The sequence below is a fragment of the Serinus canaria genome, chromosome Z, assembly GCF_022539315.1.
Source record: "Serinus canaria isolate serCan28SL12 chromosome Z, serCan2020, whole genome shotgun sequence".
Taxonomy (NCBI): domain Eukaryota; kingdom Metazoa; phylum Chordata; class Aves; order Passeriformes; family Fringillidae; genus Serinus; species Serinus canaria.
Window position 1 is genome coordinate 35090641 of NC_066343.1, and position 62724 is coordinate 35153364.

At 39.2% G+C, this 62724-nt stretch overlaps 2 protein-coding genes across 7 annotated transcripts; both read right to left on the reverse strand.

Annotated features, from left to right (window-relative positions):
* Window positions 1-3062: 3062 nt before the first annotated feature.
* SECISBP2 (SECIS binding protein 2) lies at window positions 3063-30102 on the reverse strand. 6 transcript variants are annotated; one of them, XM_050987318.1, is made up of 18 exons: window positions 29998-30102; window positions 28764-28909; window positions 26709-26901; window positions 24580-24706; window positions 24021-24175; window positions 22830-22917; window positions 19055-19188; window positions 18369-18527; window positions 15582-15683; window positions 14127-14249; window positions 12841-12973; window positions 10172-10341; window positions 9263-9401; window positions 8690-8819; window positions 6792-7012; window positions 5878-6032; window positions 5240-5441; window positions 3063-4469 (listed from the first exon to the last, which is right to left on the reverse strand). In XM_050987318.1, exons 1-18 carry the CDS (start codon window positions 30037-30039, stop codon window positions 4360-4362), a joined length of 2529 nt encoding a protein of 842 aa, XP_050843275.1. In that variant the 5' UTR covers window positions 30040-30102; the 3' UTR covers window positions 3063-4359. The 6 variants fall into 6 exon arrangements, with proteins under 6 accessions (XP_050843275.1, XP_050843274.1, XP_050843276.1 ...); XM_050987317.1 differs by having other exon boundaries at window positions 24580-24709; XM_050987319.1 differs by lacking the exons at window positions 22830-22917; window positions 24021-24175 and having other exon boundaries at window positions 24580-24709.
* Window positions 30103-30870: 768 nt separating this feature from the next.
* CKS2 (CDC28 protein kinase regulatory subunit 2) lies at window positions 30871-33364 on the reverse strand. The gene is made up of 3 exons (XM_050987257.1): window positions 33167-33364; window positions 32231-32358; window positions 30871-31307 (listed from the first exon to the last, which is right to left on the reverse strand). The coding sequence occupies exons 1-3, from the start codon at window positions 33223-33225 to the stop codon at window positions 31255-31257; spliced, it is 240 nt and encodes a 79-aa protein (XP_050843214.1). The 5' UTR covers window positions 33226-33364; the 3' UTR covers window positions 30871-31254.
* Between the last annotated feature and the right edge of the window lie 29360 nt (window positions 33365-62724).

The following is a 62724-nucleotide window of genomic DNA, read 5'->3' on the forward strand; positions in this document are numbered from 1 at the left end:
AGTGCCATCAGCGAACATGACAAGATGATGCAAACCTGGAGGAAAACATGGGTAAGACTTTTTATAGACTGCCTCTTGCACTTCTGCATGTATTTATTTAACAAAATGATCAGTGTTCCTGTACATGTCATAATTCCTGACCCACTCAGCAGTAAAGTCTATGTATGACATTCATTGCAGTTGTGTCAGCTTGTTCCTTTAGTCTACTAACCAAGTGCTCATCAGTCAGTAGTTCTGTTCCTGCCCAAAACAGTAAGTCTGTCTATAGTGAATGGAGTAGATAAATTTCATCACATCTGTACACTAACTGGATTGCAGAGACTACTGGACTTCATAAATGGTATTGTCCATAAAAGCTGACCTTTTTTTTTTTAAAAAAAAAAAAAGAAGTCCATACCCATCTCTTAATATTTTTTTCCAGCAGTTAGAAGATCACTTTTGATAACCTTAGATATTACGTGCTTGCTGCCTGTAGAACAGTTAGTATAGGCAACCTTAAGCCCTATTTTCATTTTTAGAGTGGTATTAACACATCATTCTAAAATTTTTCTTCAGGAGACCTGCAACAAGAGAAACAGCCTCTAATGGACAAAGGAATTAACAGGCTAGAAGGAGAAACGTATGCAAGTCAAGAGTACCTGTTACTCTTATTATTATAGCATTTGGAGATGTCTTTTCAAGTGTTAGTGCTGACATTAAAACAGATATTCAGGAGAATCACCTCAAGCATGAAGTGGAAGGGGATATTCTTACTGCACCAAAGCTAAATTACATGGTACAAGAGAGGTCACCCATCCCAACTCTGGTTTTCTGATGTCAGCTATTTCAGCTTAATAAAGAACAAAAGTAGGCTCAGCAAGATTTGTGCTGTTCAAAGAATGTAATATGATGTTTTCTGTTTTGAGTTCATTAAGGCAGATAATTTTGGGTTTGAGGATCTTGGCATAAGATTTAGAAATTAGGATGTGGATCACATTTATTTAAAGGCATTTCAACTTGTACACTTATTTTTCTTTTACTATGTTTACCCTTATGTTGCCAGTGTTTTGAAGAGCATTCCTTTCTAGTGTCAGCAAGCTCATTTGTTCAAAGATATTTCCTTTGGTAATTGTGCTGGGTTTTAGTTAATTTTCTTTACAGTGGTTGGTGTGAGACTGTTTTGGATTTGTGTTGAGCACAGGGTTGATAATGGAGAGATGTTTTTGTTATTGCTGAGCAGGGCTCAAACAGAGCCAAGGCCTTTTCTGCTTTTGCACTGCCATGCTGGCAAGGACTTTGGGGATGCAAGGGAGGTTGGGAGGAGACACAGCCAGTTCAAGTGATCCAAACTGACCAAGGGGATATTCCAGACCATGTGGCATCATGCTCAGCATACAAAGGCAGGGGAGCATGTATGGAGTGATGTCATTTGTATTCCCAAGTAACCTTTATGTGTGATTAGCCCTGCTCTCCTGGAAATGGATGATCACCTGCCTGCCCATGGGCAGCACTGAATGAATTGTATTGCTTTGCCTGTGTGCATGGTTTTTGCTTTTCCTATTCAACTCTCATCATCTCAACCCATGGTTTTCCGGCTTTTATCCTTCCTATTTTCTCCCACTGTGAGAGGCTGGGTGGTGCTGGCTGGGCTTAAACCATGACAGTAATAAAGTTTCTATACCAAATAAAGGAGTTCTGACTAGTGCTTAAAATACAGATAGATTACAAAGAATGCAAAAAGACTCTTTAGTTTTTGCAAATTATTCTTCTATGAGATAATGTAGCTTAAAAATTCTATGCTGAATGAATTCAAAGACCATTCCTTATGATGATCAAGTGTGATGATCAGACTGAAAATGTGAGGACCTACACTATCCACAGTAAAAATGTTCTACTGCATTACTGCTCAGGGTTTTGTCCTTCTGCATCTAAGAAACAAAGTCTGATGTATAAATTAAATTTTCTCTATTATCTGCTCAATCAACAATCCAGAAGCAAGTAAGATGCTCCCTAATAATCAGTCAGATCAGGCAGAGAGCTTCTTCGAGCAGTATCAGAAAGCTTCATACTCATCCCTAAGTCCTCTCCTAACTGGTAAGATTTAAATTAGAGTGTTTCTCTAATTTAAACTCTTCATGCTAAGACTTGAATGACTCTTTTTTTTTTTCAGTATCAGACCACCTTGTCACATGTGCAGGGTGAAAACTCATTTTTTCCCTACTTTTCTTAACCATTTTCCCTGTTTTTCACATAGGCATTTTATTAATGCTGATGCAGACTTCTAACGCCTCCAGAGTAAATTTTTTTCTCATTTGTTCTTGTAATTTTTGTGCTCTCAGGACAACTATAAACAGACTTGTCTTGAATTGTTTCTCCTCCATTTCAATTGATTTCAAGCACACTTAGTTCTGTGCTCCAAAGTTTAGTTCTGTGGAGCTGAGTGGGAATACAAAGTAAGACAGGGGTCAGGATTATGGATGATGTAGCTAAGCTTTGCTTTGTGTCTTCAGGAAATTACTGCAAGTAGTAAAAAGTTGCCAAATTTTTTGTTTAGTTCAATTTTATGGGGAGGAAAAAAAAGAAAAAAAAAAACAAACCAAAATCTGTGTACCAGCCATAGTAACCATGACTGGGACACTTTACAGTAAATTTTTTTATACTCTCAAAGAGGTAGAACTAAGTCCCTAAGATTGTGAACAACCTGTAATGTTTCTGAAGTTTTATGCTCTTCTGCAGTAAGACAAAATAGGAAACATGGGCAAAACCCAAACTTCTTTACCAACTGATCCTCATTCCATGCAATGACTGGGTTTATCGGTTCCAGAATTTTAGATGTGTATCCAAGTGGCACAGGTACAAATGAATAATTCACAACTTACCTTTGCATCAAGGGTATATGCTGGCCAAAAGCATGTTTTGTCACTGGGACCTTTCAGCCCCAATTTCCATTTAAGATGAGAAGAAACTAATACAAAAAAGATCATCATCATAACTAGTGCATTTCAGCATAAGGCTGGCTCCCTTTGTTCTTTCCCAAAAAGTGACATTTCAAGTATCACTAAATTCCCACAAGACAAGCTTACTTAAGTCACAAGCATTCTTTATAGAATGAATATATTGTAACAGATTTTATACAATTTATGGTCTACAAAACTGTTTACATTTCAAAATTATTTGAAGTTCTTTATATCACTTCTATCATCACAAGGCAGCTACTTTCAAAGTATTGCACTACGAATAATCAGTATGGTGAAGTGCTTGCAGAAACACCTCAGAGATGCTGAGCAGGATATGGCATCTGTATCACCTTTCAGAAAAGCTGACACAAGTTATAGGTGCATCCCCTCTCTTACTTTCCTTAGGCTTGTCCTCAAAAAACAGTGTGCATATAGGCCATTTCCACTAAGGTGCTCCACCACTACTATAAGCACATTTTGTTTTTAAAATTTTATTTCCTCTATGATACAAACTTCATTTCTTATAAGATATAAATTTTTTCTATTTAGATACAAACTGGGATTGCTCAAAAACTCAGAGATGTACATACCAACACAACCCCAAACTGAAGGAATGAGGAGTCTCAGCAAGGAGAAAGTACAGATAAGCAGGCTACCACATTTGCTGTCCTGCAATATCCTTTAACTTCAAAGCAAGATGTATGACAAACTACTCTCAGTAGCAACAGAAACATCAAATTTATAAAAAGTCTAAACAGAGCACATTCACTAAAGGAATTTCAGACCCTTGTAGTCTGTGCTATCTCCTTCACACCTGATGTATGATCCCCAAAGAACAACACAAAAGAGCTAACTAGGAACTCTGTCATCATGGCCTTCCTTAATTAGTTTAAATCAAGCTACCTGCTTCAAATTAATTTGTTGCTGACTAGAATAAAGTGACATTGATAGCAGCCTGCCCTTCTGAGCAGGCTTATTTAGAAGAAAAACTAAGAACAAACCCACAATCAAACAACAGCTGAAGTTTTTATACAGGAGTTAAAAATTAAGGGCAACTCTCCTTCAGTCTCTTCTGGCTCAAGGAATCTCTTCCAGAAGAAAATTATTTTTCTATCAGATTCTTTTGGTATATTCTCCCCCAAGAAATCAATGCTAGTCCATAAAATCATTAAAGTATGCCAAGTCAGTTCAAGTGGTTTGGGGTTATGACAATTTGGTGTTGTCATCTGCTATAATAATCAGAGAAACATAAAAACATTAACCAGTGCCTCACATGCTCCAGTGTATATTTTGCTTAAAGAGATACAGAACAATTTGCTTAGCTAACTTCAGATATTTCTTTAGATTATGTTATTTTTGCTACCTTCTTCCTAGGGATCTAACAGAAAAAGAAAATAAAAGCTCAATAGAGCTGGATCTGGATTTACTGATGGTCTTCCAAATTCAGTATGCCCATGTCAGCAGTTGCACTCTTTTCCAATTCTAGTGCATATGGGTTATATTCTTCTTCAAGCTTTCTCTTCCAGACTTTAACTAGGGAATATTGGGGAAAAAAAAAAACAAAACAAAACAAAGAAAAAACAACAACCAACATGTTACCATATAATACTTGAGAAAAAACTTAAAATGAAAAGTCAACCCAGATTTTTTACTTTCTCTTCACATTAAATGCTGAGATCAACTGACACACACGCCAGGCATGCTGGCGTTTACCTTATGCAACATCAGATGACACACAAAAGAGTAACTTAAGAGTGATGGAGTCCACTGAGCTCCTTGTGTCCAACACTCTACTCAAGAAAGGCTAACCCTGAAGGTGGTTCCAACTTTAAAAAAACAGTAAGTTTTTAAAACTTTCTTCCTGCAATACATTGCATTGTCTGTTGACTTAAGAACAGAGCTGGAGGAAAATGTTTCTACAAACGAGTGCTTGTGGACAGGAAGATGCATTGCAAATAGGCTTCCATACAAAAGTTAGTCTACCATAGTCATAGAGTATGGACATCCACAATTAATCTTAAAAGGGTTTTTTAAACAAATAGAAATATTAATAGGAGCTCTGCTAAGCCTCCTTAAGCAAAGCAATGTGTACTGCTTGCCATTTGTGGATTTCAGGGAGGAATTTTCTTGAATACTTTGTCAGTAAAAACTAACTTCAGATTTATAAAAAACCCTAAGAATTCACCCCCACTTTCTCTCCTTACTAATGACTACAGCAGAAGTAATTTGTTTCAGTAAAAATCACAGAACTGATGAACACTATGAATGAAAATGGAACGAAATGCAAGTCACTAGATACTTACTGTAGTTTGGTACATCCTCATCTGAGTCCTTGGAAGATGTTTTACAAGTTTCTAACAAGCCATTTTTTTCAGATTCAGGAGTTAAGATGCTGGGTTGGGTTTCTCTTAGTCCTGCTTTAGCTTCTTCCTCTAAAGCCGCTATCATATCTTTGTAGGCCTTCCTAGCCTCTGTTGTCAGCTGTACCATTCTATGAAAATGGTCCTATGGCAATATAAAATACAAGAGTTTAAATAATGCAGTAAGTTTTAACATCTTGAAAATCTAATGAGTATTCCTTATTCAGAATGTGTAGGTTCATGCACAAAAGTTGAGCAGCTTAGTATGTATGAAGACATGAAAGACACAGCATTTCTCAGGATTTATAAAAACAGCAGTTCTCTTGAAAAAAATCATTAAGGAAGATAAAGAGGAAGAGGATGTCAGGAAAAGACAGCAAGAGTAATTTTTTTTAACAGTGCTGACTGCTTGTACTTCTAAAATCAGTTTTTCATAGAAGCTATGTATATGACCTGTGATGAAGAGTCTAAGTCTGCAAAAGCAAAACAAACAAAAAACCCCTTAAAAATCACAGTGTATATATTCCAAGAAAAAGTGAAGCTCTTTGAACAAACACATGAAGTGACTTATGTCAGCTTACCTGAGCCCCATCATAACTGAAAATTCCCACCACACTCACAGGCACTGCTTTGTTCACACAGCGGCCCAGGGCCTTGCGATTAAGGGCAAAAACAAACGGGATATTCTGCTCACAGGCACAGTCAATAATGTTGTGTAGGGTCTCGTCCAGCCCACCTGCAGCAGACAACACAATCAGGCTGATTGCAGCTGAAGAACCATACTGTTAACATATGGCAAAAAATATCCCAAGATTATGGGTGCATTCTGAAACTACACCTTATAGGGGAAAAACAGAGATCCCAATAGTAACACTGAATATCCATTTTTAAAGGACAACTTGACATTTTTTTTCTTAATTCTTAGTTAGGATTAATTTTAGACTGCTTCTATTCCATATTTTATATATGGAATCATATATATGCACTATATATGTAGTACAATCTAATCTAGTGTCAAAAAAGACTCAGCTGCTAAGGAATTATTTAAATGACAATAATTACAACAATTACAATAAATTAATGCCAAGAATGACAACTTTTAGGAAACTATCACTAGTGATTTATTGTCAGTCTGTGTTTTAAGAGAGATTGATAGAGTGGGACTCCTTGTGATGGCAGAGCTGGCATCAGCACCCTTTGGATTGTCTCAGCTGTGCAGTGCAATTTTTTGTGCAGCAGCACAGCAAATCAGTAACTAAAGAGACCCTAATCTCAGGTAAATTCTCCTATCCCAGATAGTCCTGACTCAGCTCACAGTTCAGCTGCACAGCAGTAAACAATCTGAGCAAGGAAGGCAACTTCATATGGCTGGCTTTCAGAGGATATTCAAATAAATAAATTCCTCCAATAATAATATTATTGCTGTCAATATACTGAGCCTTCTTTTTCTTTTACTAAACAGATTTTTTTTTTTTTTTTTTTGTTAAGGACTTACCCTTTGACTGAATCTTTTCACAGTTAGGAGAGATGATGACACACTTCAGTTTTTTCAGCTTCAGATGTTTCAGAACTTCTCTAAGACCCATAACAAGCCTGCGTTTTATCTTGGCCTTTACTGGGTCTTTCTGATACAAGCGATCTTGAAAACGAACCAGTTCTTTTAAGAGATCTGTCACACAACTGTCAACTTCTTTACTAAGTACCTGGCTGCAGTAACTAGAAAAAAGGAGCAATCAAATGCTACATTCACTAAAATTACAAATATGTAACATTTAAATATGTAAAACATTAAATATACATTTAAAATTCTATTCTATGTCTTTGTATTTTTTTCTGTTTCTACTCCAAACACACTTGTTATATACACAAAAACAAAAATTTACTTCTTTTTAGTGTCGGGAAACTTGAGAGGAAGAAGTTTTGTTCCTTGTGTTGCCTGACTTCCTAATCAAACCATATTAAAAATACATATATACATGTACAATAAACTTGTCCATCTGTATCTATATATAAATATATATTTTATTCCGAGAAATAGATATGTGCATATATTTTTCTACTGAAGCATTTTTCTGAGGGCATTTATTTTGATATTTATAAATTAAAGTACAGCAACCAAATTACAAAATTCTAACTTATTTCTGTAAGTTCAAGGCTATGTGTACCAAACACAGAAATCTGGATCACATTCCTCCTCCCTACATTCATGTCTGTTATCCTTTTTCATGTATCTGACTATGGCTTTGTGATGTTCATAAGGAAGGATACAAAACAATGTAATTCACTCTCCTAGTACACTCTGGGGAAGATCAAAGTCAAAACTTATTTCACCCCACCCCACTTTTACACAAAGAATGTTCTGGTGAAGAAGGGTATCAAAGAGAAAAACTGAAGATGTATCAACTGCATTGTCAACAGAAAGATTTGCCAGTGGCAAATTCACATATAAAGATAGAGAAGAGATCACAACACCTATCCTGATTCTTAGAGATACAATTATTTCTGAATTTTATTTAGGTTTCAAGAATTTTTACTTACTATTTCCTATTGGTTTCACTAAGTCTTGAAGACAGATCTACTGGAACACTAAAAAACGTGATCTAAAGAAAATAATCTAAGCTTTGCTGAATGCTCTACATCCTGTAAACTGAGTTGTCCTTCACATATTCAACCCAAACTGTGCTCTCAGTAAAACACTGTTACATAGACATAAATTAAGCAATTTTTGTTGCAATTAAAAGTTAAATTAAGAATTAACAGCAGGAACGTCTGTTTCACTATTTACCATTACTATAACATGAACTGCCAAAAAAAAATCAAAAAACTGTTTCAAGCTCTCATGACTGGATCTCTGACCTCTTCACACATAGTAATGACTATTTCTTTTTATAAAGAAATGTGTATACACATCATATTAAACATTTAGCTGAAACTGCACTCAATAACTCATTAATATTACCTTTATTTCTTTGCCCAGCCTCAATATAATATGTCATCTAGATTCTTTACATTTTTGCCAGTTGGTCTGACAGTAGAAAACCAAACTACAACTAAAGATCCTATGTAAGAAATTAAGTAGCACACCTTATTTGAGCTGTTACCCCATTATTTAATATAAAGTACTTCTATTTTAACAGCAGCTTCTTTTCTTTCCTTAGCCTCTAGCGAATTTGGGTTTTTTTCCTTCAAGGAATAAGCATTTTCAAGTCAGAATCACAAAACACACTAAGCTTATAATTTCTTTGTATGGCAGCTTACAGAAACACTGAAAAAAATTTAGAGCCTTTGGTCTAAACTCCAGTTAGTTTTGCAGAGAACGCAACTGGATTACCTTGTTTGAAAAATGGTGGTACTTTGCAAAATGAGCCATCAATAAATACAATCGATACTTACTCTCTAAAATTCCTGCTGTGGATTTTTGGAAGAGTGGCAATTAGCTGCTTTGTAGTCACAGAACCTTCTTTAGATTCCTTGATCCCCGTGTGCTCTGGAAACCCTTCAGCAACTTGAGCTTCCGGAACAGCTATCATGTAAATCAAGATATTTTCATTAAAAAGACAGCCCAAAAAGCCTTGTAAAGAGATTAATCTGTCAAGCATGTATGGAAGAGTCACTACTTTAGTATTATAACAGTCTGTGGTAGTAGGGAAACGGGTGTAACTTTTTTTTTAAATTTCATAGGGCTTTTTTCTCATTTCAAACCTCACCAACTGCCAGAGGTAGGTGGGAACTCTCCTTAAAAGATATCATAAAACCACCAAGCAGAGAAGTGTAGAACAGTAATCAGAATCCCTAATACTGACTTCCAGCTTTAGCCCTCTTTACAGTCAAGATAAGCCTGAGATGATCTCGAAAACTCTGAGGCTGCAACCTTAATTTGGCAGTATTTAGTACTTGTTTCCTCAAGTACTAAATGTGCTAAAATTTCCAGCTACATACTGTATTACAGGTTCCCTCAAAACATACCTGCTTGACTCTCCAGTAGAAGTGCTGCATTTTCAGTAACATTTCCTTCTGTCTGACAAATGTTATCTTCATCTTTCGGTGCTGCTTTCTGTTCTAACAGGTGCTGCTGTTTTCTTTGTTCTCTTTCTTTCAGAATAATCTAAGAATATGTATCAAAACCAAACCAATTTGATGTCATGTAGATAAAAAAGCATTACTCTTACCACATATTTACACAAAAACCATTTTTAAGAGGTTCAGCACTAGCATCTGAAATTTACAACCTTTACTTTCTATTTTCACATAAAAAGAAGGAAAGATAATTCCTGAATTGACATAGGAAAGGACTTTTACTTTGATTACCAGTATATGGGTGGAGAAAATATTTACTAGGGATAAACTACAAGGACAGAACTAAAGTTAAAAAAATCCTCTGTATAGAAGAGCTCACAGGAAGCAAAATGAATGGGCAAAGAAGGAAGATACAACAGACATGACCAGTTGGACCTAACACCTGTTGCTGCAGAATCTGCTGGAGTTCTGGCTAGGAAGAGCACAGAAACATTAAATAGGGCTTCTGTTTGATCCATTTTCCCCAGTTCTGCAAATAAGATCATCTTTACCAAACCAAGTACTGTTTCTTTCCATGTCTCCCTGTACCAATGATGTGTGGACACTTTTGCAGTGGCACTTCATCCTTGATTCAGTGGAGAAAGTGTATTTTTTGGGAATTTTTATAAGCCATTTAGCAAGACTACCCTCTTTGAAACCAAGCAAAGCTTAAACTGAATTCAGACAATTGGACACTGAGATGCAGATCTCCATATGAGCGGGCTTAACAGACTCCCAGAGTAATATACTATCCTATAGTTTACTATTTAAGGTAAAAAAAAAAAAAAAAAAAAAAAAAAAAAAAAAAAAAAAAAAGACCTTTTTAAGAGGTGTTGGTCTCTTTGCTTTAGGTACTTCTCTCTGTTTCCCTTTCTTTACCAAAGGAGCACTGGAATCCAAGGGATTATGAGGCATCTTTCCTTGGTTTAAACGGTGACTTCTTGTGGCGGTAGCAGGGTCTTTAGACAGCATTGGTACAGCACCACCAACTGAGATTTAAGAAGAAATTTGCATCAGACAACTAAAATAAATACCTGAACTAGAATCCACCTTCAAGTTTAAGACTGGTATACAATACACAATATTAAAATTGTGTTGTGTTGCTATTAAGAATATTTACATACATGATTGCAATCATGTATAACTGAACAATGTTATTTTTAAAAGATACTCCTTACAAAAGACTGCTGTGTCCCCTACTTCTATTATACCTCTGGAATCACAACCTCTGGTCAAAAGCAGAATTTGACCAAACTCTGCAGTCCAAGCTACCTTCAACACGACACCATGCTGGCCTGGTAAACCTTCAGGAATTTCTGTGTTTCATGGTGGTGGCACTTCCTCCCCCACAGATTCCATACTGGGTTAAGATAAATACTGAGTAGCAGTATTACAGATTTTAGATTTACTTGCTGTAAATACATGCAAGCATTAACACCTACCTTTTGTTACACCTTAAGGAAGCTAGATGAAAATCACTTGCAAATGGGTCATGAGTAATGCAAAGCTACAGCTAAGTCTCTTTTGCTTAACCTGCAAAGCTCGCTGAAGATGTCCACTTTACTTGCATTTTTTCAGAGGGTTTAGAGCACATAAGCTTTAAATGACTCGACAAATGACTAAACCTGGATCTTCCACACCATGACCTCACACCAAATAAATTACTCTCCTTCCTCATCAGTAGGAACTGTCCTATCCTGTAGAGTACTTGGTCAAACTTCACTTACTTGCAATATAAATCAGTTCACATTAGCAAGTCAATGAAGAGGATGACTAAGTAAGTATCAGTGGAACCAGCTTGACACTTCCCTCTGTGACTCAGGCAACCTCTCTTCTCTAAATACACAAAAATATTCTGGCAGCTTGTCTTAAGCCGTCTTAATTTACTGCTTCCACAGTATTTATATGCAGATCCTCCCACATCCCATGCAGTATTCTTACTGTAAACAGTTTACATCATAAAACTGCTACACTGATGTTTCTTTTTCGGCTCTGTGTACAAAAGGCAAACTGAGAACACTGCCAAGAATGTGCAGCATAGGCGGCTACAAAAATTGAAGCTGGATTTGCAGCAATAAATAAGCATACACCCAGTAGTTACATATTTCCTTAATGTGTACATCACCATTTCAAGTTCACAGTTTTCATGTTCCTAAACTTGATGACTTTACCAGTATTATCTACAATGTGAAGTAGTAACTGGAATAAAAACAACTGTCTGTGGTCATGCTCTTTTCCATTCTTGTTCACTGTCCTGTTCTTGGTAACAGAGGTCAGCATGATGCCACTCTGCAAAGCTGTACTTTGGTACACACCAAATCCATGGTGTGTACCGAATATTAAGACAGTATAAAGCTAAAGTAACATCTGCCTTATGCTTCCAGGATACAAACATAACACACCAACTTCTCTTTGGCAGCAGATTCAGGCACAGGAGACTTAGTATTAGAAAACAGGTATTTTGACCCATACCTTTGTGGCCCACCATCAATCCATGCACTGCATAGCATTATACAAAAAAACCTGGTTATTAGCACCCCTGCAGCATTAAGTCTGACTGACCCAAATGAAAATAAAAGGAGATCAACTGAAAAAAATACTTTAAAAAGCATCTCATAAGTTCCCTCAGCTTAGTGAAGCAAAATCTCATCGATGCTTAGTATCCTGAGCTTCATATTTAAAATCTCAGCTATTACATTAAGTATTGTGAGACAAAATCTCTTGTGATTAGATCTTTTTCTGAAATAATTAATAAAAAAAACTTTGCTGAAATAACAGAAATTTTACTGTCATTGAATGCTACCAAATATCATGGTTCCTTTTGCAAATTATACTACACCAGCATAATTAAGATTAAATTTTGACCTATAATGAGAAAGGCAATGAGCTGCTTTTTTCTGCTTCCTGGTTATACCTTCTAAAGGACTGAAAGATCCTTTCCATTTACAAAAGTATTATTTTGTTAACATCACAATTATTTCACAATTAAGAGGTATTGCAGAACTCATCCTTTGGCTTGGGCTGCCTGACTCTCATATAACCTCTGTGCTTGCAAAGGAACTTTTTCAATCAAGTCTCAGCTCCACGATTTCTAGCATGAGAGGAAATTTAAGAAAGCCTTTGTTACTGTGTAGCCCCTTCTTGCCTGTTCAGATCAGAATAACACACATGCATAAGGGAGAGCAAAAACTTCCACAAACATTGGTATTTCTGTCAAAGCAACATTTCAATCACACCTCTAACTTATACAACGCACTCTTTCACAAATCAGTGTCTTTAAGATATTTCCTTCCGTAAGTCTTCTGTCAAACAATTCAGACTGCTGTTCAAATTTCTTTTTAAAGAACCTTCATTTTCTCTCGTATCTGGTGAACTGTGCTCTTGCTTGCATAGAGATTATCACAGATCAGAAATCAGACTACTTTTAATGTCTGAATACTTAAAAATAGCTTAAGGCAAAATAAAGGAAATTTCATAGTAACCAATACCTGAAAATACCACAGGTTTAGGAGACTGTTTTGACTTCTCTGTTTGCTGCTTCTGCTCCAAGACTGCAAGCATGCCACCCAAATCCAACTGCACTGGAATTTGACTCTTCTTACCACTGCTCCTGGATGCTTCCTGAAAAGGTTCAGCACCAGTTAGTAACTTCAGACTGTAAAGACCCTCATTTTTATGGTATAATACACTCTTTTGCTATCTTTATCCACAATACTCCTGATCTTTAATGTCATTCAATGACCTTCAAATAAACATCAACTTTAACATTGAAATATATTAAAAAATCAGAAACAGTTCAGGTAACTTTTAAAAAGGCTACTGCAACAGAGCATAAAAGTATAAAGTCTTCAGTAAAGGAAGGCCTTTATGTCAGGGTCCCACTTTGGTCAGACTATCATCTATCTTTGAAAGAGATATAAGGCACATCAGAATTTAAAGTTTTCTTATAAGTATTGAAAAACTTCAATACTTATAAGTGGTTCTTCCAGAGTATGTGACTGCAACACACACAAATCATTATCTCCAATATCTCACTAAAAAGAAAGGCCATCATCTTTGCACCAGCTCCTCATAAGCACTCATCTTTCTCTCCACTCTGAAGAGATGCAAAATTCATGATCCATATTTAATACAGCAGAAAATAAAAAGAATAAAAAATGAATAGTGTGGTGAAGACTACGAACAAGCTACCACAGCAAAACATGAAAAGGAAATGACTGCCAGATTTGGAACTTTTAGAAGTCTTACTGGGGGAATCAATTCATTGTAATTTCTGTTATAACAGGGTTACAGAACATGACCTCCTCAGTCTTTAACTGGGATCTCAATCTTGCATCAGAAACTTCTTCCTGACATCACTTGTTTCTGCATATTTCTCCTCCTTGCCCCAAAATAAGGGGATCTCCTTGCCTCCCTGTTCTGTCAGAACCACTTTTAGGAGGTTTTCAGTCCCTTATGACAATCACTTTGGATTGGATTTATGCCATGATCAAGTAAAACAGGTGAAAGAAAAATTCCTGATACCTGAAACCCACAGATAATAATGAAAAGTTTGTATTTTTCCTTAAACACTGTATCAAATCCTGGAGGTTGGCAATTACTACCAGTGATTACTTCTAATTAGAGATTAGAAGAGTGACCATGTCACTTAACTCAAAGTATGAATGCAGAATCCACAGATAAGCATGGGTCATGAGTCATGAGCCTATTTAAATAGGCTCATTTCCTTTGTCTACTTGAGTTATGAACTTCTCTTCAACATGAATTCACTTACCTGAGTTTTCTTTCTTTCTACTAATACAGAAGATGAAGCTTGTTTCCCTGACAGTCCATCTACCTTGGGAGTTTCATCCAGAGAGGGAGACTGAATATCACAAGGCTCTTCAGAGAGATGGATCTTAGAATTTAAAGACAAAAGGTGACAGGGAAGAAGAAAAGATATATAAAAACAAGACGCATGGAAAAGGGTGAAGATGATATTAAATTCAAAACAAGTGCACCTTCAGCATGTCTGTGAATGACACCAAGATGAGTAGACTTTAGGGAATTCCTTCAAGGAAGGGATGCCATCCAGAATGATGGATGGCATTCTTGACAGGCTTGAGGGTGTGCCTTTGTGAAACTCATAGAGTTCAGCAAGGCCAAGTGCTGTACCTGTGTCGAGGTGACCCCCACTACCAGCACAGCTGGGGATGAACAGATGGAGAGCAGCCCTGCCCACTTGGGGGGTGTGGGTGGGTGAGAGGCTGTACATGACCCAGCCATGGGCACTCCCAGCCCAGAAAGCCAAGCATGTCCTGGGCTGTGTATAAAGAAGTGTGGCACATGAATTGAGAGGAGTAATTCTCTCCCTCTACTCTGCTCTTGTGTGCCCCTACGTGGAGTACTGTGTCCAGCTTTGGGATCCCCAGCACAAGAAAGACATGGACATGTTACATCAGGGCCAGAGGAGGGCCCCAGAAATGATCAGAGGGCTGGAACACCTCTCTAACGATAAAAGGTGTAGAGAGTTGAGGCCGTTCAGCCGGGGAAAGAGAAGGCTCTGGGAAGACCATATGTGGCCTTCTAGAAGGGTGACTATTTATTGGCTGCCATACCACTCAATCCCACTTGTGGGCCTTCTCTCTTCAGATTTGGAAGAAAAAACTAGCAAGGCAGCTTCATGTTCAAATATCTGTTACAGGCATATGAAAAGCCTAATGACCACGTCTCTAAAGTTTATGTAAGCTTTGAGGAGTTATATCCCACTTATGCCCACAAAGACAAGGAGTTGCTTTCATCTGAGCTGCATGTGCGTACAGCACCTTTTTGTGTAATAAATCTTTTTTAAGCAACTGTTGTGCCTTTTGCTACTCATTCCTCCTTGTCAAAGCTATTTACTGCCTCAATAAAGCAAACAACGGTTTTGTTTTCTTGTGTTTTGCAATTTTTCTAAGCCAGAAAAATTCACAGGGAAATAAAGTCAAGGACCAAAATTTTTAGTAGCAAAACTCATTTCAAAGCAACTGAAACCTGGAATTTTACCATTATTATTTATGCTACTTACTTTCACAGAACAACCACATTTTCAATCCTTGTCATTTATGCTTAGGATTCACCCACATACTGAATGTGGTTCCAAATAAATTCTTAAAATTTATTTCACTCATGTAAAAAAAAACTCAAAAAACCCAAACAACTTGGATTCATAATTGACATTTGATTCACATAATGTTCCAAGATTACTTACTTCAGACTGCTTTCTGACTGCAGATGTAAAGGATGATTTCTGAGGTCCTACCCTGTTTCTCCTGTCAGAAGCAGCTGCCAGATGAGGAAACTCTTCAACATCCTAAACAAATAAATAAGATTATGATTTCATAAGAACAATCAAGTCTGTATTTTCAAAACTTTTTCCTTCACTCCAACAATTTTCTCCCTGCTTATCAAACATTTATCATAATTTGTTTCACTGTACAAAAATTCAGAAGGGTAGTGCCACCAACTATGACAAGTACAACAATGGTTAAATCTTCTATGCAGCAGCTAATTCAGGGCTGAAACAGCTTGTAACAGAAACACTTCCAAAAGCAGCTTGTTATGGTTGTCAGTTGATAGGAATCATTAGAGGTAAACAGCTTCTAAAGGAGTGTTTTTCAACTCATTTAAAAGCCTTGCAAACAACTTCCCTCTTCTTCCAGTACAGTCTCCAGCTGTGCAATTCTGTCTTAAACATGCGAGTGGTGAAGAACAGAACAGGCAGTATGTACTACAGTACAGAAATAAACACAGAAATTACTCAAATGATTATGGCTTACACGCAAGAGCAAGTTTTATTAACAGAGGATCCATTCTGCAGAATCTGGGTTATCAAGTGCAGACAGGCTGAGGTTTGGCCTATACTCATCACCCTATACCCATTGCCTCCGTCACAATGATCCCAATCCATCAGCTAGGTTTCTGCTTCTCCTCCCACTTTCTGAGAGGCCTTTTTAGCTGTGATACAGTACCACCGAACACACCAAGACTTCTTCCAGCCTGAAAGGCTTTATTTAAACACCCCAAGCTAGGAAGTTTTAGCACAAGGACTGACACATTTCAATGAAATAATTTTAAAGAAGCCTGCATGTAAACCAAAAAGCAACTGCAAGGAAGTGAAAAAATATTTCACAAATACACTCTTTTCAGCTTAGAAGATTTAAATATGTCTGTCCAATTACTTCTGAAATGCAAACACATTTCTGACATTTCCAACATCCTGTAGCAAACTGAATAATTAAAATGTAGCATTCAGTGAGAGGTTACACCTCCCGCTATTTGTTCTTACCATCTGTAAGAACATCAAACACTAGGAGAAATTTCAAGTAACTTCCTTTTTATTTTCTTGCCACTGCTATATTGACATTTAGCCATCTCTTGTGCATTCTGAGAAGTCCTAATTTTGTTCAGTCTTGCCCCCCACAGAAATTGCTTCATACCTTTGATTATTTTTGGGGCTTTTTGTCTTTCTTTTTTAGTTGAAATACGTGTACTTTTTAAGGAGTGGGGGAACATCAGAAAACAAAATCCGCACTATATTTAGATCAGATGTGTTCTGAAATTCTGTATTGTCATAATCCATTTTCCTTTTTACTCTCCTAGTAATTCCCAGCACCATTTACATGTCTGACTAGTACTACTAGCACTGACCTGATTATCAATAGCAGCTCCAATATTAACTCAAGAAAGATATCGAAGTCAGGACCTACCAATGTGTATGAAATTACAGGATTGGTTTTCTCCAGATGTATCCAGTTACGCTTATTAGCAGTGTCTATAAATGACTGACCCATATAAAACTAGAGAGCAATTCAATATATGGCTGTGTTGAGCTCCTGCACATAAAAAGAACCTTCTTAAACCTCCTGGGTGCCCAGAAGCTCCATGTCTGTCATCTCCTTGTGGTTTATTTCAGGAGCATCATACAAGCATCTCACCCATTTCTCAAACTGAGGAGGACTCAAGCATTCCCAGCAAACCAGGAAGGTCAGAAAGCTTTCCCTCACTGCCACAACAGATGCTGCATCCACATCACAGATTTCAGTACAGCGTGTATGTCCTGTTCCATAATTCTATGCAATTTTTTTCAAATTTTGACTTCAACAGTCCCAGTTCCATTCTGCTATTTTCCATGACTTCTGCCATTCTCTTTCAGTTTAGAATGCCCATTCATAGCATATAGTGTTTATGGGAGCACATAGCAAAAATGGGGATATTCTCCTGAAGAACTAACAGATCTTTGGTTTTACCATAATCCTCTGACAAAGATGTCTGCTAATACTCATTTTTTGTGTCATTCCTGGACAAGGAACCACATAATGAAACCACATAGACACAGCTCTGCTTCATGTTCCACACTGAAATGTACAGAACAGGAGCCAGCCAGGAAGGCTTCTTTATGCTGTCATTTCAGAGACTGAGTATTATGCACACCAGATCAAACATGTAAATCAACACATGCACATGCTGTACAATATTAGCCCTACAATGAAGCACTGTTCAATCACGTACCAGCAACACTCTTCTAATGTGGGAGAGGCTCATGCCTTTGCAATACTGATACACAAAAGTATCAAAATACCAACATGCCTATTACAGTTACATAAATTCGGAAGGAAACTGAAATTAAAATCAGAAATGTAAACATTGTCAACTGTGTTACACAGAAATTGCTTCCAACTGTGAGACAACTAAACTAATATGTACCATAATTAACTCTGGCACACTGTAGCACCCAATATTCTATGTTCCTCAAATAACAGTTGCTACAGAATATTCCTAATTTAGGAAACTCTGCTCACCAAACACGTGGTAATTTAAAAACTGCAACAGTTTCCTACCAGTAACCTCAGACAAACAACTCAATTGAAAAAAACTGTATTAACATCCTCTACAAATAGGATTTGAACTTAAAATTGTACAAATCCGTGTTAACACTTTATCTTCTATTACACTCATAACACTTAAAAGAACAGCAGCAGAAACTTATTCAGTTTACCTCAATCTTCGGTGGTTCCTGTACTGTGTTAGATTCACTTTGAGGTCTTTCTACATCAGGGGGTGACTTTAGTTTTTTCTTCTTTTTCTTCTTTTTTTTCTTCTTTTCTGACCCTTCTTCAGGCTCAGTTTCACTTGCAATATTTTTTGTTTCTGACTGCTGCAAAAGACCACAAGGCATGACCTTTAAAACCTTTTTCAGGATCACCTACTAAAATATATGCAACGACTACCCTTACACTACTAAAGGATATCTTAATCAATTCAGGGTGGGACATTAAGTGGACAAGGAAAATTCAGTATCTCTTAGAAATTCACAGCTACAGCAAAATTCTTCAGGTGCAGCATACTGCATTGTTATCAGAATGTATTAGGACTACTGAGATTTAATTAGGAAATATTAAGCCAAATAAAGCAAGAGTTCTATGTTTCATGTCTTATTCTGAGGGTCAGGAATTTGAAAAAAAAATCCAGCCTCAAAGTTGAAAATTCTTATTCCTAGGCTAGCACAGTCTTTTTGATATCCTGTGATATCTTTTCCATGACCAGAAAAATTCTAGTAAGAACAAGCTGACTTCATATCTTCTTTTGAAAGTGGATACTGCAAAAACCCCAGGGAAAAAATGGCAATACAGAGACACAAACACATTGACAAGCATTAGTTGAAAGCAAAGAATTCTCAAGTACCTTTGGTTCACTCTCTTGCTTCCCTTTGCCTCTGGAAAGATCTTCAGATGCTGGTGATGAAACAATTTTCTTTGGGGGCTGCAAAAGTACCGAGGCCCAAGACACATGTGGCTGAGCAGAGCCATCTGCAGGTGCTTCAGGAAATTACATTGGGAAAAAGTAAAAACAAACATGTCTCAAAAATAGTCCTGAAATACTCAAAAGGATTTGTAATTAATTAGTCAAGGCCTAGGAAATAAAGCAGAGACATATTCTTTCTGAGGAAGGACTTGAATAAAACACACGTTTTATTTCTCCAGCAAACTTTCCTGTATTTTATCTACTCGATATATTGCCCAACACTATATACATAAACCAAATTAACTGGTATTTGTAAATCTGTACTGTATCTTACTAACTCCACACTCCCATGCTCATCTGCAAAATACTGAAAATTCTGCTATGGTTATATACAAAACTCCTTTAATATTCCTCCTAGCCATCATGTAGCTTTCATGCACAAGGCCACATTGGTACTTTTCACTTTCTGAAAACTTCAGTGTTACAGGCATACGAAGCAGCTGAAATACTTCCCAGTGTCCCTCAGTGTACAAGAATGTCACTCCCTACCACTAAGATGTATCAGTGTTTTGAAAGACATTTTGAAAAACATAATTAATTTTGTAAATATTCCTAACATGAAGCAAAGATAGAACACAATCTAGATTTTTCTTAAGAATGAGAAAAACTACCCTTGAACAATAAAATAGCATAATGGGTTTAGATGGCTAAATTTTGGTAGCAGGGCGAGTTTGCAGTAGCTGCTGTGAAGAGATGGACACGGCCAGCCCCAGACAGATCCAACACAGACCCATGGCCAGCCTCAGCTGGGCCTATCAGCCATGCTAATGGTGCTATGTTTAGAAAGAGTGAAAAACATGTGCAGGAGTTAGAAGGTGGAATGGTAAGAAAAAACGTGAATGCAGCAGCCCAGTGAACAGCAAGGTCAGTGCAGAAAGAGGGGCAGGAGGTGCTCAGGCACTGGAACAGAGATTCCCCTACAGCCCCTGGTGCAGACCATGGTGAGGCAGCTGTGTCCCTGCAAACCTGCAGAGAAAGCAGCGGCTGAGTGGCCTCTGTTTCTCTGTGTCACTCAGAACACAGGGAAGATACTAGGAAGAAGACAGGGTTGGAGGAAAGTGGCTTTAGTTTTGTTTTTGCTTCTCACCATCTGACCCTATTTTAATTGTCAATAAATTGTCAGTCTTTATCAAGTTGAGTCTGTTTTGTGTGGCAAGCAAGCAATCTCCCTGTCCTTATTTTGGTTCACTGTTGTATTGTGTTTTTATTTTGAAGGTTATTGTTAGATTTGTCCTTTTGGGCTTTTTCTCCCCCTGATTTTAGAGGGACATAGATCTGCCTTTGTTATTCAGTTGAGCCAGGTGTTGGTTTATCTTTTTGCTACTTAGCTACATTTCTGCCAAGTTTCAAACCCCTTACTCCCACATCCAGTTGTTAACCCCTCCTGTCCCAAGCAGTTTTCCTCCTTTGTATTCCCTGCCTTGTGTTCCACACACAGTTCTTACATTGTATCCTCCCTTGAGACTTCCCCCCTTTATAAGCTGCTGTTTGCTCCCAGTTCCTTGCCTGGGACCCCGAGAAACTCGGGGAGTGTAACACCAAATAAAGTGACCCAGTGCCACCCCAGGCCGGGATGCTGCTGTGGTCCTTTTGTTCCATGCTGTGCCTCCCCCGGTAGCTGGAATTCTGCGGAGCCCCGAAACAGGGGGACTGTCACCCCTCCCCGCTACTGTCACCATCTAGCAGGGCCTGCAAAGTTCACAAATGTTTTTATCTTATTTTCTTCTCCTGTGCTGCTGAGGAGGGAGAGCCAGAGAACAACTGTGTGGCAGTCTGACTGCCTGCCATGGTCAATCCACCCACTGCTATTTTTTTCTCAGGGATAGGAATTGACTATAGTATTTAACAAAAAACTCCCATTATCAGATGACTTTAGAAGTTCCGGAATAACTTTATCTTTAGAAGGCTCTTCAAGGCATTACAGCAGATTAATCTGTCCTCTCTGAATCATTACTGAAGTTACTGGGACGATAAGGACCAAACTGTTCAGACTGGTGCACGTCTGTGTGTGCAGAGATACAGTGAGAGGCACTCAGACAATTCAATCCTAATCTATGTGATGCCTCCAAGACAGTCCTGATGAACAGAACTCTTTTCACATGAAACTAGCCATGTGATAGCATGTAGCAATTTGAAAAAGCTTTTCATCCCCACAGCCAGACAACAGGTAAACAACAACAACAAAAAAAAGCCCAAAGCCCCTCCTCCCCTCACAAACTCCCAAACAAAAGAACAAAGATAAAAACAGGGAGGTGTTTTGGCGTAATGGTTCTCTTAATAGAAATAACACTGGACATAGAGAAATTTTACATACATACTAAACTCTGAAGTGTCAGCTATTTAAAACAAATCTGCATACAAAGCCTCATCAAATATGTCTCTCATTTATTCTTGGAAAAAATCTGCATATGACTAAACAGACTTCCAATAACCAAAACCTGGTATTTTTCTCACCCGAAACAACATGAGAGGCAACTACAGAAATATGTTCTCTTGAGCATCAATGACACAACAAAATGGGACTCAGTATTGGAGCCAGTGATCTTCACTTTCCCCTGTGCTCAGTATTGGGGTCAGTCCTGTGTAATGTATCAATGACCAGGATCAAGTCAACAAGTTCACAGATGACATCAAACTAGGCAGGAGTCTTATCCGTTAGGAAGGTAGGAAGGTTCTGCAGAGGGATCTGGACAGGCTGGATTGATGGGCAGAGGCCAACTGCATGAGGTTCAGCAAGCTGAAATGATAGGCCCTGTCCTTCAGATTGTCACAACAATCTCTGGTGCTACAGGCTTAGGGAAGAGCAGCAGGAAAGCTGCCCAGAAGAAAAGAACATGGGGATGCTAATGAACAGCAGCTGAACATGAGCCAGAGTGCACCCAGGAGCCAAGAAGGCCAATGGCATCCTGGCCTGTATCAGCAGGAGCAGGCCATTGGTACTTGGCACTGGTGAGGCCACACCTCGAAGGTGTCCAGTTCTGGGGCCCGGACATGGAGGTGCTGGAGCAAGTCCAGAGAACGGCAACAGAGCTGGGGAAGGGTCTGGAGCACAAGTCCTGTGAGGAGCAGCTGAGGGAGCTGGGGGTGTTTAGCCTGGAGAAAAAGCTCAGAGGAGACCTCCACAACCACCTGAAAGGAGCGTTCAGCCAGGTGGGGGTTGGCCTCTTCTCCCAGGTAACAAGAGACAGGACAAGGGGAAATGGCCTGATGTTGTACCAAAGTTATTTCAGATTGGACATTTGGAAAAATTTCTTTACCAAAAGTATTATCAAGCACTGGATGTACAGCCCAGTGTAGTAGTTGATTTACTATTCCTGGAGATACTTAAAACTGCGGAGACCTGGCACCTAAGGACACGGTTTAGTGGTGGACTTGGCAGCGTTGGTTATGATCTCTTCCAAACGAAATCATTCTTCAGTTCTAAAATATCAGCTGATGAAATATGAGCAAAAATGAGTGATAAGTGGTCATCTCATTTGAAAGAATGTGATAGAGTGTTATTTCTGGGTTTTCGTCTTTTGTAATGAACTTGCTTCTAAAGTTTTTTTTTTTTACTTTACACATCAACAGCTCCTTAGCACACTTTAGTTTTCCAAACTGCTGAGATACAAGCAGTCAAAAATAAAGGCAAATAATTTTTGTTTGAAGAACTTACCCCTCCCATCAAGTGCGGAGGGAATTAAATTGGCTCCGGTTTCACCTGAAGCTTTTGGTGAAGCTTTGCTTTTTGCAGAAATATCTTCCTGCAAAATAGATGGTCAGGTAACATAAAAGGATTAAAATCACTGACCTAAACACAGCTAAACACAATAAACCACCATAAACTAAAAATTCTCAACCCATCTACAGATAAGGGCATAAGGACCTTTCTGGCCTTTTTGTTGCTTGTCCTTGTGGAACCAGCATTTCAGCCCTATGGTATTACAAAATTTGAGCAGGTGTCTCTTCACAGCTGTACAAGCAAGATTATTCCTTCTTATATTTTACAAAAGCATCAAAATGATCTAACAATGAACAAGAAAGTATTTTGATATTTCATGCATGCTAAAAACAAATTCTATCATCAAACTCAAACAAATAATGAAAAATGACACTCAAGAATTAGCAGAAAGGTCTTTTTTCATTACAGACAGTTTTCTGATACTCAGAAGCATCAGAAATATTATTCTGTTTGGATCCTTCAGAATTATTAATCATTAATCACTACTGAAAACTTTGATTCAATATATATGATACACTGCTGAATACTTCAGTATTTTATTTACTAACAAACAGGGAGCCAAAGAAATAAAGAATAACATTCATATAATATTTCACATAATATTTCTTCTCCTTCTGGAATTCAGTTTGTATTTTAACCTTTAGCAGAAAGCAATTAAGTTCAACAATGCAGACTTTTTTTAAAATGAGTGGAAACTACTGGATACTACTTAGAAGCTTAGTTATTATTTGTACAGGAACATATGCAGTCCCTACAGGCAATCTCGACCACACCAGTACATATCTACATTTACTTCTGGTGGTACCTGACTTTCCTCTACCTATGGGCAGCACAGACAAGGAAAGAACAGTAAGAAAGAATAGGAGACACCAGGCACTGACACCACCACCTAGAAGAAGAGCCCTAAAACCTCTAGCTCTGAATTCCCTTGCTCACAAGGTATTTAAATAGGTGTTAAACTGCCATACTGAATGAAAAATACTTGCATTAATAACGCTTGTACTTTTGTCAAGTTTTATTTTTACAAGTTCTGCAACATGGGTTAGCATGCGCTATCCTTGGTATCCAGCAGAAGAGACAAGTGAGGTTGACTAAGGACATAGTGTTACTTTCCACCAAACTTACTGGTGTATTTTTATGGTGTACGTTCAGTATCTCACTGCTTCCCAAACTCTGCGACTTGTGGAAATCCAAAATGCTAGCTTCAAATGTGGGTACAGGATGAGACTCTGGTTTTGGAGTTTCAGTTGACTTCTTGTTTGTAGCTTTATTAAACCTGTCTAAATAAAGCATGTAAAGCCTAAGTAATTAAACTTGCCTGTGATCATTTCTAAGTATGTTTTATACACTAGTTAACATAACGACAGCAATCCTCATGAGGACTCTTGCTATGCACAGCTCATATTAAATAAAAGACCTAGCAATTATAATCAAAATGCAAACACAGCACTGACTGAACAAGCAAATACAAATTCAGATGCTCATTTTTTATACCAGTTTACATGAATTTGTTCAATCAGGAAAGGACAGGTCACCACTCCTTCTCAAGAGAGTCACACAGAAAAGGGGTATCTTTCTCCTTAACTATCCTAGATTTAGAAACATAGTCACAAACTGCAGCATATTGCATGACACCCATTCCATATCTATTCCATGTACTTGTAAACAAACAACATGTTTGTACCTGGCTTCACGGAATCTCTGCTGCATGTAGACATCTGGAATGAAGTCCTGTTCACAATTCTGACAGACGCTTCACCTCCATCATGCTTTTTCTTGTCCAGTTTTTTCTCACCTTCTTTTGATCTCCTCTGCTGCAAGTATTTGTAACATATTTAGAAAGTTTTAGTGAAACTTCATAAAGCTAGCAAGTTTGCTGTGAGTTATAGTTAACCACCTCTGCATCTGGAGTTTGACCATAAATTTAATACAAAACAAATAGTTAGTATATCATAACCACTAGTAACCAATAAAAATAGGAATAGCCATTTAGAGATATGGTGTTTAATTTCATCTACCTTGTTCCCTGTGCCGTTTTTAGCATACATTATAGCCTAAGTAAGATGGATATACACATATGCTTATAGACAACTACATTTTTGCAATCTCATAAATCAGAAAATTTCCAATAGTTTAAAATTGTTTGATATTAAATCAACCAGTCTGATTTTCTAAAACAAAGTTTCTTCTAGAACAGGGCTAAAATCTGGAAAGCATGCTATCTTTTGACTAAACTACATATCATAGGCAAACTGTTTAAGACTGGTGTCAGAACATCAAAAAAACTTGGAGTAAAGTAGTTAGAGAAGACAGAACTATGTGATCCCTGTAAAGAACACACACTCACTCATTCTACACAGTCATGAAAATCTTACAGCTCTTCCACAAAATACAGTTTGGCAGAGCTGGGCTTAGAAGTCAGCAAGCAAGGAACAAGCACCAGGTCTGCCTCTATGCAAACTATACTATACCAGCTTAGACAGATGGCTAAACTCTGATCACAGGATGCTGGACTAAATTCAGAGGACATTTGGCAGCAAAATTGTTTTCTTGGGTGGGAGGACAAGGCATTTCTTGTTTTCCAAAGGCAAATTATTAAAGCGTTAGGACACATGATCAAATTAATGCAAAGCTGCAAGTATAAATCACTTCTCTGAAGTTCACAAAAGAATATATGACATGGAAAAATTACAAAAAGACTATAATAAACAGTACAAGGTCCCTACAAAGATCACAGAACTCCTCCCAGAAGCTTAACTAAGTTTTTTCATATTATATCACTTGTGCTAATGCTGAGCTCATCCTCTCCCCAGACAGTTTCAGCACATAATCCTCCTCTCAGCAAGAAAATGAATTTTAGGTGTCTAGACTTTGTACCTTATGCCTAATAAAGCATGCTTAGGACCTAGTCCTTACAACTCCTCTACACAGGATTGATCACAGTGAAGTTACTTAGGTGTACACCTAGGGAGTAAGGTGCAGCAAAAGGATGTGACTGCAGAACAGATCAGATGAAACTACTGGAAACAAAAGCAGTTGTACAAATCTAAGAAACACAATGTCTAATCCCCAAGAGAAATGAGATTATAATACACTTAGGTTTTTTCCCTTTTATATTTTGAGAGGTTTGTCTATTTTTTGTTTGAAAATGCTTTGCAAGTTTCAGGAAATTTATCCCCAAACAGACAGAGACAAAAATGACTAAGATGTTTACAGAACATCAGTATATTTTTGACTGAAAAATACTACATTTCTAACATGATCCTTTCTTCCCTCTCCCCAGCAGCACAACTTCCTCCTTTCCTGTGGATTGTCTTCAACCTGCAGCAAGTCTTGGAAATCCTTCAACAACAGGTGTGGTCTTTGACTTATGAGTCAAACAGATGATTACAGACACCAGGTCTGTCTTAAGTCAGGTTAATGGAAGCTGCCACAGGGCTTAAAAAAATGAGCCGTTCTCCCCTCCCCCCAAGTCCAAAGAGTGAAAAAAGAAAGCACAGCTCACAAATGAATGGCATCCCCCACCTCCTCTCCCCCAACTCTGGATCATGCTTTCTGAGAGAAAAAAAAAATTTCCCCTCATGTTCCAAAAATACTGCTTGAAAAATTGTATTAATCTGAAGTGTACAATTCCACAAACTTTTTGGTATTTTGAAGCTGGGGACACTATACTACTATCCTCTTCAAAGGTCATTGATGATCACTACAAGAAAGAGTGATGATTCACTTTAAAATTATGAACCAAACATTTATAAAGATTGATTTAAAGTGAGAATTTAATATTAATTTTTAAGAAAACACAGATTTGCTCACCTTTGAAAGACTCTTACTTTCTTGTCTGACTGGATATGTTTGCTCAGCAGATTCACTGACTATTCCTGAACCATTATAGTGTGTTGAGTTGTTAGACTGATACTGTGAGCCAGCTACTGGATACACATTTGCAACAACATCAGGTGAGAAAGAGCAGCTGGAGTATTCACGGAAGGCAGGATCTCCCAGAACACTATGTGATGGATATTGAAAAAGAAATGAAAGTCATCCTAGGGCAAGTCTTCAGCACCTACTTGTTGCCTAGACAAACATATACCTTGTCTAAAGAATTTGTTTAACAAGAAAGCTCCATTTCAAGAGAAAACTATTCCATGTTATTTCAATTAAATATTTACTTACTGCTACAGACTTCTTTAAAAGCAATTAATTTTGTTTTGGGAAAACACGTAGTCAAGCAGGTATCTTAAAACACACATATTATCAATTTCCAAGTTTCAAAGCTAGTCTGCTTTGCAGTTGTAGTTCTCATGCCCGTTTAAGGTTACTGAGATTCTTTGTGCTTATTTTCAGTAAGCTTTTTCTTGTGAAACAAACCAAAAACACAGTGTAAGGACATGACATGCATCACATACTAGACTGCAAAAAAACAAACATTAAAACCTGTCTTAAAACGACAATAACAAAGTGAAAGTATAACATTTATGGAGCATAAAACTTATATGAAATACAATGTAGAATTATAAAACAATGATTAACTGACCTGCATGTAACTATCACAATTTATGAAAACACAACATGTCTGGGGCATGTCTCTTTCCTTCAAATGTATGCTCAAAAATTCCCTTTTAATTTCCTTCTATATTTTGTCCAGAAAATACCCAAGAGTCCAGATTTGATTAGGGAGAATAGAAATTTCTCTGTTTCAGAAAGTTGCACTCAGTTTTTAAAGCAGCCCTCCATGATGCTGCCAGCCTCAGAATTTTGTGTAGATAATGACAGAGAAACCTTCCCATCGGTAGAAGACTTCAGATAACACATTTCATACTACCTGTTGCAATTCTGACAGAATGCAGTCAAAACAGTGCTTACAATCAGTTAACAGACAAAGAAGAAATATAACAAATGAGACTCAAATACAACTATGTCTCAGTCCCAACAAGGCAGAACACTCATTAGAAGATTACTGTTGTCTGGGTTTTTATTAAGTAATTGAGTAATTGAGTAATTAAGTAACTGACTTAATGCTAATGCTGCGGGCTTTCTCTAATGCACAGAACAGGCCGTACTCACCTCAATGTTAAATTTCTAGTACAAATGAAAATAGGTTGAGAATACTAAGATTTTCTATAGGATAAAACAATGGCCTATGGTAACTGTGTTCACTAATGAATTTTTAAAGAAACACCATTAACTTTGCGGTAATTGAATGATCAATCCAATGATTAGGGGCCTAAGAAGGAATGAGAGAACTATGTAACATCATCAGATTCTTACAAGACTCAATTATTTCCTATTCTGCTATGTAGGCTTTTTTTCTAATTTGCTCCTTTTGAAAAACTTTTGTAAGTCTACCACAAATACCATTCCTGGGCTCTAATAGAAAAATCCCAAAACTTTCAGAAACCAGTAGCATTTTTAGTAAAACTGCCTTTCTGGAGATGCACAGGTTGTGGAGGGGAGATCTAGTAGAGACCCCATATACTAAATATTTTACAGGATGAAAAACCTTCTTGAAGAATCATTTTCCTTGCGCACAACTATATCTACCTCAGCCTGGTTGCAACACAACCATTCTTTCATCCAAGGACTGGATCCAGCTCCTTCCAAAACACACAAAAACCAGACCAATCTTTATAGAACACCAAATTCTTCTTAACACTCTGTAACAATACAGGCCCTTGTGAACAAAAGACCAGGTACATGGTATACACCCAGAGAATATAAATGTAAAAAACTAAATCATGAATATAATGGAGAAGCATTTCTACAGTTGGACTAACAATATATTGGAATCTTGACTTTTTACGAGTACTCAACATCCAAATCCAGAAGGTTAAAATCCCCCAAGAAATAAGATTCAGAAAATATACATACTTATCCAAAGATGGTTCCTGAACAAATGGGTAGCATGTAGTTAAGTACCTAGGAAAGACACATGCTTCTGAGGGTTCTGACCATGCCACAGTTACCGCCGCATGCTTTGGAACAAATGGTTTGACCTCTGCTGACAACTTGATGCCCTGAGAAACAAAATGTTTTTTGGCTACATGCATTTGGAGATTAATGTTATTAAGTGAAAAACACTCAGTCTCATGAGCTTAACTCTCATTGGAAAGTGTTAGTTTGCTCTTTTCTACAAAACATGCAAAACAATAAAGCTCGCCAAAAGGAAATTGAGAAATAAAGTGAAAATAAAACTAAGGAATTTAAAGAAACATCTGACTGCTCTGTAAAGTCACTTAATACCCTCATTCATCATGAAACACTCACAAAGGTCAGTTATGAAAAGGACAGAAGCCTGCTTAAAACAAAATGCAGTAAATGCAAATATATGAATTTTCACTTCATATTTGAGCAGTATAAACTAAAATTCATAAATATACTAACACTACCGTTAATCAAATTCTGTAACATGTACATTTGTAACAAAAATGACTTTGTGCACATCTGTATTTTAAAGCTGAAATGATCATTTCATATCATAGCCTTCTTGTTTCTAGCACAACACAAATTTATTAAGACAAGCGTTCCATTTGTTCTGAATTACCATCTACTTAAACTGGGTATGTATATATGGAAGGACAATGAAATGAAACTCAAAGTATTTACTGCCATCAAAACACGAAGGAGGCAAGGGCGACTGTAGCCTCATCACTAACGGAACCTGACCAGGTCATAGGTCCATGTGCACAACGCTCCCACTACTGGTTAGAATCTGGTCACCCAGCCTTACAGTGTTTGGGATGTACACCTGTCCTTGCAGAGGACCCTCCACTCTGAATAAGAAAAGGTTTTCACGCTTGAGCTCACTGGAAGTTAATGTCTGGAGTTGCCCATCGCTGGGCTTCAAACTGAGCGAACCCTGTCCCACGGTTTTGACCTTCTAGAAGGACCCCTCCCCCAGTCCTGGACCAAAGGCTGATCCAAGGAGCGGTGGGAGTCACCCTGCCAGGGGAACCGTACGGGCAACCGGAGCGCTCGGCCCAGGCTGGTGAAGGGCCCTCGGGGCGGGGAGCGGCCCGAGGCGATCCGCCGCTAGGCGGCTCCTGGAGAGCCGGGAAGAACCGGGGAGGGGGCAGGGGACTGCAGGTGCTGCCGCTGCCCTTACCTCGCCGCCGCGGCCCGAGCGCGTCCGCCTCTCGGCCGACATGGCGCGGGGGGCGCGGCCCCGCTCCCGCCGCCCGGCCCGGCGCAGGGCGCGCCGCGATGACGCCACGGCCCCGCCCCGCCCGCGCTGCCGGGGCGGTGTGCGCGCGGCCGCTCCCGGCGCGGCCCGACAGGCCCCGTACGGGCGGAGAGGCATCGGCAGCGTCAGGGGCTCTGCCAAGCCGCCCTGCCGATCCTGTCACATAGGAGAAAGGACGGCACGGAATTAAGGCAGGCACGCACCGGTGACAGCCACCCAGGACTGGGGTGGTGACGTTCTGGGGAAAAGCATGACTGAAGCAGAGCTCGCCAAGATTATAAGTGAAGGTGCTGGGTTCAGACTTGGACAATCCTGCTATAGCCAGCCTGGTACAGACCAGCGCTTGGGACAGACATCGCTCGCTCTTTTTCTCCCCAAACTTTCCAGATTACTTGCTTGGTCTGTCTCCATGAGAGCTCGCATTACACAGGCGGAGCACGTACTTAACCCTGCTTTTGTTGGCCTTTCAAATTGTGCACAGCCATAATGCAACTTGCCTTTGAAATGAACCCGTTACTCTTAAGAGTTACTCAATATACAGAACCACCTCCCACAAAGCCACAGTGACAATTTGGATGCAAGACGGGAAGAGCAGGCTAAAACCCCAAAGTAAAAATTAACTGGTATTGGCAAAGTTGAACAAAGGAGCCTAAAAAGCTCTTCAAAATATTGAGTACTACTCAACCAAGTAATACCAGGTTTATCAAATGAGTTTCGTTTTTTGAAGTAGGCACTCTTAAAAAATATTAGACAATGAATATTTGTTTTGTCCATTAAATCACAAGTCCAGACAGGTTTCATTCAAGAAGTTTATTTCTTAAGCATCCTTACTACTGAACAATTTAACTACTGGATTTGAACATACTACACTACAGCAAAAAATTTGAGTGCAAAAGTTACAGAACACTAACAAGTGATGAGTTAATCAGAATATGCAGCACAAACAACACAATTTAAGTCACAGAGGCACTTACATTAACAGTAAAAGATAAAGTCATCACTCTTTGAACATCATAGCAGCCTGCTTGGAATTGCATTTGACTGAGCTTTGTTGCTGTGAATAATACAGCTCATGCACAGGTTTGGATGTATGTTTTGTAAATTTAAAAGTATTCACTGAATACTACCAACATATATACACTCATATACATAGTTCCAGAAGATTCAAAAGGCCACGGCTTATTTCTGCTCATCCTTTGGAAGTGGTCTTCTGAAGAGCAGAATATGTGGTTCTGCAGAAAAAAAATTGAACAAAGTGTGAGTTTGTACAAATCTTGATTAAAGGGATTTCTTTAATCTTTAACAATAGTTGAGGCTTAGTTTCAAATAAATAATTAGAAAGCCCCCACATGTAATATAACAGACCAAGTATGCAGTACTCTTAGAACAGGTAAGTTTTTATTTTTATGCTGGCAGTATGATAAACTTAAGATCCTTACAGGAGGGAAGTGCTGGGAAAATCCAGAGTATTTTATAATGTCTCTTTACATTAGGCTATTTGATAAACACTGTTACTGTAACTTAGACTAACAAAATGCAGATGCTGTCTGTTAGGCACATGTTAAACACCCACAAAATCCACCTTGGCTAATACAGCTGCTCCCATTATTAGCAATCTTCTTAATTTTAAATGCCTCCAAAAAAGTCTAAAATATCAAAGGTACCCAAATAAGGGAAACTCTGGAAGGCTATGCTAATTTCTTCACCTGATTCTTCAAAAACTTGGAACTCCATGTTGCTGCAATTTATCAATCAGCCTGTTACTTTTTAGTCAGCCTTGTCAATGGCACAAGCCTGGAATGGCTGTTCCTGCATTACCAACATCCTAGTTAATAAGGGCCTTAGCACCCCTTCAACTGAAATACTGATTTTTCAGGAGGCTCTACAGCTAGAGTTAATACTATCCTCCAGAATTCTCAGAGGATTAATACAGTACCTTGTCTATACGAGCATCTATTAAGCTGTTGTACAAAAAAAGTAGGTGTGTCAGCTTTATGATTTAAAGATATGCTGCTATATTAACTTTGGTTCAATCACTGCATACTCATGTTATTTAAGAACTCAGAAAAGCCTGTTTCTAAGGGAAGAGTTAGAAACAATCTCCAGTCTGATATTTGACTTTTCCATTTGCCTAATTCTGTTCAGATGTGCTCACCTGGCTCATGGATCATATAGTGAACCCAGCCAAGACTCTGCTGAACACCAAGTCGTCTCCACTCTTCTTCAGACATCAGATGAGATTTTGGCACTTGTTTTGAAAGTTCTCGTGGCAGCATCACATGTCTGTAGAGGTTTAATTATTAAACACACACAAAAAATACTATACACTAGAAAATTGGAAGATATCTTCACTGAAAGACAGTTACCACGTTAAGAATACTCACTTGGCCTATAGAGAAAACAGGAGTACTGAATCTTGGCATGAATTTTATTATGAAACCCGTCCCGGAACACAGTTGAAAATCCCTTACGACTATTAAACGTTACATCTGTAAAGCAACTGCACACTGGAAGCCAGACTGTCTTCTAGATGAGATTTAGACTCCTTCACACTCCTATGACTATACGCTCAGAGAAGCATGTGCTCCTGGCAACAGGCTGATATATCAGCTACTTCAAAAATAAGAACTTTGGACTTCTTAAGTATTTGTAATACCGATTTCAAGTCTAGAAGAGGTAAACTTTGAACAGTTCCCCGTCGGCAGGGGACGACGCTGCCCCATCCCAAGCTCTGCCACAACCCTTTCCCTGGAGTTGGCGCAGCGGGTACCGCCCCTCCGCCATCACCCTGTGTCCGGGGCTTGTCCGGGCGCTCACCGAGCACTCTGCGCCAACCGATAACAGCATTTGGTCACCCATCCCCTTCGTCCCGCCAGTCCAAAGCCACGCGGAAACCCGCCATGACTCGGTAAAGCCCCTTTCCTCTGGCCTTGCGCCCTCTCTGGATCCACTCTCCCGGCGGAGCCCCCTCATTCCCTGAGAGCGGCCCGCACACCTCAGCAGAGGCGCGCCCGGCCGAACTATCCTCTTGCGGAACAGCTCTTCCTAATCCCTCCAGCTGGCCCTCCCGCACTCTCCTACAGCTTCTTACCGGTACTCGTACTGCTCGTCAGAGTACTTATCGGAATAATAGATCTGCTTGTGGGCCATGGCGGGCGGCAGCACGGGCTGGAACAGCGGTACGAACAGCGACCTAAGTTTCCTCCCTCACGGACGCCTCGCGCACTAACTGCCCCCTTCCGCGCCCCGCACCGTTTGAATCCAGCGGCTCGGCTCCTATTGGCTCTCGCCGGGGCCGGCCAATCGCGTGCCGCGCCGCCGCGCCCCACCCGCGCCCCTCCGCGTGACTCGCGCGCTCGCCGCTACCAACCAATCCCCGGCGGCTCCGGCGGGCGGGGGAGCGTTACGTAACGGGCGGTGGCCGTCGGCCAGAGCGGCGGCGCGGGCCCAAAGCGGGGAGGCGGGCCTGGCGGGGGAAGGGGCACGGGCTCGGCTGATTGGCCAGCGGCGGCCGGGGCGGGCGCGGGCCCTTCCAGCCACGGCGGGGCGGCCGGGGTGGGGCCGCTACGCCCAGGTCGCACATGCGCAGGTCAGCCCGGCGTCTGCGCCCCTGCATTGCGCAGCCCGGCCTTACCTTACCTTACCCTTCTCGTTTTGGCGGGGCCCAGCTCGATCCAGTCCCCGGTGTTTTGGGCGCCTGTTTATTTCAGGGTAGCGAAACAGTGATGCGTTCGTCCTTTTAACTGAGGCTCGTGTTCACTTTATAATGGTGCTGTCCCCTGTCTGCCGGGTAGCTGCTATAAGCCCGTGGTGTCCTGGGGTGCAGCTGTCAGGAATGGCCGCACCGTCGGTCGTATTTGCTCAGAGTGAAACCAGATAAAACGCGGGGTGCAGGTGTGCCGAGAGCAGGATGGGAACTGCGGACAGCATTTCAGTTACAGCAATTTCAGCATTAAGGATGTTACAGACATCCTTACGCAGAGAAACAAACCATCGAATGTTTCCCTGGAAATACGTGCATAGCAGGCTGCCAGGGTTTGCTGGGCAGTGCTGCCGCTCCCCAGATTAAGCCGTGCTGTTTCTGCCCTGTGGGCTGAGATAAGCGCGGTGGGAACGTGGCCAGAAAGAGCGATCTCACGGCTGCTTTCTCAGAATCATGGAACCATAGAGTGGTTTTAAGGGGCCGGAAAGATCAGGTGGTTCCAGGCACCCGGCCTGGATGGGGATACCTTTCTCCAGGTCAGGTTCCTGAGCCCCCTCTGACCTGGCCGTGAACACGCCCGGCATGGGGCACCCAACGGCCTGCAGGGCAGCCTGCTCGCTGCTTCCCGCGCTTGCCGCAAGGAGTTTATTCATGTCTAAATGTCCTCTCACGCTCCGTGCCCCCCGCCTGAGGCGTGCTCCTCTCTCCTCTCCTTGCTGGGCCTCTGCAGAAAAAACGAGATACGTGTTTAAAGAAGTTCCTGCTTCCGTGGTGCTGCCAGAAACGTGGGTACTGCCCGTGGTTATGTAATGCATCTGTCTGAAAACAGTTCTGATGGAGGGAAAAAAACCATCCAAATCCATGTGATGCATAACTGCTGATACACATGCGTGGATAATAGGTATGATTTTTTTTTTAGTAGCATTGTTTCTACTGGCACTGCAGCTTGCCTTAAACAAAAAATGTTTAAGCCAGTCTCACACCATGAAACCATTAAAAGAACTGCTTCTCATAATCTAGCAGTAGTATTTTTCTCTTAATTTGACTTCATATTAGAGCTTGTTGGGCACAGGTCATTTACAGGCAAAATGAAGCCAGTGTTTTTGAACTGGTGTAGCTAAATGTGGGAAATTCATGTAACAAAGGAATATATATTTCGTATAATTGTAAAAGTTCAAACCACCTGTAAGTTTTCTGAAGTTTTGGTTAGGTTATTCAAAATAGAGAGGTTTGGAGTTTTTTAGAGTAATTTCAGGCAGCACAATGTTATTTTTGTATACTTGAGGCAAAATGTATGCAATGATTTTTAGGAATATCACTGTGTAATAATGAGGCAAAAAGATTAAACCACCATGATGGTGGATTAAGGACATTTCCTTTCCATGTCTTCTTTTATAAGCTTTCTGCTTATCTCATGCATACTGAACGTGAGAGAAAATTGATCTTTATGTAAGGCTATGTGTAAGCCTTTCCCTTTGAGTTCGTTTAGAAGTGAAAGGGGACATCATGCTCTTGACCAACCTGCTAAAGAGTGAGGGAGAGAGCAGTCATTGTTTTTGCTGACTTCAGCAAGGCTTTTGGCTCCAGGTAATACCTTGAAAGAGAAACAGTTGATGTATGGACTAGGTGTGCCGACAGTGACCTCAGGTGAATGGTCAGGCCCAGAGGATGGTGACACATGTCACAAGTCTAGCTGGAGACCAATAAGTGTTCCAGAGTTCTGGGTCTTTTTGACATCTTCATTAACTACTGCACAGTGAGGCAGAGTGTACTCCCAGCAAGTCTGCAGGTGACGCCTAGCTGGGATGAGTAACTGAGAAACCACAGGGTTTCTCAGTCAAAGTCAAGGAACTGCAGAAATAGGCTGAAAGGACCTTCATGAAGTTGAGGTGAACAGGTGGAACAAGGTGAAGAGCAAAGTCCTGTGGAGGAGCAACCACAGGCTCTTGTATGTGGTGGGAAGTCCACAGCTGGAGATGTGTTTTTCAGAAAATTCCATGGGAATTCTGATGAGCACTGACGTGAATGTGACCCAGCACTGTGTCCTTCCAGTAGGATTGGCTAGCAGTGCCCTGGGCTGCAGTAGGACAAGTGTTGCCAGCAGGTTAAGGGAGGTCATCCTGCCCTTCCATAGAGCACAAGCGAGGCCTCTGCTGGAGCCCAGCTTTGGGCTTCTGCGTGCAAGAGAAAGATGGAGCTGCTAGAGAGAGTTCAGTGAAGGGCTGCAAAGGTGAGAACCTGAAGGCAGGATGTAAAGAAGACCAGGACCAGGGGCAATGTGCACAAACTGAATCATGGGATGTTCCTTGTGAACATCAGGAAGCCTTTTTTACTGTGAGGCAGGTGGAACACTGGCAGAGAGCTGCTGGAGTCTCCCAACTTTGGAGACTTTCCAAAGCCATCTGGACATGATTCTGGGCAATGGGCTGTAGGTGACCCTGCTTGAGCAGGGATGTCAGACCACATGACCTCCAGTGGTCCAGCCTCAGCCACACTGTGTGGTACTGTGTGAAACAGGCTCTCTTCATCACTGTCTTCAGGATACTGTTACAAAGGCTGTGTCAGTCGCATTGCAAAGAACAATTTGCAATTGTACAGTTTGGAGAGAACAAAAATTCTTGAATTTTGCAAAGGCAGCTTTGTCTTCACCTAAGGAAACATTTCCTACAATTACATAATTTAAATGTCTTAGAACATTTCAGGAAAAAAAATGCTTTCTGCGGTAATGTTTTAGGTCAAACAGATCCTGTCTTCTTCTTTGAGGCCTGCTTTCAATGGTTGTGTCAGTTATGCTTTCCCAATGTAACTTTTGCAAATACAGAGTGTAGAACAAAAGTAATTTTTACTCTCTTGTGCTCTAGAATGACCTTTTAATTATAATTGTTATATGTTTTCATGTTTGAAGAAGTTAGTTTCTGGAATTAAGATTGTCAAGTGGTGAATTGAATCCTCACTCCAAAGATTCTTAACAAGGTCAGAAGTGAGTGAGACCACAAATACCCACTTTTATTAAAGAGAAAAGCTGCTGAGAAGCTTTGTTGTACGCTTTTGCCTCAGCATGTTGAAGGTGTGTATTAAAGCATTTATGAAAGAAGTTTGCCATAGCACTGACTAAAAGATATCCCACATAGCCTTAGGGGTCTAGGTTGGTTAGGAGAATTGTGGGTGAGCTGCACTACTGGAATGTAGGCTCCTGCTCTGAGACCTGTCTGATTAGGGCAGCAGCTGTGATTGCATTGCTGTTGAAACACAAGATAAAATGGCAGAACACAAAGAGAATATTCTTGAATGTCCCTCTCTCCTCTAGCTGTAACACAAGCACTGGCATTCTGTGAACAGCATGACTGTAGTCAGCATAGGTTCTTCAGAGCTAAAGGCTCTTCAGAGCTAAAGATGGGCTATGAACTTTATTGTGGGAGATAATTTTATGTATCTAGACAGGAACAGATTTAAATCCTCTGTGTAACCTGTTTGCTTGTTACTAAGGCCATCCACGGAGATATGTGGGCAGTGATAAAACTGATACAATGAAGGACCCATGTGCACCTTAACAATTGCATATAGAGAGTTCAGGATGTAAGCTATGACATATGGAAATATTTTCTGTGCTTTTTGTCAGAAGGGGGAGATGAAAAATTTCCCATCTGTGTTGTGCATAGCAGTCTCTGATTAAAAGTCTCTGCAGCTTTTCCTTTTTAGTTCTATGAGATATTTAAAAAAAGTTTTATGTACTTTTACTGCGCTTCAGTTTTCAAACATGTCCTTATAAAACACTAATGTCAGATGCTTCAAAGTATTTTTCTGAATAGAACAGCAAGATCAGAGTCAAGGAACCTTTTGTACTCTCTTAATGAGTCATAATCATATACACAGTTAATAACTTTTGAATAATTTGAATGTGAATCACATTCATAGCACATATAGATGAACTGTTATCTATGGTTTTATATTTTCAATGTTTCTTATGGAATCAAAGTGTATACAATTGTACTTCTCATCAGTTTTCATCCTCAACTAGCTTTTGAACCTATTGGCTCAAACTTAAGACAAATGCTGATAAATTATTGCAGGTTTCATGACAACAGGCAGGCAGAGCAGAAGAACTCTGATGGGGGATGGTGTTACAATTAAAATTGCGCCTTATTAGATAGAGAATTTACATGGGACAAAAAGCTTTGCTTAAATGTTTCAGGGATAAATATCTTTCAGCATTTGGTGTACATGCCTTCTGAGACTGCAGAGACACAAACCATGAGTCAACAGAAAACAAGTCTCACGTAATTCTTATCCTCAGTAAGGTAACCTTTTATTTTTGATTTTAATTGCTGGTTTTATATGGTGTTTGCCTGGTATTTAGCAACACTAGTTGTCCCCAAAGCACTCTGAGGCTGCTTTTATGTGTAATTTTAACAATATTTGTCTCTGAAGATTTCGTCTTCAGAATTTACCTCAATTTAGATAGTTAAATTTGAATTTACTGCCTTACTTAATTTGAAGGACTTTATCATAAGTGTTTAGTTGTGTACTAATTAACATTCCCTTAGTAGATGCAGAAGATGGATTATTTTTGTTTTGTTTTGGTCCACACAAAATTGTGGAAAGATTAAAGAATGATGCTGTGGTTTGATTTTGGTGAGGCCTCAGCACTGGTGAGGCCACATCTTGAGTTGTGTGTTGAGTTCTGGACCCCTCACTGCAAGGAGGACGTTGGGGTGCTGGAGCATGTTCAGGGAATGGCAGTGGAGCTGATGAAGGATCTGAAGCACAAGTCCTGTGAGGAGCAGCTGAGGGAGCTGGGGGTGTTTAGCCTGGAGGTTCAGGGAAGGCCTTATCCTTCTCTGACTGTGAATAAAACAAAGTAAATGTTGAAAATAATCCAGTTGAATTGCTGAGGGTTGTCCTCTGAGAGAGAATAAACTCCCTTGAAAAATAGAGCTAATTTTGATGCATGCTCGTTGCAGTTCCTGTGCTGGTTCAAGAATTGCATTTTGAAGTTGTTCTTGAATAGATTATTGAATAAATTATTCCCAAGTCGTAGAAGTGCCCAGCTTGCAGGATGAGTATAGAAATACAGAATGTCTGTGATCCATTCAGATCATTGCAGAGTTTGGAGGCTAATGTTGATCTGTGCCATTTCATTGAGATTTAATTCTCTCATTCTGCTTTTATGGATCTTCTTGTGGAAATAGTGATCAGAACCTACTCAAAAGACTACAACTTAGATCTTAAAAGTGACACTGATGAGCCTGGGGTGACACACCTGTGTTGAGGGTGGCATGTACAGCCCAGCTGAAGTTCACCTGCACCAAAGCACCCAGCATGGGTAACAAACAGTGGAAGCCACTGGCAGCAGGAAGCTGTGATATGGATAGCACCATTGGAATGTGGAGGGATCACTGGAGTGCTGCAGTGGATGGCTGCAGGCTCCTCAGAAGGGACAGGTGAGGAAGGAGGGGCTGTGGGGTGGCTCTGTGCACTGGGGAGGGTTTTGGCTGTACAGAGCTCAGGGACAGTGGGGATAAGGCTGGGTGCCTGTGGGTGACAGTCACAGGGATGGCCAACAAGGCAGAGATCCTGCTGGGAGTCTGTCACTGACCACCCAGCCAGGATGAAGTGAAATATTCTACCAGTGGATGTTTCATGATCACTTGCCCTTGTTCTTGTGGGAGACTTTAACTTGCCAAATGTCTGCTGGAAGCTCAGCAGTGCAGAGGAGACAGTCCAGGAGATTCCTGCAGAGTGTGGAAGGGAAATTCCAGACACAGCCTATAAGGGAGCCTACCAGGGCATGCCTTGCCAGGCCTGCTGTTCACAATCAGAGAAGGGCTGTGGGACATGGGGTGGTCAGGGACCATCTTGGGCACAGTGACCATGGAATGATAGAGTTTCTCTGTTCTTGGTAAAGTAAGGAAGGGATCAACAGAACCTCTGCCTTGGAGTTCCAGAGGGCAGACTTTGGCCTTTCAGGACACTTGTACAGAGAGTCCCTCAGGAAACGGCCCTTAAAAACAAAGAGGTTCAGAAAGGCTGGACATGCTTTAAGAAGGAAGTCGTAAAGGTGCGGGAGCAGGCCATCCCTATTTGCTAAAAGGCAGGCTTGCAGAGAAGACCAGCCTGACTGAAGAAGGAGCTTTCACTGGAACTCATGGAATAAAAGAGATTTTATATCCTTTGGAAGATGGGGTAGGCAACTGCCTACCGATTGCCTAACAATGTTGTTAGGTCATGTAGAAAGAAAATTAGAAAGCCAAAAGCTCAGCTAAAATTCATTCTGCCCAGTGCTATGAAAAATAATAAAACCTGTTCTTATAAATACATTAAAAAACTAAAAGAGACTCAAGGAAAATCTTCATCAATTATTTGATGTGGGGGAAAAATTGTCATCAAGGATAAGGAAAAAGCTGTCTTGTTTGATGCCATCTTTGTCCCAGTTATTAACAGAAAGCCCAGTTATCCTCAGGGCAGCCAGCCCCCTGAGCTGGCAGACAGGGATAAGAGCAGAACAGACCCCATGCAGCCCAGGAGGAAGCAGTTCATGACCTGCTGTGCCCCTTGGACACTCACAAGTGTATGGGACAGGGTGGGATTCTCCAAGTACTGAGGGAAGGGAGGAAGAGCTCACCAAGCCACTCACCGTCATTTGTCCTCTGTCCTGGGAGGCCCCAGACAACTGGAGGCTGGTCAGGGTGATGCCCATCTACAAGGAAGGGTTGGAAGGAGGATCAGGGAATGCAGGCCGGGGAAGGTTATGAAACAGATTATCTTGAGTGCCATCACACAGCACACAGAGGAGAGCTAGGGGATTGGGCCCACCCAGTGTGGGTTTAGGAAAGGAAAGTGCTGCTTGACTAAATTCATCTCCTTTTATGAGCAGGTGACCTGCCCAGTGGATGAGGGAAAGGCTGTGGATGTTGTCTACCTGGGATTCAGCAAAGCCTTTGATACTGTCTCCCAGAGCATTCTCTGGGAGAATCTGGCAGCCCATGGCTTGGGCAAGGGCTCTGTTTGCTGAGTGAAAGCAAAGACTGAACCCAGAGAGTGGTGGTGCATGGAGTAACACCCAGCTGGTGGCCTGTCACTTAGTAGGGTTCCCAGGTCTCAGTATTGGTGCATCTCCTATTTAACATCTTTATGAATGATCTGAATGAGGGGATTGAATGCACCCTCGGTAAGTTTGTAGATGACACCAAAGTGGGTAGGTGAGTTGATCTTCTGGAGGGTAGGAAGGCTCTGCAGAGGGATCTGGATAGGCTGGATTGGTCGGCAGAGGCCAATTCCATGAGGTTTAACGAGATGAAGTGATGGATCCTCGTTACTCTGAAGTTACTCTGGGCAGTGCTACTGGCTGAAGTCAGGGTGGCTGGAAAGCAACTCAGTGGAAAGGACCTGGGGAGTGCTGGTTGACAGTGGCTGAACATTAGCCAGCTGTGCCCAGGTAGCCAAAAAGGCCAGTGGCATCCTGGCCTGGATCAGCAATAGTGCAACCAGCAGGACCAGGGCAGTGATTGTTCCCCTGTACTCAGCACTGGTGAGGCCACACCTTGAATTGTGTGTTGAGTTCTGGGCCCCTCACTGCAGTAAGGATGGTGGGAGGCTGTGTAGCCCTGATATTTTCTAAAAAATCCCTTTGCCAGGATTTTTCTTCTGAGAAGCTAAGAAGCCTCAGGAACAAAATGTAAACAATAAATATTTGCTGCTGTGGAATGCAACAGGTGCATCTGTGATTGGTCTCATGTGGTTTTTTTCTAATTAATGGCCAGTCACAGTCCAGCTGTCTTGGACTGTCTGGTCAGTCACAAGATTTTATCATCATTCCATTCTTTTTCCTTTGCTTGCAAGCCTTCTGATGAAATCATCTCCTCTATTCTTTTAGTATAGTTTTAATATAATATATATCATAAAATAATAAATCAGCCTTCTGAAGCATGGAGTCAAGATTCTCATCTCTTCCCTCATCCTGGGATGCCTGTGAACACCACCACAGTGCTGGAGCATGTTCAGGGAGTGGCAGTGGAGCTGATGAAGTGTCTGAAGCACAATCTTGTGAGGAGCAGCTGAGGGAGCTGGGAGTGTTTAGCCTGGAGGTTCAAGAAGCCCTTATCCTTCTCTAGAACTGCCTGACAGGAGGGTGTAGCTGGCTCAGGGTCAGCCTCTTCTCCTAGGCAACCAGTGACGGGACAAGAGGACATAGGCTCAAAGTGTGCCAAGTGAGGTTCAGCTTGGACATGTAAGAATTACTTCATGAAAAGGGCTATTGAGCCATTGGAATGCTCTGCCCAGGGATGAATTGTTAACGCTGAAAATCATGGACAAAGGCTCTCTAACTAGTTAAATTAGAAAGTGGTATGTTTATTATGCCAGTGGGCAGCATGGGTGGGGAGGGGGGGTCATTCCCAAAATGTGTGACCATGCTGCAGAAGGATTTTTGCCTTGTAACTATTTCCCAAAATAATACATATGCATAACCCCAGCACCTCCCATCCCCATTTTTTATTAAAATGAGGTTATTAGTTCTTCACATGTGCGCAGTTCTTCTCTTGAATTGAGTCAGTGGTCTTGGATTCGACCAGTGGTCCCAGGGATGAAGTCAGGAAGGTCTTTGTCAGGTCTCTGTGACTCTCTGGCTGGATTCAAAGTCCTTTGCTTTGTGATGGATTAACACAGAGTCCAGATGCTGGGCATTGTTCTACTGTTTTCAATATGTTCCTATAATGGTTCACTTGCTCCGCTTCCTTCTACAAATAAGCTCATAATATAACAATTAGATTTAGCTTAAGCATCTAATAATCATTGACTTATCATTGGTGTCTCTAACTTCAATATGAATTGGTTTTAACCCTCAGCTAAAATCTTAAAATTTAAAAATCATAATTCAGGGAGGTGGTGAAGTATCCAACCCTGGAGCTGTTTGAGAAACAACTGGACATGGCGCTCAGTTCTGTGGTTTAGTTGACAACATCAACTTCTGTCAAAGGTCAGACTTAATGATCTTGAAGGTCTTTTCCAGCCTTAATGGTTCTATGATTCAATTCCCCTGTTAAACAAAATCAATAATGCAGAATTTAGCAGATGATTTCCATAGCAACCAATGCTCATAAAACACATTCAGGATGATACTGTATAATAACTGGAGAATCAAGCAGAAGAAGATTCTGTCAAATGAGGCACAGTCCTGCTCAGATTTTTCGTGGAGGTTGCATGGAGTGCAACAGTGTCTTAGAGTGGATCAAGGGCAAAGAATCTTGAGTGGAGAGTTCTTCAGTTACTGGATATTTTTCATATAGTGTTTAAATACTTTAAGGTTTTATTTAAACTTGAATATGTCAGTGCTAGACCTGAGAAAAGATACTTTCAGCCAAACTTGTATTTGCAGCTTTCTCTAGTGGCTACCTTCTGTAATGGAAGAATGTAAGAGTTGGAAGAGTATTGTAATGACACATTCCTAGTTTAGTCTAGATTCTGTTGAGGGATTTCTTTGCCCATATGGATTTTTGCTTCATGAATTTTTAGGTCATCTTTGGGCCAAATGTCTTCTCTCCACAGTATCTAGTTGCAAGGAGTGGCACAAAACATATTGCATGGCTAAAGAACGGGTTCCTTTATGAGAAGAGGTATTTTTTTATTTTTGTTAATTCTGCCACATGCTGGGTTTTACATTGAAAAAGCCTATGAATGTTTATTCATTGTCCCAGATGCTTGTAGTTCCAAGAGATAGGGTACATATCCTACAGGATTATAAGCAAAGATTTTGATTTTGAGCCCAATGCATTGATATTTCCCTACCTCCCTTACATAAATATTGCTCATTGACTTCTGTGAAGTTACTCAAATGTTTAAAATATATCACTTATAAATTTTGTGCATACACAGGAATGAAAGAAAGTGTTTGTGAGCTGAAAATACATCTGCTTGCAAGTATTATAAAGGTTGCCATAAGTGTTGTTTACTTAAAGTGGTAAAAGATGACAGAATACAAATGAAATCAAATGTAATCTGAGTAAACCATGTACATACAAATATTTTTCCTTATGGTTATTCTTACAATTTAAGGTTTAAAATAGCCACTGGAGGGCTCACTGATCTTATGGTAAATGACAAGCTTATCTTTCAAAGCTGGTACTTGTTGCTTTTAGTTATGGCAGTATTAATAGGTGTGCTTACATTTGAAGAAGACTGGATAATAACAGAATTTTTTGAAGATGATGCACAGGAAACATCTACATTTTAATCTCAAAGAATAACAGTGCTTGTGCTTGTGTCACAGTGTGGGAACATTTACAAAGGTTTGGAAGGCAGGAGGATCTAGATGCATAAACATAAGGAACAACATAAAGGACCAGAGTTCCCACTTTCTTACCCTAAAAAAAAGTAACAATTCTTCCTGTCAAACAACAGGGTTTCCATATTTTGAGGAGCCACCTACACACATGACAGATTTTCTCTTGGCTTCTCCATTGTGTGTGGGACCAAAGCTTCAGTGATGAGGCAGGCCTAGGGCTGTGGTCTTTTTGGACCACTGGTAGAACTGGACTCAAATGCAACACATTTAATTGGTGTCAGTTTCTCCTGACATTTTAAATCAAGCCTTTATTTAATTAGAGTTAAACAGAACTTAGTTTTCAGAAACTTTGGGAACAATTAGTTCTGCTTACATACAATAATATTTTTTGTATTTTCCCCAGCCTGAATCTTTCCTTTGTCTCTTTGGGTTTTAAGTATCCTTCTTGAATACGTAGTGTGTTGTCCTATCAGTGATACAATGAATGGAGCTAAATGATTTATATGTATTATGAACAGCTTCCTTAAGTTCACAGCAGTACTCACCACTTTTCTGTGGGATATACATGAGCTCTATGAAATACACTGTCCCTGAAGTGATTTTGCAAGTCATTTGTGGTTATCTTATTCTTTCTGTTCCTATGGGAATATATTATACCAGAATTTCTCTCAGCGAGTTGCTTTACTTTAGGGAAACTCCTCTAATTTGTTGTTTTCCAGTGATCATTTTCAACCTATTTCAAAATATTTGCCTTGCACTGAGTAGCTGTTTGAATTCTTTCCCGTGATTTTGTATCCTGCATTTTGCAAACTAATTCTATATTTTTTTTCCCTCCTTATATGTGTCCAGTTTGAGTGTTCCCTTCACTCCTCTCTTCCTTTATTTTATTTTAGATATTAAAATGTCATCTATTGCAGGGAGTACACAAAATGTTGATTTTGTCCTGGCAGGTAAACCTCTTTTACAATTCACAGTTAAGTATATTGATATTAAGTAAATATTAAGTATTTTTGGTTTCTTAGTTCTCAACACGTCTTCCTTCTACCTTCCATCAGCTTTTTAATTATTCATGTAAAGAAAAACATCCATCAGTTAAACTCTTCCATTATACATTTTCATACAGTAGCTATACAGAAAATAATTTACCAGTTATAACATAGTTGGGAAGAAGATCCTACCTGGAAATACATTTTGTCCAAATCTGTCTTTCCTTCTTCTCAGACTAAAAACATTTGTCAAGTTCACTTCTGCATTTCATTCAGGACATGTACATGGAGCCATCTTACAAATTTGATATGAAATGAGCCTTTTTCAGATAACTTCACCTCTAAACATGGCATATATTGGAAATATGCTTAGTTTGAAATGTTTTCCTGTTTTTACAGGTGTATCCCTTTATGTAATGAACGGATTGCCTCTGCCCTAAACTATTAGTTTTCCTAAAAATATCTTTCACTGAAGTCTTCCTTGGCTGTACTTGAATATTAGTCATTACATGCATGCATTTGCAGGCTTACCTTTAAAAAAAAAAGCAAAAAAATCAGCCAATTCACAGAAGAGAAATAGGCAAACTGATTCATCTTGCTTTACAGGTATTAAAACTTAATGCCTTTTAGTGTTTTTAGTGGAGTATTAGTGGTGTTGTCATGGATATCCTGTTTTGCCATCTTGCAGATGTGCTAAAAATGGGATTTTTGCTTCCCACCTCTTAACTATTCATATGAACTTGCTTGAAATCAGTGAAAAGTCTTTAGCCATTTTAGCAGATGTTGGATTAAGATGTAAGAGAACAATAGGATGTCAGCACATGTTTTATTGAACAAAATTTTTCAATTATTTTTACATCTCATTTCACTGTTGAAAATTAGATGCATGTTGTGTGCTTTCTCTCATGCTGGGACACACCAGACTGCAAGCTTCTGCTGGCTTAGTCTGGTAGTGCAGCTCCTGCACCTTGGTGTTCCTCCGAGGAACCTGTCATCACTGTGAGAGAGGCATGTAGGCTCAAAATATTAGGCCTCAGGGCTACCAGGTTTTTTTTGAAAATAATTTTTTTAAACTTTTGTTTTGGGGCATAATCTTGTAATCAGAGGTTCAAAGTAAGGACTGAGTGCGGATTTGGAAACCATTCCTGTGTAGAGTGGTGTTTTCTGGTGTTTGTATCATGGTCTGTGAGTGGTGGGAATATGCCTCCCTTTGGGTCGACTTGGCTGTGGTGGCTGAGTTAGTGCAGCTGCTGGTGACCCCTTCCCACTGGTGACAGTGGTGGGAAGAGGCTCCCAGGGAACACCGTGGGGAGACTGTGAGAAGCCTAGCCTGCAGAAACTGCTTTAAGCTTGGTCTGGCTTGAGCTGCAGTTCCCTCTGTGTCACAGGCATGCGACTGGCCCAGGACCCTAAACCTGCTGTCTGTGTCACCACCCTGGACTCCCAGCGCTGCTTCCCATAGGGAGCTACTGGTCCTTGCTTTTCCCTGACACTAATGTTTTTCAGCTGTATCTTAGAACTGTCATGTCTATAATACCTCCTTTTTTGTGTTTTACTGTAAATTCAAACCCTGCAAGAACTTTCTACCAGCTCACAGAAGGAGCTAGAGGGATTTCGGTTTCCCTTCTCCCTCATCCTATTTTCCAACTCAGCCTCTCTTTTGTGATGCTGGAATCACCTGCATTTCTGGCACAGCAATCCCACTTTTGACCCACTGGTCCCACTCATTCTACCATCTGTACAGCACAGAGCTAGAACCCTCATGACTATCGCTTCAGGCTCAGGACAGAGGTTATATGATCCACTGATTCTCAGAATACTGCTGGTAGTTCACATTTTGTGAATTCTCTATTAAAACAAACAAACAAAACAAAACAAAACAAAACCCCTTTAGCTGCTGTTTGCCGTGTTGATTTTAATTTTAGGTGGAACATTAGTGGCTGTGGGAAACAATAGCTTGATTCTTTGTGAAGACACAAAAAACCACTGTTAATTTGTCTCTTTACATGCCTTCTTGAATGAGGTACTCAGTAACAACCACTGCAGTGCAAGCTTTTGACAGGCACAGGGTGGGGATGTGTAAACTTGATTCACGTTTTTAACTGAATCTGCACTGTGGAACTGTGTGTGTACATCTATGCCCATGGGATGTGCCTGCCAGAATGCATGCTGGGCTCTCCATTCCTGTATGGTGCAGACCAGGACTGTCCAAAATATGTCATTTATTTGTCTTTTGTGGAAATGACAGTGGGTGTGGAAATGGCAGACACATTTTTACTGAACTGTGATTTGCAACAGTTGCCATACTCTTAGAAATCTGGTCAGAGCTTCCCCTTTCGGGCTCTTCATAAATTACTGTATTTATTTACCTCACATAAGGTAAATAAATTACCTTATAAATTAAGGTATATTTATATATCTTAATATATCTTAATAAATCTTATAATATAAAGATATATTAAGATCATTGCTAAGTCTTTGGTATATATAGAGTTCCAGTAGAGTATAACTTTACTATCAAATTGTGCAGCTGTATGCAGAAAGAACTGGGTTAGGTTTTGTAACTGCTCTTGGTTTTCAACTGCAGTAGGGTAAGGCTATAAAACTGGAACAGTACTTTTTAAAGAAGTCAGAAAATATATACAGCTTTGAGAATGTACTCTGGTTTTGGACGTAAAAGTCTGTTTTGGGAAGATGCAAGAAATAAAAATGGGAATAAGGGGGGGTGTGTTTCAAGACACTGAGTAAACTAATTGTTGCTTGAGAGGAAGTAATTTTTTTGGCTCAGTGTTACACAGTGTGCTTACAAAAATTACTCTACTTCGGGTAAACAGTGTTATGCTTGGAGTTTGCATCGTGACAGATAGGAAACATTTCATTTCATTTAAGAAGAAGTTCAGAGGCCTTGTGTTTTGAGGTCTACCATTTTTTATATATGCATTATGCAAAACAAATCTGAAATTAGCCCCATTGGAAAAATGCTATGTTATTACTATTATATATTACTATTATGTGTGGGGTGGGTTTGCAATTGAAAGAAAATTAAATAATAAGTGTGAAGTCAGACTCATTATCCTGCTTGAGTGCAGAAGATGGAGTTCTTTCTCCGTGGGCTCCAGCTGGCAGAAGTGTGCAAGCATGGTATGGATTTAGATGTGTGCTTTTTTCTTGTGAGATGAAAGGCTGCCTCTGGGATTAATGCTCTGGCTTGATCATGCTGTTTTCTGCTGCTTGATATCAGCCACTAATCTGTGCTGCTGCAAGGGAGCCTCCAGTGAAGATAAGGGTTAGTTTGATTTTTAAGGGTACAAGAGGAGTCTAAACAGTGTAGCTGGTCATCCAGGTCTTTGATAACAGAGGTGGACTTTCATAAGGACAAAACCAGTAGGTGCTTTTGAATTTTCAACCTGTTGTCCCTCAAAATTAATCTGTATGTGTATCATTTGTTTTTTGATGACATTGATCATTGATGTCAGTAGTTGGATGCTATGTAGTGAAGCTTAGACTTCAAAATTGCCAGTTCATACTTTGAGAGCGCTTGAATTGTATTTTAAACCACAAAATATATTGCATCTGTGAAATACCAAATTTCTTTTCAACAGGGACACTTTTCCCACTCTTTGTATTATAATTTCTTAATGTAAAATACGTGTATAATTAACAAGTCTATGAAATCTGAAAATAGTATCTCTGGATACTAGCACAGTATCTCTGGAGTATTTTTCTGACATTATTGTGCATTTTTTAATGTCTTAGTTATGCCTGAGGAGTCTGAAAACTTTCTTCAATATGTCATATAGCATAGCAAGCGTTACCATGGTACCTTTTAACATTTTTTCCATCAGCATATGGAGCCACAAGGGGAGAAAAAAGACTTGAGAGAAGAATTTTGGAATGGCATAATGCTAAAATAAACCTGTTATAAAAAACGCTCCATATGATTGACGATAAATTAAAGGAAACAGTCCTGTAATGTATCATCTGTTAGTTAAACATGTGCTCTCATTTATCTAATCAGTACATAACCAAAGCCAACTACCACAAATTAGCAACAACAAATGACAGCCCTTAATTAACTTGAAGGTCTATCCCTTTATTTAAGCCTTCAACCCAATATCTGGAAAAGTGGAAAAAATTAAGCTTCAGGGTGTTCAATATTGTACTTTCTCAAAAGGTAAAACTAAAATGGAGACACTGGACTGAATGTAGGAATTAGGAATGTGGCAATTATAACACTGTCATAGAACTAGTTTGCCAATGCAGTCAGCTCCTTCCTGAAGATGTGGTGGGATGCAAGAGGGAAAAGGTTTTTCCTGAATGGTATTGAGTGGTAGCAAGGCTCCTCACAAATCAGTTGAAGACTGATAGAATTGCTTAAAAATCCATAGTTCACCTGTATTTTCTGAAGCACATATTCCTCATCACTGCCAAAATATAGTGCTTTGCTCTCCTTCAGAGTACCTTACACAGTGTGAGTTTTGTGAAGCTTCCAGGAGGTAAGTTAGATGGTAAGACTTTAAATATGTTTAAATATGTTGCTTTTTAAAATACAGTCAATCATGTGATTGAGCTTTTATAAATACAACATGTCAGTTGAAGACATATGGTTTTATCAGGGAATGTTTTGTATATTCCAGTTTCAACTTGTTACAGGATAAGGATGTATTTTGCTCCAACTGTTGCTCAAGATGAAGTTTTTAAAGAGAATATAAATTGCAGTATGGATTGTACAATTCAGCAACCAAATGTTGAACCTACTCTATTATGACAATTCAAAGCACAAGAGAATTTAGAGAGTAAGAGGATCAAATTATTTTTGCCCTTGTGTTTGCCTCACTTTTGCAGTGACCAAAATATAGAAGGGAAGAGGCTGAAGCTTAATTTAAACTCATCAGTCCTTCAATGTGCATTTTGGTGCTGTCAGAGTTCTTCCTGCTGCATGAGGCAGATTCAAAGGAAGAAGCTGAGTACTTTGCAACAATGCAAATGTAAATACGTAAGTGTACCTCAGGTTTTAAAATGCAAAAATGTTTGCTTGAAACTTACTTTCCTTGGTGATTTGTTTAAATGAAAGTGCTGTTACATTGGCTATTAGTGCTGTATATCTTCTGTGAATGAACAGAAAATGTAAGTATTTAGGGTGACATCTTTGGAAGCATTAAATGCATATGCAAGCACTTTAAAATGGCAGAATATAATTAGAGCTGTGAGTTTGACAGTAATTACTACAAAATTACAATATTTTTCACTGTGCAGAAGGCAAAACTAAATGAAATGGATGTGTTAGCATCTGGTAAGTGTGAGCAGTTTCTTTGAGATGGTTGAATGTCATATTTGTGGCACTCTGAGTGAGATCTATGGCTGATTGTTCCTTACCATTCAATTGTTGCATCTCAGTCTGCCCTGTTTATTATTGGAAGATGCCTCTTTCTGCAGCTTGAAAATATGAGTGGGGAGGAGGTCAAGTTCTCTTTAGTCATTCAATCAGAAGTGCTCCAGTGCAATCACACATGCAGCCATATTCTCAGGACCTATTAGTTGGGAAGGCAACTGTATAGTACTTTACCAGTGCAAATAATTGCCAGGGACAGAAAAGGCTCTTTGAATGAAATTTTCCACCTCCTTTTAAATCAGGAAAAACACAGCTTTAATTCTGTTCCTGCAGATACTCTGTGTTCTGTTGTACACAGTATTGAGTAGAGTATTAGGTCCCAGCTTAGGTGCCTGTATGAAATATTAGCATACTTTTCCTAGTGTTGAAAGAGGATTCATGATTTGAGACAGGTTATATGCATAAATCCCTTGCATTCTTAGATGCCAGTGAATTTCTCTCAATGGTGTGATAAAGAATATGTACACATCATAAGGGTGAATATGTTTGCTTTTTTCCTATAGGTCAAAACATGTATTTACTTCTTCATTAGTTTCTGTACATTCCAGGTATCCTCTCAAGAGGGTTTAGCTGCGTGGGATTTTCTTTGAGTGCAAAGTTTTTCTATGGTGGTTTTTTTTTTGGTTGTTTTTTTCTTTTTTTTTTTTTTTTTTTTTTTTTTGTTGTTGTTGTTTTTGTTTTTGTTTTTTTTTTGGTTTTGTGTGTGTGGGTGTTTCCTTTTTTCTTTCTGTTTACATGCAATGTCTTTTACACTGTTATTATTGTGCATGGCATATGTCACTGAAATAATAATAATGAAGATTATGAGAATTAGAAGGAAGATAATGGTAGCAGGATTTCAGTTTGGTTTTAAATGAATCTAGACATTTAACTTTGCTGAGTTTAAAACAAGTCTTATAAAGCAGGTGAGAAAAAGTCCTTTAATCTTGCTCTATTTCCGTGTTATTAATTAATGGGCTTCACTGAACTTAACTTACTCCTTAAAAACATTGTAAATTAGAGAAGCATGCATTTACTTGGTTCTCATCTTTGTCTTAGATAATTCTACAAAGCATAACCTATCCTAGGGAATAGTTGACAGTAGAAGTTTCATAAGCGAACTGAAATATCATTCCATTTTATAATTTTATTAAATGTATTTTTAGAAATTAATTTATTAATTTATGTATTACTTCACATCCAAAAGTTTTGCTTTCTTCTCACAATGTAACTAAGAAAATACAGTACCTTTTCTGCAGTATTTATAATAGCGTTTATAGTATCTGTATACATCCACAATTAGTTCTGGTAAATGTGGTGGGCCCCTGCACAGCTTATAAACAAGGTCTGCTGCATGACTGATTGTGAAGGTCCCTCTCAGATTTTCATAGGATGTAATAGAGAAGGAGAGGTTTAATGATTTTTTTTTTTCCCAAATGAAAGCAGTGTGTTGCATGTATGACAAAAACTTTAATAGGCGAGGCAAATACCTGGAGTATCTTATATATGGACTTCCTAGAATATCAAAACTGGTAATGAGGAAGGCCCTACAGATAGACTTCTGTGTGGCTATGATGGCAAGTAGAATTGAAACTGTAGGAGCAATTTTTTTAAATCTCAGGATGTATGTGCTTTTGAGGTATTTTTATTTTTCTGAAACAAATGTTTTAATAAGTATGTATTGAAACTTAATAATCAGAAGATAATTATATATAAAGACATTGAAAATTCAAGTAGGCTTGAGTTTGTTGGATTTTTTTCCCCCACATTTCCTGTGTTCTATTTTTGCAGTTGCAGCCCATGTTTCTGCCTTGATTTAGTTAACTATATTTGGCTTGGAAAATGCATCGTTACATTATGTACACTGACTATATGGTTTCCTATGTTCATAATTTAAGTAGTTGAAATGCAAAAGGCAATAAATGCCCTTACTTTTCCTATTACCATTTTCCAATACTTACTGTTTCATCCTGTAAAATTGTTTAACTGTGACTGTCAGCACGTTCTTTGTCAGAGATTTTGCTTTTCGGAGTAAAATTGATAAATAATGATACCTTCCCAGACTTCCAGCAGAGGTTTTGGCTGTGAGAAGAGAAAATAATTGAACACTGATCAATGTATTTGGGAGCTATGGGTAATTTTAAAGTAATCTGAGCGATTAGGTGGTCAAGTTGCTCATTCACCTGTAGGTATAAAAATAACCCAACACTGTTGTGCTACTATCTTAGAGTATTTTTTACTTATTTGCTACCTAAGGAAACAAGAGGAGAAAGGAGAAAGAATTATGTGTTTAGAAAGATAATAACAGAGAAAGAATGATGATTAAAAGGCCAGCAAGTTGCTGTTCACAGAAGTAGCCATTGAGGGAGGAGATTGAATAAGGGGAGAAAGTATACAACTTATTCAATGATTAGATGGAATTTGTTTGTTCTGAACAATATTCAAACATTTGATCTGCTAATAAGCATATAGCTTCAGTCTGAAAACTGAACAGGCATTCACTAGATGTAATTCAGCTGCAGTAAAATCTTACCAGCCCTTTATCACTATCTTTCCATAGAGAGAGCCCGTAGAGCGGGTTTTGGATGACTTGGTTTCTAACTTTAGCCCCTCCACTAAGTGTCTAAAATTAGGTGGGTTGAAAATGAATTTTGGGAACATGCCACTCAGTGGAAAAATTAGCTTTGAACCTGGAAACTCCCACCTGCAATCTGCATATTAACGTGTCAGAAACATGTGCTATATATGGGCGGGATAAAAACAGTTGTACTGTTTATGGACACGTTGCACTTCTGCTGAGATTCCATAATCATACTTGAGATAGCTTTTTGTGGCTGTTTTAAGCACATTGAATTCTCACTGGCATATCTGAACTTTACAAGCAAACATTCATAGATTTCATTCATCACCTTTATTTGTTGCCCAGAAAAGGCTTATGCTGGTCTGCCTCTTGATATCTAGGAACTGAATTTTCACAAATACCACAAATGACAATAGTTAATTATAAAAGCCATATGATCTTAATCAGTTTTTAAAAACTGAAAATCTTTATCTTTCTTTTTTTTTTAATCTATGCCCTGAACATTGAGAGAATATTCTCTTTTCCATAAAATATGCAGTCAAAAAATCTGTCTCACAGCAGTATCAGCAATGCCCTTTCCCCAAGTAACTAACCTTTCCTGAGCTAAGCCCTGATATGAACCTATCATGGTTTGACCAGCATTTTATGACCTGGCCATGATAAATGAAGAATTAGTCCTGTGTTACTTTTCTATTCAGTTAATCATTTTTCAATTTTGAAACGGCAGAGGGAGATTATATTACATTCTTTATTGATAGTAGGAAAGCTATTTTCTCATGAGTAATGTCACATAGTTCTTAACATCATACAAATGTGACGTTACCTAGGAGCTCAGTAATCTTGGTTCCCAGCATTAATAGTGTTTAATTGTATAATATAATTTATCGCAATGTTGATTAATTTCCTTCAAAATGTAAGGCAAATGTTTTACAGCAATGGTAACCATTAGTACTACATCATTGGGACACAGGACAATTTTATGTTCTTTTGATTAATTACATCTCATGTTGTCCTGTCTTGTCCTGTAGCAATATATTTTTGTACTAGAGTTTCAGTGAAGAGAGTGACCAATGAAGAGCACAAAGGACAATCTTTACTATTTTCAATTTCCTACTTCATGTGCTCTGCAATGCTCTCCTTAGCTTTAATAAAGGTAGAGGAGAGGAGGAGTGACCTGCTGTCCAAACTTCCATGCTGTTTCCTGAGTGTGTCTGATAGCAGTGTTTTGAAAAGACTATTCTCAACTCTGAGAGCTTATATCCAACCTCTCTAAGGCTGGCAGTTGGATAAAACACCTCATGTTTTTCAACAAATTACTTAATGTGTTTTAAGTAGAAGAAGTTTCCTTCTTAAGGACTTTGCTATTTAAGTTTAAGAAGTTTCCTTCTTGAGGACTTTGCTATTTTCAAATTTACCAATTATTTCTAAATTAAATTGTCCTATTAAAACCAATAATATATATGTACAAATTACTGTTTTCATCTTCTTGACTGCCTAGATAGGATTTTCTCTTTTCTTACTGGGAGGACCTTAAATATTTTTCTCACATGCATCCATTTTTTTCTGCAGATGTAGCATTTTATATATAAAATATATATTTTTTAAAATTACATTATTTATATATTTAAATTGTAGGGATTTTAGTTTTTAAATCCCTTTTGGTTCTTTTTCAGTTTCTTTTTTGGTTTGTGATAATAAAATAAATAATTTCCCTCATTCTTGTATGCTTGAGATCTGTGGAGAGTTCTTTTTTTATGTAAAAATAAAATGAGTTTTTATTCTGATAACATTTCAAACACCCAAATTTGTCATTGGGGAATTCTGCAGCTTTCAAGCCTTTCTAAAAGGCCATTATTTTCCATTATAAATGAGAGTTAAAATCTTTTGTGCCTATGCTTGGATATAAGATATGAGGCTGTTACATCTGCTACTAAGAATGATGTAACTGATCTGGTATTTAAAAATGCCAGAGTGAGTAGGTAGTTGTGGGAGATGATATGAACACTTTTAGCAGGTGCCTTGCTTTCCAGTAACCATGGACCTCAATGAATGTTTATAGATACTCAAATTTTTAGCATTTATGGGTTGTTTTTTTTCACTAGAGTCTTGTTTGAGTTTCACCTTTGTATGTGGTATACAAATATTCAAGGAAATAAACAATTACATGTAAAAGTAGTTAGTTAACAGGCATATGAGGCATCAAGCCAAAGATAGAATTTGTAGTGAGTTAACATGGTACAGGAATAGCAATGTGAAGGTGGAGGAATCTATTTTGGAACAGGGAGTTGTTCTTGTGCTTTAAAAACCTTCAGGAACTTATAACAGGCTTTTTTGAGCTTCACAGCTAAAATTGCTTTGTAGATTTTACACCTTTCAGTACTCACTTTATTGAGATACTTTGAGTCAAAAGTTTTGTACCACAGATACTACAAGGCATTGCATTTGTTTTGCTACACCAATTAATGAATTCTTTTATTTGTTGGCTGCTATGAGTTTGGATTTTTTTATCTGATAGTTGTCATCAACATGTGGGACATACATGCTGAAAAGAAAGTGAAAAGGTCCTTCTACCTTTAGGCTAATATTTGCTACTTTTACTGCACCCAAAGAAAAATATTCTATGAAAAAAAGTATTTTTGTGTCACTCTAGCATTAGTCATAAGAGCTAAAGCATTAACCAAAGGCTGCCTGCTACACCTACAGTGTAGCATTTTGCTCTTCTGTGCTGGTACTGTTGGAGTCCTTTCCTCATTGCCTTGAATGCCTTGAATTCAGCACTGGATGCTGCAGTCTTCTATTGTGGTGCAGGTCACGTAGCAGTGAATGAACAAGGGTGCATGAATAATGTGCTTTTTATTCAGCGATTGGATAAAAATTAATGCCCTCAACACCTACGTACATCCAATCTCCATTGCTTCCTGTGTGCTTATTCTTCCAGAAGCTTTAATTATTTATCCTTGGAGAGAATTTGACAGTTACAAGTAGTCACGACTCAGCAGATTAACCATACAAACACCAGAACCAATCTCCATGTCAAGTACACTTGAATGTCTCATGGAATCAAATGTTGATTTTGAAGTGATGTGACTCCAAATTAAGAGGGAAAAAAATGGCATCACTAACTGCTGCATATTTTTTAGTCTAACATTGTCTTTAATTAAATTAACGGTGATTTAATATTCTTGCTAATTTCAAGAGGTCGTCTGAAGTGTGTGATATGCCCTAAATACTGACACAGGCATTCTGCAATGGAAGAATATTTTCAGGAGAGAACTGGGTGAAGCAACATTAATTAATAAGCCAAAATATGTGCATGGTTTCCCTTCATGCAGTATTGCGTAGTGATGAGGAAAAACTGAATTACATAAGATACCTTCAGCATTTGCTACTTAATCTTTACCAAATATGTTCAAATTAAAGCAAAACTACAGGCATAGTAGGAGTCAGTATAGCTATGTACACTAAGAGGAGAAACAGCCTTGGAAATAAACTGTAACTTCTTTAGCTAGAGACAGAGAAAGGGAGAAAAGCATCTGTGCATCTGTGTGCATGTGTGTGTGTGTGTATATATGTATATATATATATATAAATAAATATATATATATATATATATATATATATATATATAAAATTAAATCTATAAATATATTTTGTCTCCTTGCTCTGAGTGCAAGATCACCAAAGAAACAGTAAGATAATTTTTCATGTGACTTTTTTTAATGCTAAAAATATGATGTGGCTGTATTTTAGAAGGCAATTCCAGAAAGGCCAATATTAGACCACCTTGCTGCAGCTTGTTGAATAATGCTACTGTATTATCTGACTGGACTGCATGAATCACAGCAGGTGGGAGCAAATCTGTCTGCATCATCAGACTGCATAATGTAGGAGTATGCCCAGCACTGGCAGCTACTAATGATTGATTTAAGCCTTAAGAATTACCCAGAAAAACTATACCTAATGCTGACCTTATCTCCCCATGCCAGGAACAGACTCAAAAGTGTAATGTGAAGTGGTTTTCTTTTTGCTTTTGCTTACAAACAGTAAGCAATTGGGTGACTGATTACAGCAGCAACTCGCCCAGAGTTGTGACAGTCTCTCTGAAGTTTTAATAAACACCAGCTATTTTCCTTGAAAGTAACTGACTGGTTTAATGAAGAATTCACTCACAGAAGACATGTTCCTTGTGTTAAACAGAAGAATACAGGAGATACTAACAGCAGCTCCTTTTTTACCTTTTGTTCTAGGAATTGTTAACTGTTAAGCTTACTTCAAGCCGGTTGGTAAACTTCAAATTGCACAGTGTCATATATAGTTCTATTGAAATGAATGTGCAGCTGAACATCTGGACCAGTGGTTGAGGTTTGCCTAACTAGTGAGAAATCATGTGATGTGTATTCTATCTAGGGGCAATAATCATAATCATGGTGAGATGAATGTCTGAAGGATTAACTGAACTGGTTCTAATTGCTTTTGTATGTGGAACGTGGCAAACTCAGATTTAAAATTTTTGCGTGTTAGCTTGAGAGTTACTAGAGGAGATAACCATAATAAAAGCAAGTGTGTTGAAGTATGGTGATGTGCCAAGGTACTCTCAAGTGTCTCTTTTAAGAATTTGTAACAGGTTTATCCCAGACTGCATGAAAACAGGGGTGACAGGCAGGTTCAGATACTTTGTGAGATAGATTGAGGGCATTATGAACAGTTTTAGGATTTCAGAGAAAGGAAAATGTGTAAAATTTCAAACTTTTATTAGAAAATCATTAATGAGTTTATGATTCTTAATCACAAATGTAAACACTGCTCTGTGGCATATACAAAATCTTTTTCCTCCAGTTAAATGACAGCAAAACAACTCCTGCTAACCATGTCGGTTATACTGCCAGTGTCTTGACATTTATCTGTGAGGTTTTTTGAAGCTGGTAATACCTCAGTTAATAAATAAAGCATGTTTATTAAAAACATTGGACTTTAAGAAATACAGGCTAATACTATGATGCCTCCCTCTCTGGAGACATCAGAATAATTTTACCTTTTCCTCTTCCTGCTTATCCCAAGAGTGCATTGTTACTTAACATCTTCCAAACCTCCCCTTCTTTGTAGTTTTTAGCTGAATTTGGTCAGTGGTTTCATTAGCAGTCAATCTAACAATCATATGGAGATAGAGGATACTGAGTAGCTGCAGAGGTAACCAAGGAATGGAAGACAGGTTAAAGGGTCATGAATCTCTTAGTCATGGTGTATATGTAAAGGAGGCTTTAATAGTATATGCTCTTTATGGTAGTAACTAATTTTAATTTTCTTTGACCAAAGTTCTATTCAAAATGAACAAATTAATGATAGTTTAGAAAATCAATATCTTTCTCAAAAACACACTTAACAGCTGTTAAAAAGTATTTTCATTTGGTGAAGTTCAGTTACATCTCTAGTGATGCCAAATGAATATTCTGCTGGTTTAACCCAGTGCTTAGTTATCAATAGGATTATGGGCATCTGCAGTACTGAGAAGTTTCAGGTTTTTTTAATCTTGAAGTAAAAAATTAATGATAAAAGGGGAAACCTGAAATCACCTCTTTATTTCTGATTATCTATGTTACAGAAATTTACCTGAGGGGTTTTTCAGTCATCCTTCTAATCTATTTGCAGTTTTCTGACTACAGGATGTTTTTTTAGGCATAATTACGGAAAGACCAGCCATATGATCCTCCCTACACTGCTGATATTTCATGTGCATCACCTTTCCTGGCAGTATATATCCCTTCTTTTCCTTAAGTGATAGAGAGATAATTTCTGCTGCAAAGGACCACCCCAAGGGTGAGCCAAGATGGTTTATCTACTGATGAAGTTTTATAGACTGCTTTCTTTCATGAGCACAAAAGGCTGAAGCAGCAATAGAAATTGGGTTGCTGGTCATTACTCCATGCTTCTGAACAGATGAGACAGGCAGGACATTTCTGCCCTTTTAAACTGTGGTCTTACTTTTTGATGAGATACCACACTCACTTTTGGCTGCTGTAACAGTGTTGTGGTTTAACCCCAGCCAGCTGCCAAGCACTGCACAGCTGCTTGCTCGCTCCCCCAGAAGTGGGATCAGGGAGAACTGGTAAGGCAAAAGGCTGGAAACTTGTGGATTGGGATACAGACTGTTAAATAGGGAAGGGGAAAACTGTGCACACAAGCAAGGCAAAAGAAGGAATTAATTCAGTGCTTCCCATGGTGTTCAGCCATCTCCGGGAGAGCAGGGCCCCATTACATTTAATGGTTACTTGGGAAGACAGACACCGTCACTCCAAGCATCCCCCCGCCCCCTTTTCTCTTCCCTCCCACTTTATATCCTGAGCATGATGCCATATGGTCTGGAATATCCCTTTGGTCATTTGGGGTCACCTGTCCTGGCTGTGTCTCCTCCCAGCCCCAGATGCCTCCCCCGTCCCCTCAGCAACATGGCCATAGGAAAAGCAGAAAAGGCCTTGGATCTGGGTAAGCCCTGCTCAGCAATAACAAAAACATCTCTCCATTATCAACCTTGTGTTCAGCACAAATCTAAAACACCGCCCCATGCCAGTCATTGTGGTGAAAATTAACTCTACCCCAGCCAAAACCAGCATGTGTGGCCTTGCAGGAACTTTTACGTTTTTAATTCTCCTTATTACACTTATGAGTGTGCTTTGCTGGGATGTTGTGTAGCTACCTGTAGATGCTAATGCTCTAGAGAGAATTAATGTGCTCTGTTAAAAGGAAGAGCTCCTTCCAGCTTTTTTTGCCTCTTGGACAGCAGAGGGCAGGTCTTAGTTTTGTGTGACTGAAAGCTCCTGTGGAATGGTTGTGTGTACACATTTCCATCTGAGTACTAGAAAGGGTTAGGAAGATGTAGTATAGAGCAACTGAATTTAGATTATGCCTTTTTGTGTATGTAGGAAGTGCTTTTTTTAGCAGAATATTCTTTTGCTTTTTCTTAAATAAACCCAACTACTGTTTTGGCCAAAAAAAGGTAAACACAAAATTAAAATGGTATTGGCAAGGTAAGAAAGAGTGTCAGTCCAGGAACACTACCATTTGTACACCACTATAATGAAACCTCCCAATATCCTCCTGTTCTCTTATTTGACTCTCATCATGGTGGTCTGTATATGTATTCCATTACAGAATACATATGTATTCTGTACAAAATTTTATGTAGCAGACTTACTTTTGTGTTAATTGTTAAGTTTTTAATTTAATTGCACTTAAGGATTTTTTTGCTTCATGAAGTCCTCATGCTTGTAACTAAACAACAGATTTCTTCTGGTTTAGATATTCCAATCAAGCATATGTTGATAAGGTGCTGTTCAAAAGCAGGCTTAGTATTTGCACACTGTTGGGTGCAAAGCTGTGTTTTTAATGGTAAAGTTTCTTGTACTTGGTTAGAAGAGCAGCTTTAGTAGGACAAAGCATTGCTAGGACACTGTCTTGGTACTCCTAGGCAGATAAAGTGCTGCTGGTTTTCAAAATAAAGTTTTAGTTTAAGGATAATTGCACTTCATTGTGGTCAGTAATAACTGTTAGAATAGATGTGTAACATCGTGCTTCAGTGGCACATGATAATTTCATAACAGTATGGATCCTTACCCTTTCATATCCTAGTCAAAGTGAATAATAACAGCAGACAATCAACATCTATGCAATGCTGCCGTGGACTGTAATGATAGAGTGCAGTCAGTCTCAGATGTGCTGTTGCGTTAACTTGAACTAACTGGAGACAACAGCGCTACTGTTGCCACTGGGTAGTAAGGCTGATTGTTTTCAATTCACTTGGTAGGATTTTTCCTTCTGCTTTACTTATTGTTATAGCAGACCTCAGGCTGTCTGGTGGCTTCAGCATCCCTTTTTCCTCTCTCTGTTCTGGAGCAGTGAGCTGTGTTTGTGTCTCAGCCAGTGGCATTTCTCCTTTGCCTCTTCATCCTGGTACCAGGGCTTCATTGAAACCCAATTCAAAGTAAGCACTGGGCAGTTCTGAGATTGGGCTGTTGATGTAAGATTTCTCCACAGACCCTCATAGCTGACTGTTTTTCCCTTCTATCTCCTCTGACCTGGATACCCATCAATTACCTTTTGCTTGGCCAGTGGGCTTTGGGCTTTTCTGCTTGTCTGTACAGGCACTTAGCATGTTTTTGCTCCAGCCTTTCTGCTGTACATCCTTGCTACATGTCTTTGCTGTTACTGAAATCTGGTCTTAGTGCATGTGCCCAATGTTCTTTGGAGAACTGCTGACCCTCAGAATACCAACAGTTTTCATCCTAACTCAGCCTTAATTGTACTGAAGGTTCTCAGGGGCTCGCCCTGCTTGAGCAAACAAAACACATTTTCTGAGGGTACCTGGAGAAAGTTACTATATACTTTTGCTACAACAAAGAAATATGCAGGCTGCTGTGTATGACAGTAGGGTTCTAAACACATGTTTATCTCCATTTCTCTGCCATTCTAAACATTTTTTAATCTTGCAGACCCTTTTAGAGTTCAGGGTGCTTGCCTCCCTACTGCTCTGCTTCAATTCATGGAGCTTAAAACAGAATTTCCCAGTCTTCACATCTGCAGCCATTTCACTTAGTGCCTTTCCTTACATTGCTAGCAATGTAATTTGTAAACTTCAATACATTTAAGTGAACATTTGTTTAAATCCCTCCATCCAGCCCTGCCTCATTATCATGTCTTTCACAGATTTGCCATCCTGCTTTCCATATGTATTGTTTCTAAGGTAGGCCAACTCAAATGCAAGGAAGAAAAGCAACTCAACTAAGAAAAGAATGCATCCTTAATACATGCAGGCATGTGGGCATACCTACACATATACACTTGTCTGCAAATGCCTCTTTCATTTGACTGTACCCAGAAAGAAGTGAACCATTACTTCAGGTCAGATAACAAGTAGCATGAGCATAAACAGGTATGGTGGTTCATATCATCTATAATATGCAGAAGTAGTCCTTATTTTTAATTTACTGGGAAGGAGTGCTCTGAGTACTGCTGTGAATAACCCTCCACTGGTGCTGTTATCCACTACTGCAGAACTGCCAGAATTTTTTAGTACTGAAGCTGATCAATAACAGCTCTGCGTGTAGCTCCATGTTTGCCAAGAGCATCTGTATTGTTTGGTGACACTAGTTAATGGGTTCTGTTTCAGGGTGAAGTGGATGCAAGTGGGTATTAGACACTTGTCCTGGCCTGTGCAATTCGTTTCCTCTCCCTCTTCATTGTTCATGACTGAAGTGATTTGGAGTCTAGAACTGATCTAGCTGAAAGTAACCCCCAAAGCCCCCCAACAGTTTTTTCTGTGTTATTCTTCAGCCAGTTGCCACTCACAGAGTACACTTTGTGGCAATGTGGCAAAGGTAATGCAGTCTGAACAGCTTTGCTGTCCCTAGATCTCTACACATGCTGCCAGAATGTTGGTCTGATGTGTGACCTAAGACAAAGATGGTAATTTATTTTATTCACTGTTGGTGTTTGGTTCTTACAGTTTTGATGATAACCTTTTAATTAGGGGAGGGGAAACTAATGTGTTTGGGAAAGTCTGCATTTTTTTAATAGACTGCTGTCTGCTCAGACAAGGTATGGTTAGCCCTTCTTGATGCCAAGAGTTACAACAAAATGCATTTTTTCTCATATCCTTTTCACTGCTGCTCTTCTTGCCAGTATTTAGCTATCCTAACAAATGAATAGATACTAGAGCATAAATTTTCTTATGGTGGT

What these genes read in the sequence shown, in the direction of transcription:
- SECISBP2 (XM_050987317.1), bottom strand. Translation starts at nt 30,039, where the DNA reads ATGTCGGCCGAGAGGCGGACGCGCTCGGGCCGCGGCGGCGAG. An exon ending in CAGAGATTCCGTGAAGCCAG is followed by an intron (nt 24,176 to 24,579) that starts GTACAAACATGT and finishes TGCTTTATTTAG; the next exon opens with ACAGGTTTAATAAAGCTACA. An exon ending in TAAACCTGTGGTATTTTCAG is followed by an intron (nt 10,342 to 12,840) that starts GTATTGGTTACT and finishes CTTAAATCTCAG; the next exon opens with TTGGTGGTGCTGTACCAATG.
- CKS2 (XM_050987257.1), bottom strand. Translation starts at nt 33,225, where the DNA reads ATGGCCCACAAGCAGATCTATTATTCCGATAAGTACTCTGACGAGCAG. An exon ending in GACGAGCAGTACGAGTACCG is followed by an intron (nt 32,359 to 33,166) that starts GTAAGAAGCTGT and finishes AAACCTCTACAG; the next exon opens with ACATGTGATGCTGCCACGAG. An exon ending in CTATATGATCCATGAGCCAG is followed by an intron (nt 31,308 to 32,230) that starts GTGAGCACATCT and finishes TTTTTTCTGCAG; the next exon opens with AACCACATATTCTGCTCTTC.